The 72089-nt window shown below is 44.3% G+C and overlaps 1 protein-coding gene across 1 annotated transcript; it reads right to left on the minus strand.

Annotated features, from left to right (window-relative positions):
• Nucleotides 1-17614: 17614 nt before the first annotated feature.
• AQP1 (aquaporin 1 (Colton blood group)) lies at nt 17615-36297 on the minus strand. Its single transcript, XM_040431357.1, has 4 exons — nt 35770-36297; nt 22561-22725; nt 20057-20137; nt 17615-19542 (listed from the first exon to the last, which is right to left on the minus strand). The coding sequence occupies exons 1-4, from the start codon at nt 36163-36165 to the stop codon at nt 19366-19368; spliced, it is 819 nt and encodes a 272-aa protein (XP_040287291.1). The 5' UTR covers nt 36166-36297; the 3' UTR covers nt 17615-19365.
• Between the last annotated feature and the right edge of the window lie 35792 nt (nt 36298-72089).

A 72089-nucleotide genomic window follows, 5' to 3' on the forward strand; every position in this document is an offset into this window, starting at 1 on the left:
TTGGAAGGCAGATTTTGCTGGACTGGTTTATTTACACCATGTCCCATTTGAAGCCCCCCTGATGCACCCCTAGAGTATAAACGCCATAAAAGTGACCCCATCTAAGAAACTACACCCCTCAAGATATTCAAAACTGATTTTACAAACTTTGTTTACCCTTTAGGTGTTGCACAAGAGTTATTGGCAAATGGAGATGAAATTTGAGAATTTCAAATTTTTGGCAAATTTTCCATTTTAATCCATTTTTTGCAGTAACAAGGCAAGGGTTAACAGCCAAACAAAATGCTATATTTATTGCCCCGATTCTGTCGTTTGCAGAAACACCCCATATGTGGCCGTAAACTACTGTTATATAAAGATAAATAAACAAAAAAAATATTCGCTATTAAAATATAAAAATACTAAAAACACGGTTTTGGTGACCAACTTCCCCCCCACAACCCCCACACGCACCAAACAAATTTTTTTTTGAATAAGGGCTCATGCACATGACCATATGCCCTCTGAGACATTCGGTCCTTGAGCGGGCCATATGTCCTGCACGGGAGCGCACAGCTTCATAGATTACTAAAACGTATGATTATGGGACAGTAGACTCGCGTGCAGCCCAACGTGCACATAACCCATGATGCTGTGCGCTCCTGTGCACACGATCAATGCCGCAACGGGACGTATGGCTCGCTCACGGACTGTATGCCTCGGAGGGCATACGGTTGTGTGCATGGTCCCCAACAATGATCAAAAAATTGCACGCACCCCAAAAATGGTACCAATAAAAACTACAGTTCACCCACAAAAAAAGCCCTCATAAAGAAACATCAAAAAGTTATGGCTGTCAGAAAATGGTGATGCAAAGAAAAAACTTTTTTTTCCTCAAAGTTTTTATTTTAACCCCTCCTACCCCAGAGGCTTTTTTTCCTTTTGCATTTTTGTTTTGTGCTCTCCGCCTTCCCAGAGCTGTAGGAGGGCTTGTTTTTGGCAGGATGAGTTGTACTTTTTAACGCAACCATTTAATATTGCATAAAATGTAGTGGGAGGTGGTAATAAATAACAAAGGTGGTGGAATTGGATAAAAAAAAATTAACTTTGCCACAGTTTAACTTTTTTTTTTTTCACTTGTGATCTTGATTCTCCAGGTCAGTATAAATCTGGCGGACACTGGTAGAGGACATCCCCACTCCAGTAATGCCTGACACTGGGTTTTTTGACTAGGCCCATGTGCAGCACGAGGCCCCAAAACGTCCTCATCTCGGCTGCACTGACCGGAGTCCAGCCACCGGGCCTAGCCAAAAAGGAGCCCGGGTGTTGAGCAACAAACTGTTGGGCGTACAAGTTTGTTTGCTCCACCATCAGATTTACAAAGTGGTCACTGAAAAAAAGACTAAAGTAGTCGTATTCAGTGAAGCCCACTGTGGAAATCTGGACTCCTGGTTGGCCTACAAAATCAGGAATTGCGGGCTCAAAACGCTCTGGGGTATACCAGACAAGTTCACCGGCAGGGGGCTCCGGTGGACTTAACTGGTGGGCCAGAAAACTAGTACGAGCCCCAGAGCTTCTCGTACTAGTGTGGGCCACAGGGTCCCTAGCATGGCGGTCCCCTTGCTCCGCCTGGCGGTGTCTCCGCCGCTTTGGGGGCTCAGACAGCGGATGACAAAAGGAAAGTGGGGTCATCCTCATCCTCACTGGGGCTCCCAGACTCGGAGGCAAGCTGGGCGTATGCCTCCTCGGCCGAGAACATCTAGCGGGCCATAGGGGAGTGTGTGTGTGCATGCGTGGAAATCTTTATTTGGTGTGCGTGTGTGTGGGGGCACGGGTGTTCGCAAACTTACCCTAGACCTAACAGACAAAAAAAATAAAAAATAACTAAAAGAAAAGGGCAAAAAAATGTGAAAAAAAAATATAAATAAATTCAAAACCGACTCTCATTGGTCGGCTGGGCGCAGGATGGTGATTGGTGGTGTGTTCCAGGTGTGTTCCGGGTCCCCAGAGACCTGAATAACCCAGAAACGCATCAAACTGCAGGTCTGAATTGATCTGCAGTTTGCTGCAATCGCCAACACGGGGGGGGGGGGGGGGGGGAAGGGTGTCACAGGACCCCCCAGCGCATTGTCCCTAGGTGCTTTCTCAATGATTCCGGCAGATATCGGTACTATACATGACGTACCGATACGTCATGTGTCCGGAAGAGGTTAAAGGGGTTGTGTAATCTTAGACATTGGTGGCATGTTGCTCTCTGTGGACCATGGCTTCTGCTGTGGGATGCGACTAAGAAAATTTCAGGAAAGACCAACTAGAGCAGCTGATCTTTATTTGGGGTTAATCAGAGGCACCTTAAAGGGATTCTGTCATCAGAAATGAGCCCTATAAGCTAAACATATGGTGATGTCCCTTGTAAAACACTGAATCCTAAAGTGAGTTTATCAAATGCCCCTGTGGCTCTATATTCATAAAAAAGCGGTTTATATCACCTGTCAATCACTTCAAAATGTGTCCAAGGAGACGTCTCATGGTGAAAGGTGCCCGGCTGCAGCCATCTCGTTTAGGTGCCCAGCGCCGCCTTCTGAGCTGAAATCGCCGCCCTCCCTTTCATTCGATCCGCCTACCTCAGGTGGCTAACCTTCCTTGTGCCCAGCCGTGCCCAGCCACGCCCGCCTGTGAAGGATCCCAGCACCGCCTATGTCTCCTCCTTTCATCAACGATAGATAGCCGTAATCTCGCGATTACCAGCACAGGGAAGGAACACTATAGCGGCACTGCACATGCGCGAGCTCGCGCATCGCAAGATTACGGCTATCTATCGTTGCAGTTCTGTTGCACGGTGTCAGAATGCTCTCGCGTCTGGCGCCGTTGGAGGAAATCAGGTCTGCTTAGAGCCTAAAGTCGCTCTCCCTGATAGGTTCTCAGGGGGTGGTGATGACTTTATTCGGTTCAGGGAGACCTGCAGGTTGTATTTTCGTCTGCGGCCGATGTCATCTGGTGACGAGAATCAAAGAGTGGGGATCATTATATCTCTGCTCAAAGGGGACGCGCAGTCCTGGGCTTTTTCTCTGCCGACCGGTTCACCATACCTCCGGTCGGTGGATGAATTTTTTAGAGCCTTGTGCTTGATTTATGATGACCCAGACCGCGTCTCTATGGCTGAATCTAAGCTGTGCAGTTTGTTACAGCGAGAACATACTGCAGAGTCGTATTGTGCAGAATTTAGAAGATGGGCAACTGACTCGGGGTGGAATGATCCTGCACTCCGGAGTCAGTTTTGTCAGGGGCTATCTGAGAGGTTGAAAGATGCCCTTGCTTTTCATGAGTATCCCGATTCATTGGAGACGGCCGTGTCTTTGGCAGTGCGGCTTGATAGACGTCTTAGAGAAAGGTATAAGATTCCTCTCGAGCGGGGGGTCCCGTCTGTAAGTGGATCCGTCCCACCTAGTCCCCGGGGAAATATGACTTTTGAATCTGGGGCAGGAGAGGAGCCTATGCAGTTGGGCCAGGTTTCCTTTCACTCAGGTGATAGGGATTTTAGGAAGCTGAATAAGCTATGTTACTTCTGTGGAAAAGAAAGTCATTTCATTGTTTGTGCATGTCCTTTTGTTAAACCGCGGTAATGAAAAACTACGGAGGTATACACATAAAGAGAAAAAAAAACTTCCCTGACTCTTAGTAGTGTGAATGGGGAGTCTGAGCAAGAAAATATGCCTTCTCCCTGCAATTCCCGTTTCCTCCTGCCTGCCATAGTGGCGCTAGACTCGGGAAATTTAGATTTTGAGGTTTTTGTTGACAGTGGTGCGGGGGTAAACCTTATTGACTTTCATTTTCTCCAAAATCTTGGTTTTAGAACTAGTACTTTAGATAAAGAGATACCAGTGTTTGCTATTGATTCCTCTCCTCTCTCACAAAAGAGTCTTACTCATATCGTTCATGACATTCAGTTAAGGGTGGGTGATTCACATGTTGAGTCCATTTCTTGTTTTGTTATGAAGGGCTTGCCTGCTCCGATGTTCTGGGTTTACCGTGGTTGATAAAGTATAACCCTACTATTGACTGGCAAACAAGACAAATCAGTAGCTAGAGTGAATTTTGTTCGGACAACTGTCTTTGTGCTTCTATCTCAGGGGTGTCAACTATGGTCCTACCTCAGTTTCTCTCTGAGGTTGGAGCTCAGGAGCTGCCCCCCATCGAGAATATGATCGTCCGGTCAATCTCATCCCTGGAGCTAAACTGCCAAAATCTCGACTATACAACCTTTCCCAACCCAAAAGAGAAGCTATCCGGAAGTATATTGCAGAGAGTTTGGCAAAGGGACATATTAGGCTATCTAAGTCCCCTGTGGCCACCAGCTTCTTTTTCGTAAAAAAGAAAGACGGATCACTTAGACCGTGTTTAGATTTCCGGGAATTGAATCTCATTACGGTCCGTGATCCGTATCCCCTTCCTTTGATTTCTGATCTATTTGATCAAATTGTCAGAGCCAAGGTGTTCTCCAAGTTGGATTTAAGAGGAGCTTATAATCTGATCAGAATTAAGGAAGGAAATGAGTGTAAAACGGCCTTCAATACACCCAGAGGTCATTTCGAGAATCTTGTCATGCCCTTTGGTTTAACTAATGCGCCAGCGGTCTTTCATCGATTTGTCAATGATATTTTCCATCATTTAGTGGGAAGGTTCATTGTTATTTACCTTGATGACATACTAATTTACTCACCCGATTTGGAGACCCATCAGGATCACGTGAGTCAGATGTTGTCGATCCTTCGGGAGAATAAATTGTATGCAAAATTGGAAAAATGTGTATTTGTTGTCCAGGAGATACCGTTTATAGGATACCTGCTTTCTGACTCTGGTTTTCGTATGGACCCCGAAAAGGTCCGGGCTGTACTGAAATGGGATCGGCCTGAGAATCAGAAAGCTCTGATGCGGTTTTTGGGTTTTACCAATTGCTACAGAAAATTTATCTTGAATTATTCCACCATTGTAAAACCTTTGACAGATATGACTTAAAAAGGCGCCGACTTTTCTGTCTGGTCAGATAAGGCATTACAGGCCTTTTCTGCTATTAAGAAATGTTTTGCGTCTGCTCCCATTCTGATGCAACCTAATGTGTCTCAACCGTTCATCGTGGAGGTTGATGCATCAGAAGTGGGGGTCGGAGCAGTTCTGTCGCAGGGTCCATCCCCTAGCAAATGGCGTCCATGTGCTTTTTTCTCCAAGAAACTCTCGGCCGCTGAAAGAAATTATGATGTGGGACAGGCATGGCCAACCTGAGGCTCTCCAGCTGTTGCAAAACTACAGCTCCCACTATATTAGATTGCCTAAAGCTATCAGCCTGCAGCAGGGCAGTTGTAGTTTTACAACAGCTGGAGAGCCGCAGGTTGGCCATGCCTGATGTAGGAGATAGAGAACTGCTGGCCATTAAATTGGCCTTTGAGGAATGGCGTCATTGGTTGAAGGGGGCTACTCATCCTATTACGGTAAATACTGACCACAAGTATTTGGCTTACCTGCAGTCTGCTAAGCGCCTGAATCCTAGACAGGCTAGATGATCACTGTTTTTTACTAGGTTAAATTTTGTGGTCACCTTCCGCCCTGGAGTTAAAAACGTCAAGGCAGATGCGTTGTCACATAGTTTTCCTGGGGGGAGTGATTCGGAGGATCCCGCTCCGATTTTGGCTGATGGGGTGGTGGTTTCCGCTCTGTACCCCGAGTTGGAGATGGAGGTATTGGGGGCTGAACTGCGATACAAGGTGTTCAAGGAACATCATGATACGGTCCTTGCGGGACATCCTGGAAGCAAATTCACCATATATCTTATTTCCCGGAGATTCTGGTGGCCAGGGTTGCGCAAGGGTGTGGAGGGTTATGTGACAGCTTGTGAGACCTGTGCACGCGTGAAGGTGGCTCACACTCTGCTTTCAGGATCCCTTCTTCCTTTATCCATCCAGTCTCGTCCTTGGACGCGTTTGTCCATGGACTTTATTACCGATTTACCAAGTTCCTCTGCGAAAACTGTAATTTGGTGGTAGTGGACCGCTTCAGTCAGATGGCCCATTTTGTACCGTCACCTAGCTTGCCCAATGCCAAAACTCTCGCTCAGGTTTTTATCGATAACATTGTGAAACTACATGGCATTCCCTCTGATGTGGTGTCTGACAGGGGGACGCAATTTGTTTCCAGGTTTTGGAGGGCGTTCTGCTCTCGTCTGGGAATTCAACTGTCTTTTTCTTCGGCTTTTCATCCCCAAATGGTCATCGAATGGTCAGACAGAGCGCACTAACCAAAACCTGGAGACCTATTTGAGATGTTTTGTTCCCGAGAACCAGGATGACTGGTCCTCGTTCTTGTCTCTAGCCGAATTTGCCTTGAATAACCGTAGACAGGAGTCCACTGATAAGTCGCCATTTTTTGGCTCATATGGTTTTCACCCACAGTTTGGTACTTTTTCTGGGACTGGATCTTCTGGGATGCCAGAAGAGGAGAGATTCTCTTCGGCCTTGTCATCTATCTGGCGGAAGATCCAAGTTAATTTGGAAAAGATAGGTGAAAGAGATAAACTGATGGCTGACAGGAGACATATGAATGGTCCGGACCTGTGTGTGGGTGATTCGGGGTGGCTGTCCACTAAAAACATCAAGCTGAAGGTACCATCTTGGAAATTGGGTCCAAGATTTATTGGCCCTTACAAAATCTTTGCGATTGTCGTGACAGCCATCCACAATGCACGGTCACATCTTGCGCTCCCAAGACTCTGACACATAGTTCCGCAGTGTGGGCTTTTTTTAACAGGTCAGCTGCTGACAATAGTGTTGCCATCTGCAGCCTGTGCTGTCAACGCATAAGTCGCGGTAAGGACAACACTCACCTAGGGATGACCGCCTTAAGAAGGCACCTGGCCTCCCATCACCGAGCCCAGTGGGAACAACGCCGTCAGAACCCACAAAGCCACACTCCTGGCGCTCCACGTCCTGCCTCTTCTCCTTCTCTACTCTCCTCCCAGTTGTCCTCCACTCCACCTTCCACCGTGCCGTCGTCGTGTTCATCTGGCACACTGCAGGCTCCCGTGGCCCAAATGTTCGAGCGTTAAAAAATTATGATCCTCTTGCCCAACGGCTGACCACTGGCTTGTCGGAACTGCTCGCCCACCAACTACTGCCATATAATAATTGGTGGACTCGGAGGCCTTTAGAAAATTTGTGGCCATTGGCACACTGCAATGGAAAGTCCCCGGAAGGAAATATTTCTCCCAGAAGGGCATCCCAGAGCTATATGGCCACGTTCAGCGGCAAGTTAATATATCTCTGGCACACAGTGTCGGTGCCAAGATACATCTGACCACAGACACAAGGTCTAGCAAACACGGGCAGGGAAGGTACATAACTTTTACTGCCTACTGGGTGAACCTTTTGACGGCCGTCAAGCATGTAACCTGTGGCACCCGTGTGGATTTAGTGTTACCACCACAGATTGCATGCAGGCCTGCCTCTTCTTCTCCTCCTCCTACTCCATCCTCCGTCTCCTCCTCGGCTGACTCCTCCTTTTTCACTGCTACCGCCTTTTCCGCTGCACCCCCCAAGCTCCCCAGAACCTATTCGACGTGCCAGGTGAGACGTTGCCATGCTGTGCTGCGGCTGTTGTGCCTGGAAGCCAAGAGCCACATCGGTCCTGCACTGCTTTCAGCTCTGCGGTCACAGGCCGATCAGTGGCCGACCCCGCTCAATTTGACAGTTGGTAAAGTGGTGTGCGACAACGGTGCCAATCTGCTGAGCGCGCTGAAACAGGGCAAAATGACACAGGTGACGTACATGGCACACGTCCTGAACTTAGTCCTGCAACGATTCGTTGCCAAATACCCCGGGGTCCAGGACGTCTTGCGGCAGGCCAGGAAAATCTCTGGCCATTTTAGAAGATCTTACACGGCCATGGCTCGCTGTGCTGACGTTCAGCGGCGACACCACCTGCCCGTCAGACGTCTGATTTGTGACAGCCCGACGCGCTGGAACTCCACCTTGTATATGCTTGATAGGCTGCTCCAGCAGAAACGTGCCGTTAACGACTACCTGTACGAACTCTGCAGCAGGACAGGTTCTGGGGAGATTGTTTTTTTTTTTACCGCTCAAATGGTCTGCATCCTATCCGCAAAAAACAACAACAAAAAACTATGGACATGGAAACAAAATGCGTTTGTGCGCATGAGGCCTAAACTGCATTTAACCTTTCTGAATGATGAAGACCTGTTATACTCTCCACCCTCAGTTTCTTCTTTCATGAATAAGATTCCAAAGGTACAGTGTAGACTGACACACAGATTGAGTAAATGGACAGTGGACTATTAGCAATAATAACAATGGGTTTACCTGCTATTCATAATATGTGGAATTGCAGGTGTCACCCCAAGAGAGTCTACATTCATCTTAGATCCTCATAACAAAATTGACAAATTACATATTTCTGCTGCCCACAGTTACCACCAGGGGGAGCTGCAGCTAGCTGCAATGACCATTGTATGGCAAGCAGGGGTAGTAATTGAGCTCCAGGTCCGGCACACTATTGGGCGGTATCTATAATACGTAGATACTGATACATTGTATTGACCAGTATAGAAACTGTAACTAGTAGTTGATGTCTTATTAAAGAGGCCAAGAAGGTCGGTGTCTCCACTAAACCCTAAATAGCCGGCCGATGGAGGACTACAAGTCTCAGCTTGCTCTTCTAGTAGCACAGAAATTGTAATTCTGTTGCAACTGGGGGAGTCTAAACTTTTGCATGCTGTACATCCTTTTGCAAAATATTCGGCACCCTCTGCAGGGTGTGTTGATAGTCTATTTCGATTCCCCTTTGCCATTAATTTACTGAATATATCATAATGGGAAGAGGAAGGTGCAAAAGTTTAAACACCTTTCCAGTTGATCCAATAGTAAAAAAAAATAAAAAATCATTTGACAAGGGGTGTGCAAACTTTTGCCCAAAAATCTATGCGCGGTATAGGCCACGCCTTAATAATTTGCATTGTTTCCAGAAATGCATCCGTGACAGAAGACATGTCCTCCTCTCATGCTACATCATGAAGCTCTGCAGTAAACTACACAGGGCCAGGATATAGCAGGCGGCATAGGGTGTGTATACTTTGGCAACATCACCTTTTTTTTCTTTTGCTCCAATGGATCTAAAATAAAAACTGAAAAGTCCCGCAGTTTTCTTGTGCATTCAGCTCTATGTCTCCAGCTCTGTGACGCCACAAGCTGGAGGCTACTCTGAGGCATGCTGAGACTTATAGTTCTTCAGTCCGTTTGCAGTTGCCCGATTTGTAGGGCAACTGCTTTTTTTTTTTTTATCTGATCAGCCAATGGTGTGTTGGGTCCCACAGATTATCATGAAGACGTCATATCAGCAGAGACAACCCTGAAAGAACTGAAGGCTATCTCCCTATCATTCATCCCAGGCGCCACCCTGCAGCCCCAGCTCTGCTGCATCACAGCCAAGATAGGGAATGATGTGCATTTGGGGTGGAGGGGCGGGAACAACGAAAATAAACACTTTCAAAACTTTTCAATTTTTTTTAAAATAGTTTTCCTGTTCTCAGGATGTGAACGTTCCCCAGTACATACAATACACGTGTATGAGAGCACAGAGTATGTGTAGAAGTGCAGTGATGTCCACGTGTATACGTATATGAATGCAAATGTACAGTATAGAGTACATGTATAGTATACACATTTATTAGTGTATGGGTGTGTATACAGTATATATGAGAGTATATATATATGTGTGAGGGTATATGTGTATACAGTATATATGAGAGTATATATATGTGTGAGGGTATATGTGTATACAGTATATATGAGAGCATATATATATGTGTGAGGGTATATGTGTATACAGTATATATGAGAGTATATATATGTGTGAGGGTATATGTGTATGGGGGTGTATACAGTATATATGAGAGTATATATATGTCTGAGGGTATATGTGTATACAGTATATATGAGAGTATATATATGTCTGAGGGTATATGTGTATACAGTATATATGAGAGTATATATATGTGTGGGGTTATATTGTGTGTTTGTGTACATGTATATCTATAACCATTAATACATACATTGATACATACATTGATACGTATGTATGGGATTATACATTTGTCTGCTGTGATACTGAAATGTCCCTCGGGATCAATAAGGTGCATTGTATCGTATGTGTGTATGGGTATTAGTGTATATATATATATGTATGAGGCAGTGCATACATCCATCTCCCTTGTCACCCACCATCATCTTCAGACCGCAGGGACTGTGGGATATACTGAGGGTTTTCCTCCTGAAGCCTCCAGCCTAAATGTGGTAACACATAAAGTATATTGGTCAGCGTCTCCAGGTGACGTTACTTTTCCGGCTATTTATAGGAACGCCGCCCACTCCTGGTGTATCCATGTAATCATCGCCCTAAATATAACAGGAAGCACCCCGTACGTCCATGACCCGGCTGACATGACACCTTCTTCCCTCCATGTTACATTTCTATCTTTAGAAGGTTTTCGCATTTTCTGCTTCTATTTCTAGCGGATGATAATTGGGGGTGCAGCGAACGGGGTCAGTGGTGAGAAGTCACAGTGCGGAGAGGAGAGCCATCCGGTGGCAACATTCACTGCGGAGAGGAACGTGAGCGACATCCGGTGGCAACATTCATTGCGGAGAGGAACGTGAGCGCCATCCGGTGGCAACATTCACTGCGGACAGGAACGTGAGCGCCATCTGGAAAAAACATTCACTGCGGACAGGAACGTGAGCGCCATCTGGAAAAAACATTCACTGCGGAGAGGAACGTGAGCGCCATCCGGTAGCAACATTGGAGGAACGTGAGCGCCATCCGGTGGCAACATTCACTGCGGAGAGGAACGTGAGCGCCATCCGGAAGCAACATTCACTGCGGAGAGGAACGTGAGCGCCATCCGTTGGCAACATTCACTGCAGAAAGGAACGTGAGAGCCATCTGGTGGCAACATTCACTGTGGAGAGGAACATGAGAGCCATCCGGGGGCAACATTCACTGCAGAGAAGAATGTGAGCGCCATCCGGTGGCAACATTCACTGCGGAGAGGAACGTGAGCTTCATCCGGTGGCAACATTCACTGCGGAGAGGAACGTGAGCGCCATCCGGCGGCAACATTCACTGCGGAGAGGAACGTGAGCGCCATCCGGCGGCAACATTCACTGCAGAGAAGAATGTGAGCGCCATCCGGTGGCAACATTCACTGCGGAGAGGAACGTGAGCGCCATCCGGAAGCAACATTCACTGCAGAGAGGAACGTGAGCGCCATCCGGAGGCAACATTCACTGCGGAGAGGAACGTGAGCGCCATCCGGCGGCAACATTTACTGCAGAGAGGAACGTGAGCGCCATCCGGAATCAACATTCACTGCGGAGAGAAACGTGAGCGCCATCCGGCGGCAACATTCACTGCGGAGACGAAAGTGAGCGCCATCCAGTGGCAACATTCACTGCAGAGAGGAACGTGAGCGCCATCTGGAAACAACATTCACTGCAGAGAGGAACGTGAGCGCCATCCGGTGGCAACATTCACTGCGGACAGGAACGTGAGCACCATCCGGTGGCAACATTCACTGCGGACAGGAACGTGAGCGCCATCCGGTGGCAACATTCACTGCAGAGAGGAACGTGAGCGCCATCCGGTGGCAACATTCACTGCGGAGAGGAACGTGAGCGCCATCCGGTGGCAACATTCACTGCGGAGAGGAACGTGAGCGCCATCCGGTGGCAGGATTCACTGCAGAAAGGAATGTGAGCACCATCCGGTGGCAACATTCACTGTGGAGAGGAACGTGAGCGCCATCCGGGGACAACATTCACTGCAGAGAGGAACGTGAGCGCCATCCGGTGGCAACATTCACTGCAGAGAGGAACGTGAGCGCCATCCGGTGGCAACATTCACTTTGGAGAGGAACGTGAGCGCCATCCGGAATCAACATTCACTGCGGAGAGGAAAGTGAGCGCCATCCGGCGGCAACATTCACTGCGGACAGGAACGTGAGCGCCATCCGGTGGCAACATTCACTGCAGAGAGGAAAGTGAGAGCCATCTGGTGGCAACATTCACTGCAGAGAGGAACGTGAGCGCCATCCGGTGGCAACATTCACTGCAGAGACGAAAGTGAGCGCCATCCGGAAGCAACATTCACTGCAGAGAGGAATGTGTGCGCCTCCGGTGGCAACATTCACTGCGGACAGGAACGTGAGAGCCATCCGGTGGCAACATTCACTGTGGAGAGGAACGTGAGCACCATCCAGAAGCAACATTCACTGCAGAGAGGAACGTGAGCGCCATCCGGTGGCAACATTCACTGCAGCAAGGAACGTGAGCACCATCCGGTGGCAACATTCACTGCGGACAGGAACGTGAGCGCCATCCGGTGGAAACATTCACTGCAGAGAGGAACGTGAGCGCCATCTGGAAAAAACATTCACTGCAGAGAGGAACGTGAGCGCCATCCGGTGGCAACATTCACTGCGGAGAGGAACGTGAGCGCCATCCGGTGGCAGCATTCACTGCAGAAAGGAACGTGAGCACCATCCGGTGGCAACATTCACTGTGGAGAGGAACGTGAGCACCATCCGGAAGCAACATTCACTGCAGAGAGGAAAGGGAGCGCCATCCGGTGGCAACATTCACTGCGGAGAGGAACATGAGCGCCATCCGGCGGCAACATTCACTGTGGAGAGGAACGTGAGCGCCATCCGGTGGCAACATTCACTGCGGAGAGGAACGTGAGCTCCATCCGGTGGCAACATTCACTGCGGAGAGGAACGTGAGCGCCATAAGGTGGCAACATTCACTGCGGAGAGGAACGTGAGCGCCATCCGGTGGCAACATTCACTGCGGAGAGGAACGTGAGCACCATCTGATGGCAACATTCACTGTGGAGAGGAACGTGAGCGCCATCCGGTGGCAACATCCACTGCGGAGAGGAACGTGAGCGCCATCCGGTGGCAACATCCACTGCGGAGAGGAACGTGAGAGCCATCAGGTGGCAACATTCACTGCGGAGAGGAACGTGAGCGCCATCCGGTGGCAACATTCACTGCTTTCCTTCAAACAGATGGAAAACCTCCATTCCCCAGAAATGTCCCCCACACATCAGTGCACATACGTGTACAGCACACACATACAGATATATTTAGATCAGGCCTCACAGAGGACACTTCAGAAGAGTCCGATGCTTTGCTCTCAGACGTTCTTGGATGTTTTTTGCTGTGTTTTTGGTAATTATCCTGTTGGACGACCCATGATCTGCGGCTGAGGCCAAGCTTTCTGACACTGGGCAGCACATTTTGCTCCAGAATGCCCTGATAGTCTTCAGATCTCATTGTACCCTGCACAGAAACAAGACGCCCTGTGCCAGATGCAGCAAAGCCGCCCCAAAGCACACCCGGGCCGCCTCCATGCTTCACAGTAGGTACATTGAGCTTTTCTTTGGATGTTTTATTTTTGCGTCTGTGAACATAAAGCTGATGTGACTTAACAAAAAGCTCCAGTTTTGTCTCTTCTGTCCATAGGACATTCTCCCAGAAGCTTTGTGGTTTGTCAATATGTATTTGTCATATTCCAGTGCGCTTTTTTATGACACAGATTTCCTCCTTGGTCGTCTTCCATTAAAGGGGTTCTCCGGAAATTAAGAAAATAAAAATAATTATATTATAAATATGTTACCAAATACCTTTCATTAGTTATAATGGCTCATTTTGTCCGGGGAGCAATCATTACTAGAAACAAAATGGATGCTGTCCTATTAGTGCACACAAAACCTGTCTTAATCACACAGGAGGACAAGTTACTTCAGTACACTGAGGTAAAGAGCTGCCTTATCCTCCTCTTCTAATTGTCAGGGATTATGATCCTGAATACAGATGATAAGATCTTCAGCTGAATCTCTGTAGGAATGAAGGTCATGAGGAGACATGAAGTACAGAGAGGAGGTGGGGATGTGGATAATGAGCAGCAGCATTTGTATGCAGTCTCCATTACCTCACATTACCATAGTCTGTCCTGTCCGTCCTCTCTGTACTTCATGTCTCCTCCATTCCTACAAAGATTCAGCTGAAGTTCTTATCATCTGTAATCAGGATCATGATCCTTGACAAGTAGGAGAGGAGGATGAGGCAGCTCTTTACGTCAGTATTGTGAAGTAACTTGTCTAAGTCCTCCTGTGTGATTAGGACAGGTTTTGTCTGTACTTATAGGACGGCGGCTATTTTGTTTCTCCTAACCATTTCTTCCCAGAGGAAACGAGCGATTATAACTAATGTAAGGTATTTGGGAATATATTTATAATAAAGTAATATTTAAGTATTTTTATTTTCTAAATTCCCGGAGAACCCCTTTAAGTCCACTTTGGCTAAGACAGCGACGGATGGTGCGATCTGACACTGATATACCTTGACCTTGAAGTTCACCTCTAATCTCTTTGGAAGTTGTTCTGGGCTCTTTGCTTACCATTAATGTTATCCATCTCTTCAATTTGTCATCAATTCTTCTCTTGAGGCCAAATCCAGGGAGGTTGGCTACAGTTCTGTAGACCTTAATCTTCTGAATAATAGTAACAGGAACATCAGTATGTCCATTAAGTAGCCCCACAAAAATAATAAAACATGTCTTATTCTTGTCCGTTTTAGGCATTGTTACAATGGATCCGCAAAAAAAAAAAAACGGATGGCACAAAACACATACGGTCATGTGCATGTAGCCTAACAGAAGTGCACCAATAATTTTGTCCACGGGTGTATATACACACCCCTACATACATACACACACAGGATATAAAAAGTCTACACACCCCTGTTATAATGTTAGGTTTCTGTGAAAAATGAGACAAAGATAAATCATTTCAGAACTTTTTCCACCTTTAATGTGACCTATAAACTGTACAACTCAATTGAAAAACAAACTGAAATCTTTTAGGTGGAGGGAAGAAAAAATAAAAAAAATATAATAATATGGTTGCATAAGTGTGCACACCCTTAAACGAATACTTAGTTGAAGCACCTGTTGATTTTATTACATCACTCACTCTTTTTGGGTAGGAGTCTATCAGCATGGCACATTTTGACTCTTCTTTGCAAAAACACTCCAAATCTGTCAGATTGTGAGGGCATCTCCTGGGCACAGCCCTCTTCAGATCACCCCACAGATTTTCAATCGGATTCAGGTCTGGGCTCTGGCTGGGCCATTCCAAAACTTTCATCTTCTTCTGGTGAAGCCATTCCTCTGTTGATTTGGATGTATGCTTTGGGTCGTTGTCATGCTGAAAGATGAAGTTCCTCTTCATGTTCAGCTTTCTAGCAGAAGCCTGAAGGTTTTGTGCCAATATTGACTGGTATTTGGAACCGTTCATAATTCCCTCTAGCTTAACTAAGGCCCCAGTTCCAGCTGGAGAAGAACAACCCCTTGGCATGATGCTGCCACCACCATGCTTCACTGTGGGGATGGGGTTCTTCTGGTGATGTGCAGGGTTGTTTTTGCACCAAACATATCTTTTGGAATTATGGCCAAATAGTTCAACCTTGGTTTCATCAGACCATAACACCTTTTCCCACATGCTTTTGGGAGACTTCAGATGTGTTTTTGCAAAATGTAGCCTGGCTTGGATGTTTTTCTTCGTAAGAAAAGGCTTTCGTCTTGCCCCTCTGCCCCATAGCCCAGACATATGAAGAATACGAGAGATTGCTGTCACATGTACCACACAGCCAGGACTTGCCAGATATTCCTGCAGCTCCTGTAATGTTGCTGTAGGCCTCTTGGTCGCCTCCCAGACCAGTTTTCTTCTCGTCTTTTCATCAATTTTTGGACGGACTGAATGTTCTTGGTGATGTCACTGTTGTGCCATATTTTCTCCACTTGATGATGACCGTCTTCACTGTGTTCCATGGTATATCTAATGCCTTGGAAATTATTTTGTCCCCTTCTCCTGACTGATACATTCTAACAATGAGGTCCCTCTGGTGCTTTGGAAGCTCCCTGTGGACCATGGCTTCTGCTGTGGGATGTGACTAAGAAAATGTCAGGAAAGACCAACTAGAGCAGCTGAACTGTATTTGGGGTTAATCAGAGGCACTTTACATGATGGCCGGTGTATGACTCCTATGTAACAGGATTGTGAATGTGATTGCTTAATTCTGAACACAGCTACATCCCCAGTTATAAGAGGGTGTGCACACTTATGCAACCACATTATTTTTATATTTTTTCTTCCCTCTACCTAAAAGATTTCAGTTTGTTTTTCAATTGAGTTGTACAGTTTATAGGTCACATTAAAGGTGGAAAAAGTTCTTAAATGATTTATCTTTGTCTCATTTTTTTACAGCACAGAAACCTGACATTTATACAGGGGCGTGTAGACTTTTTATATCCACTGTATATATAAATATATATATATATATATATACACACACACACACACACACATATATACAGTACAGACCAAAAGTTTGGACACACCTTGTCATTCAAAGAGTTTTCTTTATTTTCATGACTATGAAGGCATCAAAACTATGAATTAACACATGTGGAATTATATACATAACAAACAAGTGTGAAACAACTGAAAATATGTCATATTCTAGGTTCTTCAAAGTAGCCACCTTTTGCTTTGATTACTGCTTTGCACACTCTTGGCATTCTCTTGATGAGCTTCAAGAGGTAGTCCCCTGAAATGGTCTTCCAACAGTCTTGAAGGAGTTCCCAGAGATGCTTAGCACTTGTTGGCCCTTTTGCCTTCACTCTGCGGTCCAGCTCACCCCAAACCATCTCGATTGGGTTCAGGTCCGGTGACTGTGGAGGCCAGGTCATCTGGCGCAGCACCCCATCACTCTCCTTCATGGTCAAATAGCCCTTACTTTCAAAGTTTTCCCAATTTTTCAGCTAACTGACCGACCTTCATTTCTTAAAGTACTGATGGCCACTCGTTTTTCTTTATTTAGCTGCTTTTTTCTTGCCATAATACAAATTCTAACAGTCTATTCAGTAGGACTATCAGCTGTGTATCCACCTGACTTCTCCTCAACGCAACTGATGGTCCCAACCCCATTTATAAGGCAAGAAATCCCACTTATTAAACCTGACAGGGCACACCTGTGAAGTGAAAACCATTTCAGGGGACTACCTCTTGAAGCTCATCAAGAGAATGCCAAGAGTGTGCAAAGCAGTAATCAAAGCAAAAGGTGGCTACTTTGAAGAACCTATAATATGACATATTTTCAGTTGTTTCACACTTGTTTGTTATGTATATAATTCCACATGTGTTAATTCATAGTTTTGATGCCTTCATAGTCATGAAAATAAAGAAAACTCTTTGAATGAGAAGGTGTGTCCAAACTTTTGGTCTGTACTGTATGTACACACAGAAACATACACATATATGCACACACAGATACATACATTATTTGTACCATTGATTCTGTCACATTATTCATATCAATAAAATTCACATAAAAGGTTGAAATTCAGTTTTTTTTAAACAAAGTGGTCTGAGGTTCTGCAGTGTGCCCCGTGCCTGCGCCATCATGCGACATTACCATTCATACAATTGGACCAGTCGGAGGCGGCGGATCTGTTAGTAGAAGCTTATTTTATTCATCTTCAATGTATGTACAATGCGGGATAATAACAGAACACGTATCAGGTCCAGTCCTAGGATCCCCGAGTGCCGTCTGACAACTAGCAGTGTTACTGAGCAGCGGCCGGACAAGGATCGCCGTCTCATCCTGAGAGGTTTACGGTAATATACACGTTTCGTCGTCAGGCGGCGGGATCCTGGGACTTAAAGGGTTACTCACCAAATTTTAAAAAATTACATTAAAAATATAGAGTTCTAGATATTCTCTCCACAGCTGGTAGATACTTCTGTGGTCAGTCTAGGGGCGGATTAGATATTAGTCGTTAGGTTCTGTATTTTATAAGCTGCATTTCCACAAATCCGTAAAACATGTACAAGTCTTATCCCCCCCCGAAATGTTCTTGTAATCCCACCTCATGCTGATATTTAAGAGACGCCTATTGCTCCACTTCTCTACAGCATCTGGCATCGTAAATGAGCATAAACTATTGACTAGCTGTGAGAAAATATATAAAACCATACTCTAGTCACAGCCAAAGCAGCATTCAAAATTCTGCTAATTTCCAAGGGGGGGGGGAAAGACGTTTATTTTCTCTTATTCTGCAGGCGGTAGAACGATTAAAAAGCCCCCACAATGCTTTGCTAACAGGACGACAGAATTGTGAGTGCAGCTTTGGATATGACTGGAGTATAAAACTTCTACGGTGATTCAACATTTTTATCTTTTATCTGTGAAAATGTATCCTAAAGTGGAATTTTCCTTAAAGGGGCATTTCCAAGATTTTGATGACTCCCGATCAGCTGGTGAGCACCGCTGCCCCCCTCAAGGTTTACCAAGCACAGCGCCATAGACTGTGTAGTGGCCGCGCTTGGTATTGCAGCTCGGCACCATTCACTTGAATGGAACTAAGCTGCGCCTAGGCCATGTGACCAGCGAACTGGAAGTCACTCGCCTAGAAAGAGGCAGCGGTGCAGGGTGTCAGCTTTCTTCCAAAAAAAACAGCGCCACACCTGCCCACGGGCTGGGCCTGGTAATGCAGCTCAGCTTAACGGATTGGTACAAAGCTGTAATACCGCTCACAACCTGTGCGCAGAAATGGCGCTGTTTACGAAGGAAAACAGCCTTGTTTTTGTAACCTCGTATGAAATGTATCTTGTAAATTTCAGATTTGCGCAAATATTTCACTTCCTGAAAAAAAAATCATCGTACATTATATTTCAAGGTTCAAGTCGAGCAGAAACGAAAAATGACAGAAAGGTGAGGGAAGGACTGAAACCTAGGATTAATATTTTAAGGTGTAATACCCTTTGCTGCCATTTCACTCCGTGGGGGTGCTGTTGTGCAATGTTTTTAATCCCGCCTGTGATATAACCTCATGATTCAGTAAATATACAAGTGCTGCTCTATAGAAGCCCTTCCTTATTGCTTATGTTTCCCTCCCCTCCATGATTTTTTACAACCCCCCCGAGATTAGTGACCCGCTATCGGCTTGGCAGTGTCAGAGATAGGTAATGTCGCATGCAATCGCCTACAAAAATATATAAAATCATACAATACGTCTCGTATCGGGAAGTTAAGAGATACAGTATGTGGCGAAGGCAAAAAAAAGAAGCAAAACTTAAAAAAACAATCTGCAAAGAATAAAACCCATTTTGGAATATTTTTGGATCTTTTTTTTTTTTTTTGTACAAATAAGTCCATAATACTGACGTCTTCGGGAGTTTTTTAGTTTTTTTTACTTTTCTTTATTTTGGCTTCATCTCCATGCGGGGGTTGTCGTCGCAGTCCACCTCGTACTCTTCCAACTGTCCGCTGGTCCACACCTTGATGCGGTCTGTTAAGTCGCTGGTCCTTGGCGCTAAGATGAAATCGTAAATCAGGGCGGCGGCCGCTCCTCCGATCATTGGCCCGACCCAGAAGATCTGATGGGAGGGGGGGAAAAAAGACATGTTTAGGTGAATTCACACAAAGCTGATGGGATGGAGCGGGCGGGGTTAAAAGAACAATAACTGGCGTGTCATGCTCCGCCCCCAAAGTGTTACATATAATATACAATTTGATACATTCCGTTATGTTTTATAATATTGCTCAACCTAGCAGGACATTTCAACGTGCATGGTCTGTGTGTCAGTCTACTCTGCTGTTCTATCATTTTATTCATGAGACAGACAGCCCTGGATAAATCGTGCCATAGGTTTCTTTTAAACACACACACACACTGAATACCGCCGGAATAGACATAATATCTAGGCTGGAAAGAGTTAAATGTCCCGTGTCTTCACTTGTTTCCAGGACGTCTCTGGTGCTAACCGAATGAAGGCCATAACCTAATAAGCGATTGCTGTTTATGCAGTTGTATCATGTGCTATTGTAGGGTCACTAAAGGTCAACCAAACACTTGGGGTGGAGATAGCGGAGGCGCAGGTGGAGTCTTACCCAGTGATACTGGAAGTTTCTAGTGATTACTGCAGAACCGAAAGACCTTGCAGGGTTCATCCCGCATCCAGTGTAATCAATCTGCGCACACAAAGCATGGAAGAGCGTTACCATTATACATAGGAGGCAGTATTATAGCAGTTATATTCTTGTACATAGGAGGCACTATTATAGTAGTCATATTCTTGTACATAGGAGGCACTATTATAGCAGTTATATTCTTGTACATAGGAGCAGTATTATAGCAGTTATATTCTTGTACATAGGAGCAGTATTATAGCAGTTATATTCTTGTACATAGGAGCAGTATTATAGCAGTTATATTCTTGTACATAGGAGCAGTATTATAGTAGTTATATTCTTGTACATAGGAGGCAGTATTATAGTAGTTATATTCTTGTACATAGGAGCAGTATTATAGTAGTTATATTCTTGTACATAGGAGGCAGTATTATAGTAGTTATACTCTTATACATAGGAGGCAGTATTATAGTAGTTATATTCTTGTACATAGGAGCAGTATTATAGTAGTTATATTCTTGTACATAGGAGCAGTATTATAGTAGTTATATTCTTGAACATAGGAGTAGTATTATAGTAGTTATATTCTTGTACATAGGAGGCAGTATTATAGTAGTTATATTCTTGTACATAGGAGCAGTATTATAGTAGTTATATTCTTGTACATAGGAGGCAGTATTATAGTAGTTATATTCTTGTACATAGGAGTAGTATTATAGTAGTTATATTCTTGTACATAAGAGCAGTATTATAGTAGTTATATTCTTGTACATAAGAGCAGTATTATAGTAGTTATATTCTTGTACATAGGAACAGTATTATAGTAGTTATATTCTTGTACATAGGAGGCAGTATTATAGTAGTTATATTCTTGTACATAGGAGCAGTATTATAGTAGTTATATTCTTGTACATAGGAGCAGTATTATAGTAGTTATATTCTTGTACATAGGAGCAGTATTATAGTTGTTGAATTCTTGTACATAGGAGCAATATTATAGTATTTATATTCTTGTACATAGGAGCAATATTATAGTATTTATATTCTTGTACATAGGAGCAGTATTAGAGTAGTTATATTTTTATACATAGGAGCAGTATTATAGTAGTTATATTCTTGTACATAGGAGCAGTATTATAGTAGTTATATTCTTGTACATAGGAGCAGTATTATAGTTATTATATTCTTGTACATAGGAAGCAGTATTATAGTAGTTATATTCTTGTACATAGGAGGCAGTATTATAGTAGTTATATTCTTGTACATAGGAGCAGTATTATAGTAGTTATATTCTTGTACATAGGAGGCAGTATTATAGTTATTATATTCTTGTACATAGGAAGCAGTATTATAGTAGTTATATTCTTGTACATAGGAGCAGTATTATAGTAGTTATATTATTGTACATAGGAGCAGTATTATAGTAGTTATATTCTTGTACATAGGAGGCGGTATTATAATAGTTATATTCTTATACATAGGAGCAGTATTATAGTAGTTATATTCTTGTACATAGGAGGCAGTATTATAGTTATTATATTCTTGTACATAGTAGCAGTATTATAGTAGTTATATTCTTGTACATAGGAGCAGTATTATAGTAGTTCTATTCTTGTACACAGGAGGCAGTATTATAGTAGTTATATTCCTGTACATAGGAGCAGTATTATAGTAGTTATATTCTTGTACATAGGAGCAGTATTATAGTAGTTATATTCTTGTACATAGGAGCAGTATTATAGTAGTTATATTCTTGTACATAGGAGGCAGTATTATAGTAGTTATATTCTTGTACATAGGAGCAGTATTATGGTAGTTATATTCTTGTACATAGGAGCAGTATTATAGTAGTTATATTCTTGTACATAGGAGCAGTATTATAGCAGTTATATTCTTGTACATAGGAGGCAGTATTATAGTAGTTATATTCTTGTACATAGGAGGCAGTATTATAGTAGTTATATTCTTGTACATAGGAGCAGTATTATAGTAGTTATATTCTTGTACATAGGAGCAGTATTATAGTCGTTATATTCTTATACATAGGAGGCAGTATTATAGTAGTTATATTTCTGTACATAGGAGCAGTATTATAGTAGTTATATTCTTGTACATAGGAGCAGTATTATAGTAGTTATATTCTTATACATAGGAGGCAGTATTATAGTAGTTATATTTCTGTACATAGGAGCAGTATTATAGTAGTTATATTCTTGTACATAGGAGCAGTATTATAGTAGTTATATTCTTGTACATAGGAGGCAGTATTATAGTAGTTATATTCTTGTACATAGGAGGCAGTATTATAGTAGTTATATTTTTGTACATAGGAGCAGTATTATAGTAGTTATATTCTTGTACATAAGAGGCAGTATTATAGTAGTTATATACTTGTACATAGGAGCAGTATTATAGCAGTTGTTTTCCTGTACACTGTGCAGATAATGGTATTTGGAGTTTGTTTTGTTTTTTGTTTTACTTACCGCAATTAGATGCCCTAGGGCAACAGAAAGTCCTATTGCCAGAGGAATAGAGCCTGAGATATCGTGTCTTCTTTTGTCAGTGACGGCAACAACACACAGCACCAACTGGAAAGTGACCATGATCTCCACCCCCAGACCCTGTCCTGCTGTCACTCCAGTACTCAGCTGAAAAACACAAGAAGGTACAGTGGATTTTAATAACTTTTCATCGTAAGGCATGTAGTACTAAGTGGTTTTCTGAGACTATTTCACACAGCTAAGCCTTAGATATACAAATGCAGCAGACGGGATCACACATTGTAGACTTAGATAAACTGATTCAGTAAATAGTATCTTTTGAGCACCAATATTACTTAGGCACTGTATGACACTGTTTATCTAGACACTATATTAAACAATTTATTTGGGCACTGTATGACTGATATTTAGGCCCCATTCACACGTCCGCAATTTCGTTCCGCACTTTCAGATAGATATGAGATAGATAATAGATAGATAATAGATAGATAGATAGATATGAGACAGATATGAGATAGATAGATATGAGATAGATAGATAGATAGATAGATAGATAGATAGATAGATATGAGATAGATAGATAGATAGATAGATAGATAGATAGATAGATAGATAGATAGATAGATATGAGATAGATATGAGATAGATAATAGATAGATAGATAATAGATAGATAGATAATAGATAGATAGATAGATAGATAATAGATAGATAGATAGATATGAGATAGATAGATAATAGATAGATAGATAGATAGATATGAGATAGATAGATAATAGATAGATAGATGATAGATAGATAATAGATAGATAATAGATAGATAGATAGATAGATAGATAATAGATAGATAGATAGATATGAGATAGATAGATAATAGATAGATAGATAGATAGATAGATAGATAGATAGATAGATATGAGATAGATATGAGATAGATAATAGATAGATAGATAGATAGATAGATAGATAGATAGATAGATAGATAGATAGATAGATAGATATGAGATAGATAGATAGATAGATAGATAGATAGATAGATATGAGATAGATAGATAATAGATAGATAGATAGATAGATAGATAGATAATAGATAGATAATAGATAGATAGATAGATAGATAGATAGATATGAGATAGATAGATATATAGATAATAGATAGATAATAGATAGATAGATAGATAGATAGATAATAGATAGATAATAGATAGATAGATAGATAGATAGATAGATAGATAGATAGATAGATAGATAGATAGATATGAGATAGAAGCTGATGAAGCAGAATTTAGAATTCACAATTTACACTCTCGTCACACTCTTCGGGCCGCGGCAGATTACGGCGTCTCTGACATTACACGCCGTCAGCCACACATTTATCGCTCCGTCTGATAACTCTACAGAATTCCGTAACCATGGAGTCCATTATGTGAACTGTCCGCCGAGCCCCAGCTCATTAATAGCCAACCTTTTATTTTTTATGTACGATTCCACGGCACGACGCGAGAGATTACAATACCGCTGGAAAAACCTCCCCATAAGATTAGGAATGTCCAGCCTCCGTCGGTGTAAACCAGCGAGGACGCCATAGCGACTGCATCAAAATGTTTATCGCCACTTTTGGACACTTTTTGTTGTGGTTCAATGAATAGAATTTTTTTTTTCTGTTAAACTAATTCCGAGTGAATTTTCCGCCGCCGATATGGTAACACAGATCAGTTTCCATTGGTGTTTTGTGCATTAAATGAAGGTCTCATGATTTCGGCCGGGAGGGGTTTTATTTAGAGTCGTTGCTCCTGTTGTATATAATGTGCACGAGGACTGAATCGGGATAAGCCACTCTTTCATCCCCAGGGCGGGCGTGTCTCCTGCAGATACACACACTATAGCAAATGTCCTGGCACAGCGAGAGGCTGTAGAAAGTCTATGTCTAAAGGCCTCTATTCATGGGAGCCCCGGTCTGCATTCCTCTGCTAACCTTTAAAAAGCCTTGAGAGCTATAGGTATTCTGTCCGGCCATTTATCACACTAAATATTACGCATTAAGCATATTAACGGCTGTTCTAGCATTAGGCCGGTCAGCCAAAATTTGTCGAGAAAGTTTTGGGCGTCTTGACCTTTATCCAAATTGTCCCCTAACAGTGAGGAAACCTCTAGCGGTAATTCTTCCCAGGTCTCCAAATGTAACACGATCACAATGAAACACTGCACCTATCTTTATAATTAAGCCGGCTGATTTTTTTAGGAGAATGAAAGACAAAGTTAAATTCCATATTTTGTGGACTACAGGCTGAACCCAATATGTAAAGGCTTTTTATGTTCCACTACAGAGAAAACCTATGAGTCCTGCTCCAGCCTCCCATTCATAAAGAAAGCCTGTGAGTCCTTTTTGCCCCCTTCATTCATAGAGAAAGACTGTGAGTCCTGCTTTCTCCATTCATAAAGAGAGAGAGAGAGAGAGCCTGTGAGTCCTGCTTCCCCTGCCTATTCATAGAGAAAGCCTGTGAGTCCTGCTTCCCCTGCCTATTCATATAGAAAGCCTGTGAGTCCTGCTTCCCCTGCCTATTCATATAGAAAGCCTGTGAGTCCTGCTTCCCCTGCCTATTCATATAGAAAGCCTGTGAGTCCTGCTTCCCCTGCCTATTCATAGAGAAAGCCTGTGAGTCCTGCTTCCCCTGCCTATTCATATAGAAAGCCTGTGAGTCCTGCTTCCCCTGCCCTATTCATATAGAAAGCCTGTGAGTCCTGCTTCCCCTGCCTATTCATATAGAAAGCCTGTGAGTCCTGCTTCCCCTGCCCTATTCATATAGAAAGCCTGTGAGTCCTTCTTTCCTGCTCAGTCGGAAAGTCTGTGCGTGCTGCTTTTCCTGTCCTGTCATAGAGAAGCAGGAATCCCAAGCTTTCTCTGTGTGTCCTGGCAGAAGGTGTACAGAAAAGGTGATACGTTTCTGAGGGCGGGTGGGGGGGGCTGTGTCTTCTGAATGGAGCGATGGAGATGGTGGAGCGCAGTGCTCAGCTGTCATTGTCGGTCATATGTGACTATCACTCCTTGCACACAGTGGCTCGATGCTGTGGTGTAACTTTATTCCAGCTGTTACTGTGCAACAGAATTTTTTGGAAAATTTTGGTGCAATTTCAGTACAAAATGTTGTTTCTTACACCGCTCCTTTCTCGCCAAACCATCCCCCTTCATGAGCTAAAGACAACGGAATATGAAATGGCCTGTGTGGCGAAACCAACCTCGCCACTGGGTTTTGGAGGGGCCTGGCTACTAGCCTCTTGCCCCAGGATTATGGGCCCTCTCATCAGCCAGGCCTCATTTGTTCACAAAGGACTTGGACTAACTTGAACTCTCACCCCCACGAATTAGACCAGGGTTCAAGTTAGTCCATTACGTTTGGTAATTGTATTTTGTGTATTGCGTCTCAGACAATGCTCATTGTGTTAGTTAATTGCGTCTCAGACAATGCTCATTGTATTTTGTTTATTGCGTTACAGACAGAGGGAAGGGGATTTTGTGTACAATTGCTGGGGAGGTTTGAATACTGTAAATGCATGTGATTGGCTGTTTTTACAAAACCCTGTGGGTTGTGGCCTTGTTGGAAGATGTGTATAAAATGCTTGTGTGTTAGAATAAAGGGGTTGCTTTTTATACCTTCATGAAGTTTTGGCTCATGTTTGGGGAATGCGATAACTACACTCTTGGGGATTGCTATATCACAATACTCCCCTGAGTATAAGCTCTTGTAAGAGCTTGTTCATGGTTCCTGCTCTCTGGATGTAGGAGAGGTTCACCCACTGGAAGCTGAAGCCCAGTCTTGGGTCCAGCGTGGGTGGAGGACGGTGAGACCCCAACCAAGCTGCGACGGTTCGTGGGGTCTGCAGTGCGTACGGTGTCAAGTGGAGTGCTTGGAGTCCTCTGGAAGCACTAGGAGCATATATCGACGGAGGTACCCGGTCGGGGTGCTAGTCGTTCCGTTACAGCCTGTAATGCCTATATCTGCTGCTCCTTAAAGGGATTGTTTGGACGAGCCCTTGTCCCTTAGACGTCATGGAGTCAATAGTCATCAATGGAGTTAAAAATGGCAGCATTAATGTAATGAGTAGTAAATTATTCCCCGGTGACCATCTAAGTGAAGGTGGATGACGTCATCGTGACACCGCCTGATGGGGGAGCGACGTAACAACGGCGTCTTGTCCTGAAGGCGCTAGTGATGCAAATGTTTGGAGCGTGGAATAAAACAGACTATTTTCATTATGGCTAACCTCCGGCGCTCCAGTTGTGGTAAAACTACGACTCCCAGCATGCACTCTTGCTTGGCTGTTTTTGGAACTCCACAGACATTAACGGAGCATGCTGGGAGTCATAGTTTCCCCACAGCTGGAGTGCCGGAGGTTAGCCATCACTGAGCTAGACCAATCAAATATAAGCCCCGAGGCTGGCAAGGTTTTTGCACACAAACCAATACCAACTATGGTGACGGGGTGAAATGTGCCCTTGTCTTGGTGGGTACCGATTCGACCACTGTGGCAAATTTGAGGTAAGTGCTCTGTCATGACGCCCACATGTCAGGAGTGGGGAATCAGGAATTATCAAAGCATGCAAGGAAATGAGCAAAAAAAAAATAGACTGTTGAGGACTCATCGTAGAGACTTTAGCATTGGCACCATAAGCAACGAAGGGGGGCGAGGAGTGAAGGATTATGGGTAAATGGATCGGTCGGCTCATGGTCACAGATGTCCACCCACTGGAAACTAAAGACTAGTCTGATGGTTTGAGGGAAAGCGCCCCTCCCCAGGGGTCTTATCAGTGTCATGGAGCCCAAATGTTTGCCTCCAAGGTGAGAGAAAACACCTGCACCGTTCCCAAGGCCATATCTGGAAACTGTCAAGTGCAACGTACATGCCGCCCGGGCCTCCACAGACACACATGGAGAAAGGGAAGCTCTCCTTGACACTGGTTCTCCAGAAACCAGAGAAATAAGGGGCTATCAACCCTACCCCTCAAAGGGGGCACCATCTCCCTCAGGCCAGTCCCTCCCTGGTTGGGGAGTCTATGGAGGGGAGTCTGTCTTCTACTCTTTTGCCTGGTTCTCCTGCTGAGGATTTCCACGAATGTACAGTCATGATGGGTGGTCACCGGCAACCCGTGCGACCCACAACGCCGGTACATCTGGAGGGTTCTGCCAGGTCTGTCGCCCCGTGCGGAAACTGTTCCATCACCCATCAACCACAATGTTATGAAGCAATAGGAAATAATTGTGGGCGCTGCCGCCCCCGTGGGCGTCGGAGGAGACACGCAAAGTGAATTCCTGCCGTTTGTTTGCTGCAGACTTGGTCACATCTGGTTCTGCAGCTGGTTTGGCATCGTCTCCCGCCAGTCAGAGGATGCCAGGGTGCACCATGCCAGCAAAAGTCCCATGACAGCTAGAGCAGACAAAATAAGGATGATGGGGGTGATCGTAGATGTGCCCAAGTATCATGTGGCAGGAGTAGACGTGGACAGCTGGCCAAGGACAATGGCCAACATGACTATGGGGCCTACAGGATGGGTTCTTGTGGGATCTAATTGCTTCTCCCCACTGTCCACCATGCTTTATTATGGCGGTGAGAAGAAGTAGAAGCTCCTAGGTGTCCAACCAGATGAGGCGCAGACAGATTTCCTATGGTTAGTTTGTTGATTCCGTCAGAGGTCTCTCTGACCATACTGTGGGCTCGGCCGAGCGTGCATGTGTAAGAAGGGAGAAGCACTTCTGACAGTGGCTTACCTCCCTCTGAGAAAAAAATAGGATTGGACTTGTTCAAATCCAGCTGCCCAATCCTTCTCTCCCCCATCTGCCAGTGGGGTAGAGTCAGGACACCCCCTCCATACAACACATGCATAGCCGGCTCATCACTGGGCTTCGGACCTGGCCACAGGGGTCAGTCTCACATTCATCCTGACATTGGGGTGGTCATGGAGGCTGGGATCCCACCGATGGGGCGTTCCTGTGTACATCCAGAGCAGAGCTCATACTTCTCACAGCTGGAATCTGTTACAATTGTATCCAGTCTAGACCATCAGCCTGGACTCCAGACTGATACATTGTAACTCTCAGGACAGGTCTGTGCTGCTGATGGGTTAGCCTGACAGAGGACTGTCCAGACTGGACACAATTGTAACAAACCCTCTGCTGTGGGGCGCATTCGGGCTGTGAGGGATGTGACCGTTCTGTAAACTGCGCAAGACATTTTTATTTTTCCATAGGGAATAGTTGAGGTTCCATTACCGTTTTCAGTCGCTGTTTCAGGTTTTGTACGCGACAAACACGCCTCCTCTGCTCCATTTCTTACCGTTATGTACAGTTTGTTTCACTAGAAATTCAGCGAGAATTCCAGATCTTGTCATCCTGTAAGTTTTATTGCTTTTAGCAGTACAGCTGAGCGGGCGCAAACAGAGAGGAAGCAGTGCTGAGAGGGTGCATACAGAGATGTAGCAGAGCTGAGCATGTGCATATAGAGATGTAGTTGGGCTGAGTTTGGGCATATAGAGATCTAGCAGTGCTGAGCATGTACATATAGAAAGGTAGTAGTGCTGCAAGTGTGCATATAGATAAGTCGCAGTACTGAGAGTGTGCATGTAGAGATGTAGCAGTACTGAGAGTGTGCATGTAGAGAGGTAGTAGTGCTGAGGTTATGCATGTAGAGATGTAGCAGTGCTGAGGCTATGCATGTAGATGTGTACTAGAGCTGAGTGTGAGCATATACAGAGGTAGCAGTGTTGAGAGTGTGCATGCAGAGATGTAGCAGAGCTGAGCATGTACATATAGAGATGTATTTGGGCTGAGTTTGCGCATATAGAGATCTAGCAGAGCTGAGCATGTACATATAGAAAGGTAGTAGTGCTGCAAGTGTGCATATAGATAAGTCGCAGTACTGAGGCTATGCATGTAGAGATGTAGCAGTGCTGAGGCTATGCATGTAGAGATGTAGTAGTGCTGAGGCTATGCATGTAGAGATGTAGCAGTGCTGAGGCTATGCATGTAGAGATGTAGTAGTGCTGAGGGCCGGCTATGCATGTAGAGATGTAGTAGTGCTGAGGCTATGCATGTAGAGATGTAGCAGTGCTGAGGCTATGCATGTAGAGATGTAGCAGTGCTGAGGCTATGCATGTAGAGATGTAGTAGTGCTGAGGCTATGCATGTAGAGATGTAGCAGTGCTGAGGCTATGCATGTAGAGATGTAGTAGTGCTGAGGCTATGCATGTAGAGATGTAGTAGTGCTGAGGCTATGCATGTAGAGATGTAGCAGTGCTGAGGCTATGCATGTAGAGATGTAGCAGTGCTGAGGCTATGCATGTAGAGATGTAGTAGTGCTGAGGCTATGCATGTAGAGATGTAGCAGTGCTGAGGCTATGCATGTAGAGATGTAGTAGTGCTGAGGCTATGCATGTAGAGATGTAGCAGTGCTGAGGGTATGCATGTAGAGATGTAGTAGTTCTGAGGCTATGCATGTAGATGTGTACTAGAGCTGAGTGTGAGCATATACAGAGGTAGCAGTGCTGAGAGTGTGCATGTAGAGATGTAGCAGTGCTGAGGCTATGCATGTAGAGATGTAGCAGTGCTGAGGCTATGCATGTAGAGATGTAGCAGTGCTGAGGCTATGCATGTAGAGATGTAGCAGTGCTGAGGCTATGCGTGTAGAGATGTAGTAGTTCTGAGGCTATGCATGTAGATGTGTACTAGAGCTGAGTGTGAGCATATACAGAGGTAGCAGTGCTGAGAGTGTGCATGTAGAGATGTAGCAGTGCTTATTGTGTTCATATAGAGAGGTAGCAGGGCTGAGTGTCTCCTTTCCAAGCATAATTTATGGTTGTGGTTTGTGATATCTCGATGACACATCCAGTAAACCTGCAGTCCTATGTAGCGCCATGGAGGAGCCGAGTGACAAACTCAGCTTCACCATCATCGCTATTGCTGCACATGTTCAGATTGCATTGATCTGTAGTTAAACCTGTCTCTGGGAAAGTTGGGTGATAAAGTAGCCTCCGCTGCGATTCACCCAGCTTTCCTTGACTCGCGAGGAGAAGCAGCGAGGTATGTGCAATGATGTATTAGGCGCAACCAGGCAGAAACCTGGGAAAGCCGAGTAATATACTGTCACCCAGCTTTCCCAGCAGCAGACACATTCACTGATGGGGCACGGCCACGCGGTCGGGGTTCCTGATGGAGCTTTGGAAGTCAAAATGAGGAGTGGATGATAAAAGCAGAGGATGGGCCCTCAGGAAAGCTGTCCGTGTGTCCTTACCCTTAGGTTGCCCCCATGCATAGTATCCTACGGGCTGCTGTCTGCCCCTGCATTGTGTGTAACACTGTACGGGCTGCTGTCTGCCCCTGCATTGTGTGTAACACTGTACGGGCTGCTGTCTGCCCCTGCATGGTATGTAACACTGTACGGGCTGCTGTCTGCCCCTGCATGGTATGTAACACTGTACGGGCTGCTGTCTGCCCCTGCATTGTGTGTAACACTGTACGGGCTGCTGTCTGCCCCTGCATGGTATGTAACACTGTACGGGCTGCTGTCTGCCTCTGCATGGTATGTAACACTGTACGGGCTGCTGTCTGCCCCTGCATGGTATGTAACACTGTACGGGCTGCTGTCTGCCCCTGCATTGTGTGTAACACTGTACGGGCTGCTGTCTGCCCCTGCATGGTATGTTACACTGTACGGGCTGCTGTCTGCCCCTGCATGGTATGTAACACTGTACAGGCTGCTGTCTGCCCCTGCATGGTATGTAACAGTGTACGGGCTGCTGTCTGCCCCTGTATGGTATGTAACACTGTACGGGCTGCTGTCTGCCCCTGCATTGTGTGTAACACTGTACGGGCTGCTGTCTGCCCCTGCATTGTGTGTAACACTGTACGGGCTGCTGTCCGCCCCTGCATTGTATGTAACACTGTACGGGCTGCTGTCTGCCCCTGCATTGTGTGTAACACTGTACGGGCTGCTGTCTGCCCCTGCATGGTATGTAACACTGTACGGGCTGCTGTCTGCCCCTGCATGGTATGTAACACTGTACGGGCTGCTGTCTGCCCCTGCATTGTGTGTAACACTGTACGGGCTGCTGTCTGCCCCTGCATTGTATGTAACACTGTACGGGCTGCTGTCTGCCCCTGCATGGTATGTAACACTGTACGGGCTGCTGTCCGCCCCTGCATTGTATGTAACACTGTACGGGCTGCTGTCTGCCCCTGCATGGTATGTAACACTGTACGGGCTGCTGTCTGCCCCTGCATGGTATGTAACACTGTACGGGCTGCTGTCCGCCCCTGCATTGTATGTAACACTGTACGGGCTGCTGTCTGCCCCTGCATGGTATGTAACACTGTACGGGCTGCTGTCTGCCCCTGCATGGTATGTAACACTGTACGGGCTGCTGTCTGCCCCTGCATGGTATGTAACACTGTACGGGCTGCTGTCTGCCCCTGCATTGTGTGTAACACTGTACGGGCTGCTGTCTGCCCCTGCATGGTATGTAACACTGTACGGGCTGCTGTCTGCCCCTGCATTGTGTGTAACACTGTACGGGCTGCTGTCTGCCCCTGCATTGTATGTAACACTGTACGGGCTGCTGTCTGCCCCTGCATGGTATGTAACACTGTACGGGCTGCTGTCCGCCCCGGCATTGTATGTAACACTGTACGGGCTGCTGTCTGCCCCTGCATGGTATGTAACACTGTACGGGCTGCTGTCTGCCCCTGCATGGTATGTAACACTGTACGGGCTGCTGTCTGCCCCTGCATTGTATGTAACACTGTACGGGCTGCTGTCTGCCCCTGCATGGTATGTAACACTGTACGGGCTGCTGTCTGCCCCTGCATTGTATGTAACACTGTACGGGCTGCTGTCTGCCCCTGCATTGTGTGTAACACTGTACGGGCTGCTGTCTGCCCCTGCATTGTATGTAACACTGTACGGGCTGCTGTCTGCCCCTGCATTGTGTGTAACACTGTACGGGCTGCTGTCTGCCCCTGCATGGTATGTAACACTGTACGGGCTGCTGTCTGCCCCTGCATGGTATGTAACACTGTACGGGCTGCTGTCTGCCCCTGCATTGTGTGTAACACTGTACGGGCTGCTGTCTGCCCCTGCATTGTATGTAACACTGTACGGGCTGCTGTCTGCCCCTGCATGGTATGTAACACTGTACGGGCTGCTGTCCGCCCCTGCATTGTATGTAACACTGTACGGGCTGCTGTCTGCCCCTGCATGGTATGTAACACTGTACGGGCTGCTGTCTGCCCCTGCATGGTATGTAACACTGTACGGGCTGCTGTCCGCCCCTGCATTGTATGTAACACTGTACGGGCTGCTGTCTGCCTCTGCATGGTATGTAACACTGTACGGGCTGCTGTCTGCCCCTGCATGGTATGTAACACTGTACGGGCTGCTGTCTGCCCCTGCATGGTATGTAACACTGTACGGGCTGCTGTCTGCCCCTGCATTGTGTGTAACACTGTACGGGCTGCTGTCTGCCCCTGCATGGTATGTAACACTGTACGGGCTGCTGTCTGCCCCTGCATTGTGTGTAACACTGTACGGGCTGCTGTCCGCCCCTGCATTGTATGTAACACTGTACGGGCTGCTGTCTGCCCCTGCATGGTATGTAACACTGTACGGGCTGCTGTCCGCCCCTGCATTGTATGTAACACTGTACGGGCTGCTGTCTGCCCCTGCATGGTATGTAACACTGTACGGGCTGCTGTCTGCCCCTGCATGGTATGTAACACTGTACGGGCTGCTGTCTGCCCCTGCATTGTATGTAACACTGTACGGGCTGCTGTCTGCCCCTGCATGGTATGTAACACTGTACGGGCTGCTGTCTGCCCCTGCATTGTGTGTAACACTGTACGGGCTGCTGTCTGCCCCTGCATGGTATGTAACACTGTACGGGCTGCTGTCTGCCCCTGCATTGTATGTAACACTGTACGGGCTGCTGTCTGCCCCTGCATTGTATGTAACACTGTGAGATTTTCTCCAGTCAGTTCAATAGGAAATTGATGCTGCGGAAAAACATTTTTTACTGCAGACCGGAGAGATTCTCCATAATTCACACCCAAAAATTCACACCTTTGTAAAATAATCTGCACCTGCGGATATTCTGCCACGTGTGAGGCACCGCTACAATGAGGGCTGGAAGTGCAGATTTGTGTGTGTTTCCTGACAGTAAAGCTACAGCCAAATTCTTCCCTGGAGAACTGCAGACAGCGAGCAGCTGACAGGAATACTAATACCGAGGACGTGTGAGCGGCGCAGCCAGGACGTTATCTGCAGCCGCCTACAGGGAGCATGTCACCTGCTGATAACACAAGCAACGAGGCACGAGCCGCAGCATGCCTCACATACATACCTGTGGTGTTACATAGGACTGCAGGTGACATCTACTACATTATCTGTACTCAGAGAGTTATCACCGTGTTATCTGGGGTGTTACATAGGACTGCAGGTGACATCTACTACATTATCTGTACTCAGAGAGTTATCACTGTTATCTGTGGTGTTACATAGGACTGCAGGTGACATCTACTACATTATCTGTACTCAGAGAGTTATCAGTGTTATCTGTGGTGTTACATAGGACTGCAGATGACATCTACTACATTATCTGTACTCAGAGAGTTATCACTGTGTTATCTGTGGTGTTACATAGGACTGCAGATGACATCTACTACATTATCTGTGCTCAGAGAGTTATCACTGTGTTATCTGTGGTGTTACATAGGACTGCAGGTGAAATCTACCACATTATCTGTACTCAGAGTTATCACTGTATTATCTGTGGTGTTACATAGGACTGCAGGTAACATCTACTACATTATCTATACTCAGAGTTATAACTGTGTTATCTGTGGTGTTACATAGGACTGCAGGTGACATCTACTACATTATCTGTACTCACAGAGTTATCACTGTGTTATCTGTGGTGTTACATAGGACTGCAGGTGACATCTACTACATTATCTGTACTCAGAGAGTAATCACTGTGTTATTTGTGGTGTTACATAGGACTGCAGGTGACATCTACTACATTATCTGTACTAGTTAGAGAGAGATCACTGTGTTATCTGTGGTGTTACATAGGACTGCAGGTGACATCTACTACATTATCTGTACTCAGAGAGTAATCACTGTGTTATTTGTGGTGTTACATAGGACTGCAGGTGACATCTACTACATTATCTGTACTAGTTAGAGAGAGATCACTGTGTTATCTGTGGTGTTACATAGGACTGCTGGTGACATCTGCTATATTATCTGTACTCAGAGAGTTATCACTGTGTTATTTGAGGTCTTGCATAGGACTGCAGGTGACATCTGCTACATTACCTATATCAAAGAGTTATCACTGTATTATTCGTCATGTTACATAGGACTGCAGGTGTTATCTACTGCATTCGTATAACACCGATAGTTTGCTGAGTACAGATAATGTAGTAGATGTCACCTGCAGTCCTATGTAATACCACAGATAACACAGTGATAACTCTCTGAGTACAGATAATGTAGTAGATGTCACCTGCAGTCCTATGTAACACCCCAGATAATACGGTGATAACTCTGTGAGTACAGATAATGTAGTAGATGTCACCTGCAGTCCTATGTAACACCACAGATAACACAGTGATAATTCTCTGAGTACAGATAATGTAGTAGATGTCACCTGCAGTCCCATGTAACACCACAGATAATATATGGTGATGTTAACCAAAAGTTTTCAGTGACACACTCAGCTCTGCTACACTGCGCACCACAGGATCTCATGAACATTTTATTACATGTTATCAGCTTCCATGTCTTGTTCTCTCGGCCCCATCAATGTCCCAGGAATCCTCGGAGCCTCCATTACTCCTCCGCTGGTGACCACCTACAGCTCCACGGTTGGTCTGTGTCACCCGATGTGTTAGAGCTGTCTAGGCATTATAGGGCTATGAGGCATACAGTGCTCGTCCTTTGTCTTCAGCAGTGGCAGGTGTACCTGCAGTCCTATGTAAAACCACAGGTGACCCATCATGGAACCTCAGCTCTGACACACAGGTTCTGTTACTTCTACAAAGTGTAACATTCATATGAAATCTCTAGAATGTAACGATATAATATCGGGCACAGCTGTTCTATCAACAGGTTCATTCATTTCGGGATGTGACCAGTAACTTACCCCATTCAGGCCAAGGGTGTTGTTTTCAACATTGCTGGTGATGCCAGACAGGATGGCGGTGGCGACCACGGCGCCCAGGCACTGCGCAATGATGTACATGATAGCCTTCAGGATGCTGATCTGACAACTCAGGAGACAGCCCACGGTGACAGCGGGGTTGAGGTGGGCACCGCTGATGTGCCCCACACTCTGCGCCATGGTGGCAATGGCCAACCCAAAAGCCAGGGACACCTTCACGATGTCCTGTGACCGGCTGACGGTTTCGTTTGCTTTTTCTTGAACGGGAAAATGAAGCCCAAGAGCGGCGCCGATACTGATAAAAACGAAAAAAATCATAGCTAAGAACTCAGCGATCACCGCCCTCCAGAAGGCTTTCTTCTTAAATTCGCTGGCCATTTTTAAAAATTTGAAAAAAATAAAATATTTAAATAAAAAATAAAATAGACAAAACGAAATAAAATAAAAATAATTAATAAAAAATGGTAATAAATGAAAGTTCTTCCCAAACAGCTGGAGAAGATTGTGTGGAAAACGTTATAGCGTTGTGTTATTTATAGGGGTTGGGTGGTCTGTGTCGGAGGAAAGGGGTGTTCCACAAAAGAAGGAAGGAACATTTACATAGGGGCCGTGGTGAAAAAAAAAAAAAGTTCTGCCACCAGCGGCTGCCAAGTTCTCCCAGCACTTTCCATCAATTCTTCTTCCCTCCCGTCACTGTACAGGATATTTCAGCCCATACAATGCTCTCACTGCTACATGATGCTCTCTCAGGGAATGGCTCTTCTGGACATTGAGCTTTTTTACATTTTTCTACTTTTCATAGTTTTTTTTTAAGTTTTTTTATACACAGTTTGTTGATAAAATATGTTTTTCACTTTTTCTCTTGTGCTCCAGGCAGATAACAGTTTATCTTGTGAAACGTTGCTCACTTTGCTATTGCTTTTCTTTCTTTTTTTTCTCTTAGAAAACGTTGCTTACCTGGTATATTAAAAAAAAAAATGATAAGTTTATAGATTATTTAGTAATTTTGTCATTTTTTTTGTTTAACTTTGTTAAAGTTCTATCTTTTTATATTATATAAAAATGTATTTTTTTATTTGGCATGTACAGTATGCAATAATTTTGTTTATTTTTAAAACCATTTTACATTTTTGCTTTATCTCAGTGTACACATGTTCATTCATTTGCCATTTTAGTTCTCCAAAGCGTTGTACACAGAATCACTTTTTATATTATATCTTTATACTAGAAATTATAATTTCGCTTTTATTTAGTATGTACAGTGTGCAATATTTTTTTATTTTTTTTATCTCAGTATGTACATGTTCATTTATCTTTTTAGTTCTCTAAATGATTATTTTATATGTTATTATTTTCAATGTATTCAATTTAACATATTTTTTAGTTTTATTATTTCTGAAGCTCAGTCTACGGACAGTACAGGCTCTACTTTATGCTCGAATCACAATAAAGTGCATAATAGAGAATCAGTGGCCAATAATAACACTATACAAAGGCCAAATAATACCGCTACAAATTTCGGGCCCAGTCATTATTAATCCCGCATTCAGTGACTTAGGCCTCTTGCACACGGCCGTAGTGCTCCCATGGCCGTGTTGCGGGCCGCATACGGCGGTTACGCATTACATGGGACACCGGCTGTGTGCATTCCGCATCACGGAAGCTGACCCATTCACTGGAATAGGTCCGCAAATCCGGAGATGCGGTGCGGAATGGAAGCACTACGGAGAAGTGGCCTCTTTACATATAGTGCCCCCAGTAGTGGCCTCTTTACATACAGTGCCCTCAGTAGTGGCCTCTTTTCATATAGTGCCCCCAGTAGTGGCCTCTTTACATATAGTGCCCCCAGTAATGGCCTCTTTACATATAGTGCCCCCAGTAGTGGCCTCTTTACATATAGTGCCCTCAGTAGTGGCCTCTTTACATACAGTGCCCTCAGTAGTGGCCTCTTTTCATATAGTGTCCTCAGTAGTGGCCTCTTTACATATAGTGCCCCCAGTAATGGCCTCTTTACATATAGTGTCCTCAGTAGTGGCCTCTTTACATACAGTGCCCTCAGTAGTGGCCTCTTTACATATAGTGCTCCCAGTAGTGGCCTCTTTACATATAGTGCCCTCAGTAGTGGCCTCTTTACATACAGTGCCCTCAGTAGTGGCCTCTTTTCATATAGTGTCCTCAGTAGTGGCCTATTTACATATAGTGCCCCCAGTAATGGCCTCTTTACATACAGTGCCCTCAGTAGTGGCCTCTTTACATATAGTGCCCTCAGTAGTGGCCTCTTTACATACAGTGCCCTCAGTAGTGGCCTCTTTTCATATAGTGTCCTCAGTAGTGGCCTCTTTACATATAGTGCCCTCAGTAGTGGCCTCTTTTCATATAGTGTCCTCAGTAATGGCCTCTTTACATATAGTGCCCTCAGTAGTGGCCTCTTTTCATACAGTGCCCTCAGTAGTGGCCTCTTTTCATATAGTGCCCCCAGTAATGGCCTCTTTACATATAGTGCCCTCAGTAGTGGCCTCTTTACATATAGTGCCCTCAGTAGTGGCCTCTTTACATACAGTGCCCTCAGTAGTGGCCTCTTTACATACAGTGCCCTCAGTAGTGGCCTCTTTTCATATAGTGCCCCCAGTAGTGGCCTCTTTACATATAGTGCCCCCAGTAATGGCCTCTTTACATATAGTGCCCCCAGTAGTGGCCTCTTTACATACAGTGCCCTCAGTAGTGGCCTCTTTTCATACAGTGCCCTCAGTAGTGGCCTCTTTTCATATAGTGCCCCCAGTAGTGGCCTATTTACATACAGTGCCCCAGTAATGGCCTCTTTACATACAGTGCCCTCAGTAGTGGCCTCTTTTCATATAGTGTCCTCAGTAGTGGCCTCTTTACATATGGTGCCCCCAATATTGGCCTCTTTACATATAGTGCCCCCAGTAGTGGCCTCTTTACATATAGTGCCACCAGTAGTGGGCTCTTTACATATAGTGCCCTCAGTAGTGGCCTCTTTACATACAGTGCCCCCAGTAATAGCCTCTTTACATATAGTGCCCCCAGTAGTGGCCTCTTTACATATATTGCCATCAGTAGTGGCCTCTTTACATACAGTGCCCCCAGTAATAGCCTCTTTACATATAGTGCCCCCAGTAGTGGCCTCTTTACATATATTGCCATCAGTAGTGGCCTCTTTACATATAGTGCCCCAGTAATGGCCTCTTTACATACAATGCCCTCAGTAGTGGCCTCTTTTCATATAGTGCCCCCAGTAGTAGCCTCTTTACATATAGTGCCCTCAGTAGTGGCCTCTTTACATATAGTGCCCTCAGTAGTGGCCTCTTTACATATAGTGCCCTCAGTAGTGGCCTCTTTACATATAATGCCCTCAGTAGTGGCCTCTTTACATATAATGCCCTCAGTAGTGGCCTCTTTACATATATTGCCATCAGTAGTGGCCTCTTTACATATAGGGCTCCCAGTAGTGGCCTCTTTACATTTAGTGCCCTCAGTAGTGGCCTCTTTACATATAGTGCACCCAGTAGTGGCCTCTTTACATATATTACCATCAGTAGTGGCCTCTTTACATATAGGGCCCCCAGTAGTGGCCTCTTTACATATAGTGCCCGCAGTAGTGGCTTCTTTACATATAATGGCACCGGACGGGGTTAAAAGCAGAGTGTGCTTGGCGTGCATGCTGCACCTGCATTCCCTGGACTTTGTGTGGCTGTCATGGCCCATAAACAGGTAGGAACTAGTGTTAGGGACCACTCCATAGAGGCGACCTTAACGTGGTGAGTGGCTTATTACGCTTTGGCCAAAATGTACACCAATGCCTCATCCAGCATGGAGGCAGGGCGGAATGCTGGTTGCAGAGTGCTATTGCATTGTATTTTGCGTTTGTATATGTATTTCGCCATAGCGATGTGCACCTGCATACAGGGTTGTGCTGACTGAATCACCCAAATTTTTTCTTTACATATAGTGCCCCCAGTAATGGCCTCTTTACATATAGTGCCCCCAGTAGTGGCATCTTTACATACATTGCCCCCAGTAGTGGCCTCTTTACATACAGTGCCCCAGTAAAGGCCTCTTTACATACAGTGCCCTCAGTAGTGGCCTCTTTTCATATAGTGTCCTCAGTAGTCGCCTCTTTACATATAGTGCCCCCAGTAGTGGCCTCTTTACAAATATTGCCATCAGTAGTGGCCTCTTTACATATAAGGCCCCCAGTAGTGGCCTCTTTACATATAGTGCCCCCAGTAGTGGCCTCTTTACATATAGTGCCCTCAGTAGTGGCCTCTTTAAATACAGTGCCCCAGTAATGGCCTCTTTACATACAGTGCCCTCAGTAGTGGCCTCTTTTCATATAGTGTCCTCAGTAGTGGCCTCTTTACATATAGTGCCCCCAGTAATGGCTTCTTTACATATAGTGCCCCCAGTAGTGGCCTCTTTACATATAGTGCCCCCAGTAGTGACCTCTTTACATATAATGCCCTCAGTAGTGGCCTCTTTACATACAGTGCCCCAGTAATGGCCTCTTTACATACAGTGCCCTCAGTAGTGGCCTCTTTACATATAGTGCCCCCAGTAGTGGCCTCTTTACATATAGTGCTCCCAGTAGTGGCTTCTTTACATATAGTGCCCCCAGTAGTGGCCTCTTTACATATAATGGCACCGGACGGGGTTAAAAGCAGAGTGTGCTTGGCGTGCATGCTGCACCTGCATTCCCTGGACTTTGTGTGGCTATCATGGCCCATAAACAGGTAGGAACTAGTGTTAGGGACCACTCCATAGAGGCGACCTTGACGTGGTGAGTGGCTTATTACGCTTTGGCCAAAATGTACACCAATGTTTCATCCAGCATGGAGGCAGGGCAGAGTGCTGGATGCAGAGTGCTATTGCATTTGTATTTTGCGTTTGTATGTGTATTTCGCCATAGCGATGTGCACCTGCATACAGGGTTGTGCTGACTGAATCACCCAGATTTTTTCTTTACATATAGTGCCCCCAGTAGTGGCCTCTTTACGTATAGTGCACCCAGTAGTGGCCTCTTTACATATAGTGCCCCCAGGTAGTGGCCTCTTTACATATAGTGCCCCCAGTAGTGGCTCTTTACATATGTTTCCCCTAGTAGTGGCTTTTCTTTACATATAGTGCCCCCAGTAGTGGCCTCTTTACATATAATGCTCCCAGTAATGGCCTCTTTACATATAGTGCCCCCAGTAGTGGCCTCTTTACATATAGTGCCCCCAGTAGTGGCCTCTTTGCATATAGTGCCCCCAGTAGTGGCCTCTTTACATATAGTGCCCCCAGTAGTGGCCTCTTTACATATAGTGCCCCCAGTAGTGGCTCTTTACATATAATGCCCCCAGTAGTGGCTCTTTACATATATTGCCATCAGTAGTGGCCTCTTTACATACAGTGCCCCCAGTAATAGCCTCTTTACATATAGTGCCCCCAGTAGTGGCCTCTTTACATATATTGCCATCAGTAGTGGCCTCTTTACATATAGTGCCCCAGTAATGGCCTCTTTACATACAATGCCCTCAGTAGTGGCCTCTTTTCATATAGTGCCCCCAGTAGTAGCCTCTTTACATATAGTGCCCTCAGTAGTGGCCTCTTTACATATAGTGCCCTCAGTAGTGGCCTCTTTACATATAGTGCCCTCAGTAGTGGCCTCTTTACATATAATGCCCTCAGTAGTGGCCTCTTTACATATAATGCCCTCAGTAGTGGCCTCTTTACATATATTGCCATCAGTAGTGGCCTCTTTACATATAGGGCTCCCAGTAGTGGCCTCTTTACATTTAGTGCCCTCAGTAGTGGCCTCTTTACATATAGTGCACCCAGTAGTGGCCTCTTTACATATATTGCCATCAGTAGTGGCCTCTTTACATATAGGGCCCCCAGTAGTGGCCTCTTTACATTTAGTGCCCTCAGTAGTGGCCTCTTTACATATAGTGCACCCAGTAGTGGCCTCTTTACATATATTACCATCAGTAGTGGCCTCTTTACATATAGGGCCCCCAGTAGTGGCCTCTTTACATATAGTGCCCGCAGTAGTGGCTTCTTTACATATAATGGCACCGGACGGGGTTAAAAGCAGAGTGTGCTTGGCGTGCATGCTGCACCTGCATTCCCTGGACTTTGTGTGGCTGTCATGGCCCATAAACAGGTAGGAACTAGTGTTAGGGACCACTCCATAGAGGCGACCTTAACGTGGTGAGTGGCTTATTACGCTTTGGCCAAAATGTACACCAATGCCTCATCCAGCATGGAGGCAGGGCGGAATGCTGGTTGCAGAGTGCTATTGCATTGTATTTTGCGTTTGTATATGTATTTCGCCATAGCGATGTGCACCTGCATACAGGGTTGTGCTGACTGAATCACCCAAATTTTTTCTTTACATATAGTGCCCCCAGTAATGGCCTCTTTACATATAGTGCCCCCAGTAGTGGCATCTTTACATACATTGCCCCCAGTAGTGGCCTCTTTACATACAGTGCCCCAGTAAAGGCCTCTTTACATACAGTGCCCTCAGTAGTGGCCTCTTTTCATATAGTGTCCTCAGTAGTCGCCTCTTTACATATAGTGCCCCCAGTAGTGGCCTCTTTACAAATATTGCCATCAGTAGTGGCCTCTTTACATATAAGGCCCCCAGTAGTGGCCTCTTTACATATAGTGCCCCCAGTAGTGGCCTCTTTACATATAGTGCCCTCAGTAGTGGCCTCTTTAAATACAGTGCCCCAGTAATGGCCTCTTTACATACAGTGCCCTCAGTAGTGGCCTCTTTTCATATAGTGTCCTCAGTAGTGGCCTCTTTACATATAGTGCCCCCAGTAATGGCTTCTTTACATATAGTGCCCCCAGTAGTGACCTCTTTACATATAATGCCCTCAGTAGTGACCTCTTTACATATAATGCCCTCAGTAGTGGCCTCTTTACATACAGTGCCCCAGTAATGGCCTCTTTACATACAGTGCCCTCAGTAGTGGCCTCTTTACATATAGTGCCCCCAGTAGTGGCCTCTTTACATATAGTGCTCCCAGTAGTGGCTTCTTTACATATAGTGCCCCCAGTAGTGGCCTCTTTACATATAATGGCACCGGACGGGGTTAAAAGCAGAGTGTGCTTGGCGTGCATGCTGCACCTGCATTCCCTGGACTTTGTGTGGCTGTCATGGCCCATAAACAGGTAGGAACTAGTGTTAGGGACCACTCCATAGAGGCGACCTTAACGTGGTGAGTGGCTTATTACGCTTTGGCCAAAATGTACACCAATGCCTCATCCAGCATAGAGGCAGGGCAGAATGCTGGTTGCAGAGTGCTATTGCATTTGTATTTTGCGTTTGTATATGTATTTCGCCATAGCGATGTGCACCTGCATACAGGGTTGTGCTGACTGAATCCCCCATATTTTTTCTTTGTAGTATATATTGGGGGCGTGGCGATCTCTATGCAGTCATGCACACCTGACCAGCTAGTCTGCCCTGGATGCTGGTTTTAAAGTCAGTATAAAACTGAGTCTGCTTATATAGCACCTACCAGTAGCCATTTGGCTCCAGGAGAAGTATATAGTGGGCTCAGCATGCATGTTGGTACTTGCATCCCTGGATCTGATGAAAGCTGTAATGGCACCGGACGGGGTTAAAAGCAGAGTGTTCTTGGCGTGCATGCTGTGCCTGCGCTCCCTGGACTTTGTGTGGCTGTCATGGCCCATAAATAGGTAGGAACTAGTGTTAGGGACCACTCCATAGAGGCGACCTTGACGTGGTGAGTGGCTTATTACGCTTTGGCCAAAATGTACACCAATGCCTCATCCAGCATGGAGGCAGGGCAGAGTGCTGGATGCAGAGTGCTATTGCATTTGTATTTTGCGTTTGTATGTGTATTTCGCCATAGCGATGTGCACCTGCATACAGGGTTGTGCTGACTGAATCACCCAGATTTTTTCTTTACATATAGTGCCCCCAGTAGTGGCCTCTTTACGTATAGTGCACCCAGTAGTGGCCTCTTTACATATAGTGCCCCCAGGTAGTGGCCTCTTTACATATAGTGCCCCCAGTAGTGGCTCTTTACATATGTTTCCCCTAGTAGTGGCTTTTCTTTACATATAGTGCCCCCAGTAGTGGCCTCTTTACATATAATGCTCCCAGTAATGGCCTCTTTACATATAGTGCCCCCAGTAGTGGCCTCTTTACATATAGTGCCCCCAGTAGTGGCCTCTTTACATATAGTGCCCCCAGTAGTGGCCTCTTTACATATAGTGCCCCCAGTAGTGGCCTCTTTACATATAGTGCCCCCAGTAGTGGCTCTTTACATATAATGCCCCCAGTAGTGGCTCTTTACATATGTTTCCCCTAGTAGTGGCTTTTCTATACATATAGTGCCCCCAGTAGTGGCCTCTTTACATACAGTTCCCCCAGTAGTGGCCTCTTTACATACAGTTCCCCCAGTAGTGGCCTCTTTACATATAGTGCCCCCAGCAATGGCCTCTTTACATACAGTTCCCCCATAGTGGCCTCTTTATATATATAGTGCCCTCAGTAGTGGCCTCTTTACATATAGTGCCCCCATAGTGGCCTCTTTATATATATATATATATATATATATATATATACTGTATATATAGTGCCCCCAGTAATGGCCTCTTTACATACAGTGCCCCCAGTAGTGGCCTCTTTACATACAGTGCTCTCATTAGTGGTTTCTTTACATATAGTGCCCTCAGTAGTGGCCTCTTTACATACAGTGCTCTCATTAGTGGTTTCTTTACATATAGTGCCCTCAGTAGTGGCCTCCTTAAATATAGTGCCCACCTCCCAGTAGTGGCTCTTTATATACAGGGCCCTCATTAGTGGTTTCTTTACGTACAGTGCCCCCAGTAGTGGCCTCTTTACATAAGTGATATGTTCCCTTTAAGTTCTGTAACGGACCGTTTCAGCAGACAAGGGGTTAAAATCCGTTCGGGCGATAAGCCCCTTTCTGAGAGACAGGCACAGCTACTTGCAGAACACCAAACTCCCGAACTGGATACAAAGTAGCACTCCAAACTGGAACCTCACGAATAGCTTCTAGCAGACGAACAGGAAAAGCATACAATCCTGGCAATCGGTCTTCTAACAGCATACAGTGAATCCCCCCAATAACGAGACAAGGCTCCGTGTTGAGGGTCAAACAGTGGTCTGACTGTACTTCACGTACAGCCTCTTTTATTCATAAACCACAAACATAGTACTGCCCACAGGGGTTTGAAATACAACCAATCAGTAATTAACAACACATACAATGTAACTACAGCAACCAATCGTTCACGCCCCCAGAGGACCAGAATGAAGACTGTGACATAGGACAGATAAACAGCACTTAGGACACACAGACACAACACATCCCCACAATGCATCATGATTTCCTCCTCTCTGCCCTCGAGACACCCGAGGCGTAATCCAATTATCTCTCAAGACAAAGAGAAGTCACCAATACACATGTGCAGACAATAGGACAGACATCACCATTTAAACACACAATGGGACAATGGCACAATAGAAACACACCCAGCATTTTCCTCCCAAGCTGACAAGTTACACTTATTATAAATTGTTACAACTTTGTGAGTTTACATTGGCCATACATATAACTTACATTAATTTAAACAGTATAACTTGGGGACAAACCTATCCAAAATTCACTTTGAATCGGTTCAGGGGTTTAAAAGTTTGTATATGGCCCATAATCCTGGGGCAAGAGGCCAGCAGCCAGTCCTCTCCAAAACCCAGTGGCGAGGTCGGTTTTGCCACAAGTTCCATCTACAGACTATTTATTTATTTATATATTTATTCAGGTTTTATGCACAAAATGTTATTCACTATGTTTATTTTATGTATTTATTTAACCTTAAAGAGTAACTAAACCTTTATCTAAACTTTTAATGTTCTCCCTAACGCCCTAATAAAACTATCTCTAATATACTTTATTAATGAATTTTCTATTTTTACCACTGGTGCGCTTAAAACTCTGTTCTCTGTACATCGCTGAGCTGCCAGCGGTGAATGGGGCAGCAGCAGCGCAGGGGGCGTACGGCCAGGAGCGCACATTGCTGTTCCTGCCCGTGCTCCCTGGACTATTACTACCCCCTGGCATAGCACATGGGTACCCTGTACACACCCTGCACATACCCTGTACCCATGTACTATGCCAGGATTAGCTGAGCGGAGCGGCTCCTGCTTCTGCCCGCTCCGCTAAGCTGACATGCAGTTCTCTTCGTTTAGCGGAGCAGGCAGAAGCAGGAGCCGCTCCGCTAATCCTGGCATAATACATGGGTACAGGGTGAAAGGATGTCCTCCATTTTCTCTTTATTAGAGATGGGCGAATTTATGAAAAGTTCGATTCGGCTGATTCGCCGAATTTTACAAAAAAATTAGCTTTGTGATAATTAGCATATTTTTTAGTAAGTAGTGTGTCCAGCACAGGGAGCTGCGATAGCGCCGTCCCCGTCATTGTACCCCTTAGATGCCGCGTTCATACATGATCGCGGCATCTGAGTGTAAAAACAGTGTGAAATTAACATTAAAACGTACCGCCTCCATTTGCTCGCGACGGCCCGGCTGCCGCCATCTTGCTTGAAGGTCTAGAGCGAAATCTCGCACGGCGCGAGATTACGTTGTCACGCCGGCCGGCGTGGTGACGTCATACATTACAACGCACGGGATTTCGTCCGAGAACTTCAATCAAGATAGTTTTTTTTACACTATTTCAAGTTAAATTGATTCGCTGACATGAAGCATGAGACAATTCGGCTTCGAGGCGAATCAAATTTATCCTGAAATTCAGATCGAATTCACCCTTCGTGGGATTTGATTCGCTCATCTCTACTCTTTATGTGCCTCCCCCACCCAATTCTTTTTTTTTCCTCAGAAGTAGAACCTCATGCCTCATTGATTCTCATTCCTCAAGAGTGCAAATTATACAATATAACTGAGACGTACCTCGTGTCTTACTCATATACAGTACTGCAGACAACTACAACCCCCAATATCTCAGACAGTGACCATTATGTATATATCTGTACACACTGCATCTATTATACCTCGTACCTCACATATCAGTACACTGCTGTATATACTATATATCTGTACACACTGCATCTATTATACCTCGTACCTCACATATCAGTACACTGCTGTATATACTATATATCTGTACACACTGCATCTATTATACCTCATACCTCACATATCAGTACACTGCTGTATATACCATATATCTGTACACACTGCATCTATTATACCTCATACCTCACATATCAGTACACTGCTGTATATACTATATATCTGTACACACTGCATCTATTATACCTCGTACCTCACATATCAGTACACTGCTGTATATACTATATATCTGTACACACTGCATCTATTATACCTCGTACCTCACATATCAGTACACTGCTGTATATACTATATATCTGTACACACTGCACCTATTATACCTCGTACCTCACATATCAGTACACTGCTGTATATACTATATATCTGTACACACTGCATCTATTATACCTCGTACCTCACATATCAGTACACTGCTGTATATACTATATATCTGTACACACTGCACCTATTATACCTCGTACCTCACATATCAGTACACTGCTGTATATACTATATATCTGTACACACTGCATCTATTATACCTCGTACCTCACATATCAGTACACTGCTGTATATACTATATATCTGTACACACTGCATCTATTATACCTCGTACCTCACATATCAGTACACTGCTGTATATACTATATATCTGTACACACTGCACCTATTATACCTCGTACCTCACATATCAGTACACTGCTGTATATACTATATATCTGTACACACTGCATCTATTATACCTCGTACCTCACATATCAGTACACTGCTGTATATACTATATATCTGTACACACTGCACCTATTATACCTCGTACCTCACATATCAGTACACTGCTGTATATACTATATATCTGTACACACTGCATCTATTATACCTCATACCTCCCATATCAGTACACTGCTGTATATACTATATATCTGTACACTGCGTCTATTATACCTCGTACCTCACATATCAGTACACTGCTGTATATACTATATATCTGTACACACTGCATCTATTATACCTCATACCTCACATATCAGTGCACTGCGGTATATACTATATATCTGTACACACTGCATCTATTATACCTCGTACCTCACATATCAGTACACTGCTGTATATACTATATATCTGTACACACTGCATCTATTATACCTCATACCTCACATATCAGTGCACTGCGGTATATACTATATATCTGTACACACTGCATCTATTATACCTCGTACCTCCCATATCAGTACAGTGCTGTATATACTATATATCTGTACACACTGCATCTATTATACCTCGTACCTCACATATCAGTACACTGCTGTATATACTATATATCTGTACACACTGCATCTATAATACCTCGTACCTCACATATCAGTACACTGCTGTATATACTATATATCTGTACACACTGCATCTATAATACCTCGTACCTCACATATCAGTACACTGCTGTATATACTATATATCTGTACACACTGCATCTATTATACCTCGTACCTCACATATCAGTGCACTGCGGTATATACTATATATCTGTACACACTGCATCTATTATACCTCGTACCTCACATATCAGTACACTGCTGTATATACTATATATCTGTACACACTGCATCTATTATACCTCGTACCTCACATATCAGTGCACTGCGGTATATACTATATATCTGTACACACTGCATCTATTATACCTCGTACCTCACATATCAGTACACTGCTGTATATACTATATATCTGTACACACTGCATCTATTATACCTCGTACCTCACATATCAGTACACTGCTGTATATACTATATATCTGTACAAACTGCATCTATTATACCTCGTACCTCACATATCAGTGCACTGCGGTATATACTATATATCTGTACACACTGCATCTATTATACCTCGTACCTCACATATCAGTGCACTGCGGTATATACTATATATCTGTACACACTGCATCTATTATACCTCGTACCTCACATATCAGTACACTGCTGTATATACTATATATCTGTACACACTGCATCTATTATACCTCGTACCTCACATATCAGTGCACTGCGGTATATACTATATATCTGTACACACTGCATCTATTATACCTCGTACCTCACATATCAGTGCACTGCTGTATATACTATATATCTGTACACTGCATCTATTATACCTCGTACCTCACATATCAGTACACTGCTGTATATACTATATATCTGTACACACTGCATCTATTATACCTCGTACCTCACATATCAGTGCACTGCGGTATATACTATATATCTGTGCACACTGCATCTATTATACCTCGTATCTCACATATCAGTACACTGCTGTATTTACTATATATCTGTACACACTGCATCTATTATACCCCGTACCTCACATATCAGTACACTGCTGTATATACTATATATCTGTACACTGCATCTATTATACCTCGTACCTCACATATCAGTACACTGCTGTATATACTATATATCTGTACACACTGCATCTATTATACCTCGTACCTCACATATCAGTGCACTGCGGTATATACTATATATCTGTACACACTGCATCTATTATACCTCGTATCTCACATATCAGTACACTGCTGTATATACTATATATCTGTACACACTGCATCTATTATACCTCGTACCTCACATATCAGTGCACTGCTGTATATACTATATATCTGTACACACTGCATCTATAATACCTCGTACCTCACATATCAGTACACTGCTGTATATACTATATATCTGTACACACTGCATCTATTATACTTCGTACCTCACATATCAGTACACTGCTGTATATACTATATATCTGTACACACTGCATCTATTATACCTCATCCCTCACATATCAGTACACTGCTGTATATACTATATATCTGTACACTGCATCTATTATACCTCGTACCTCACATATCAGTACACTGCTGTATATACTATATATCTGTACACACTGCATCTATTATACCTCGTACCTCACATATCAGTGCACTGCTGTATATACTATATATCTGTACACACTGCATCTATTATACCTTGTACCTCACATATCAGTACACTGCTGTATATACTATATATCTGTACACACTGCATCTATTATACCTCGTACCTCACATATCAGTACACTGCTGTATATACTATATATCTGTACACTGCGTCTATTATACCTCGTACCTCACATATCAGTACACTGCTGTATATACTGTATATCTGTACACACTGCATCTATTATACCTCATACCTCACATATCAGTACACTGCTGTATATACTATATATCTGTACACACTGCATCTATTATACCTCGTACCTCACATATCAGTGCACTGCTGTATATACTATATATCTGTACACACTGCATCTATTATACCTCGTACCTCACATATCAGTGCACTGCGGTATATACTATATATCTGTACACACTGCATCTATTATACCTCGTACCTGACATATCAGTACACTGCTGTATGTACTATATATCTGTACACACTACATCTATTATACCTCGTATCTCACATATCAGTACACTGCTGTATATACTATATATCTGTACACACTGCATCTATTATACCTCGTACCTCACATATCAGTACACTGCTGTATATACTATATATCTGTACACACTGCATATAATATACCTCATACCTCACATATCAGTACACTGCTGTATATACTATATATCTGTACACACTGCATCTATTATACCTCGTACCTCACATATCAGTACACTGCTGTATATACTATATATCTGTACACACTGCATCTATTATACCTCGTATCTCACATATCAGTACACTGCTGTATATACTATATATCTGTACACACTGCATCTATTATACCTCGTATCTCACATATCAGTACACTGCTGTATATACTATATATCTGTACACACTGCATCTATTATACCTCATACCTCACATATCAGTACACTGCTGTATATACTATATATCTGTACACACTGCATCTATTATACCTCGTATCTCACATATCAGTACACTGCTGTATATACTATATATCTGTACACACTGCATCTATTATACCTCATACCTCACATATCAGTACACTGCTGTATATACTATATATCTGTACACACTGCATTTATTATTATACCTCTTATTATCTGACCGTCGGCAACATGTGACCTGTGACGTCACACCTCCTCTCATCCACTCCATCCTACCTTCTACCAAAAGGTTCTCTCCCTCCAACTGTAGCCTCACTGCTCCTGTCCTGCAAGTCCAAAACAGAATCAAGACATTTAAATGGGGACAATGCTGCTGCCAGTGGGGGAGAGATTGTCCAGGGACAATAATGCTGGCTGTTTTGTACTTCATGGTGGTATTGATTTGATATTTTATTCTGCAATGTGGTATTTATATGGTGATGTTGGGGATATATTTTGAGCACGCTGGTTTCCGACGCAGCTGGGAGGTATTTTGAGCTTTATCATGGTGAGTGTTGCTGTTGGGAGGGTAATGTATGTCCCTGACCATGTGGTTAGACATTTTTGTGTTTCACTTTTATTTCCTTTCTTGTATTGATGGCTTACATAGGGACATGGCTAACTGAAACAAAATTCACCCCCGCAGTGTGCATTGTGCACCATTATTTTTATGGTCTCATAAAAATAATGCGGGCCAAGTTTACTGTGCGCATGCGCCGGCCCGGTCCTAACTTACGTTCTTACTGTGATGCTGTGATCACGGCAAGAATGTAAGTTAGGCCGGGGCCGGCGCATGCACACGGTAAACTGTGATGCCCCGGCCAGACTGTGGTTATTCAATGCGCACGCGCCGATATCGCGGTCGACGGCGCATGCGCGGGATTACGGACAGTAGGAGGAAGGATAGAGAAGAGACCAAGGGTGGGCAGACGCGGCGGATGGGCGGGCAGAAGCGGCGGAGGGGGAGTGGATTGGTATGAAAATGACGTTGTAAGGCCGCCCCTGGGCACCTTCACAGCCTAATTTGCATACGGAATAAAAGTGTTTTTTCGGACGAACGATGCTAGCAGGGAACTAACGGTAAGAACAGTTTTAATAGAGGGGATGCCGTGGACATAAGTCTGTTAATAGGTTAATAGGGTCAATCGGCGTGAAAGACTCCCTTTAAAATTGGTTGGCTTGTATTTTTGATTTCTGTGCAGAAGATAACAACACCTCGAGAGGACCTTTATTATGGAGATCCTGTTCCTCAACAGAAAAACAAGCCAAAAAAGGGCCATTCCTGTTGAACAGTGGAAATCAGGACATGTCCACCATGAACATAAAACCATTCAGGATATTATTCCTGAAGATTGGAGTCAAATTTGCAAATGTAATTAAAAATTTAGCAAAAAGACTTTTGAAGATATCTCGGAGTGCATAGGGTTCATCATCCATGACTTTTGAGGAAGTTCTTGACAGATAGGACTATGATCATTTTTCTTCTTGGGCTATGTTTGTGGAATACTGACCTCATCCAAAATGTTTTAAGTCTTAGGCTACTTTCACACTCGCGCTAGCAGGGTCCGGCAGGGGAACAGCCTGCCGGATCCGGACTAACTCTAGCCCATGTGTACCACCGGAAGTCCGCTCTTGCCCCATTCCCTCTAATGTGGACGGGCCAGAGGTCCGGCAGCAGCACGGCAAACGTGCCGAGAGGCGGCCTGACAAAAACTGCAGTATGCTAGCGCAAGTGTGAAAGTAGCCTTAACTCGGAGACAAAGATGGGATATTCCTAGAGGGCCACCCTTGAAAGATTTAAGCCATCACAGCAACTTGCTACTCAACTCTCTTCGACAAAGTGAAGAAGGTAAGTAGAGCAATGGAGTGGGGCGCAGCCGTAGCTTGAAGGCAGGAATTGGTTAAAGGGCTTAGGTCAAGGTTAGAGGTCTGATTGGTGGTTAGGAGGGTGGGTCAGTGGAAGGTTTGGTGGGCAATATATAAGATAAGGTTGGGGGCGTGTTTGGTCAATGCAGTCGTACCTGAGAATTCTCCAGCCCACCCGCCCTGTTAGACATGCAAGTAAGATGTTCGTAGCAGTGCAGGAAATCTGGGGATCCTGGGAGGCAAATCAAGGATTAAGAGGTGCACGGCACGTTGGAGCATGCATCTCTGGAGGCTTGGTAAGCTGAAGAATCGGGCTCCTGTTCGGGCTAAAAGGCCCACAGGGGTATATGTTTATATATTTGAGGATTCGGTGCCCTTGGGTCGGTGAGTGCAGCCAAGGGTAAGGTTGCAATGGAGGTGGTGATTGATTTATGCAGTCTACTTGGGTTGCCTTCTAGGATCCTTCAAAATATGAGGTTATAATGATGGGTAGGTTGGATTAGGTTGCAGTATTTTGTTATTGCATGTTATTATGTGTTAAGCCTTATCATTAAAGAGGTTTTTGATACTGTTGTATTTTATTTAATAAATCGGCTGCTACGGCCTTATATCAAAAGGAAAAGTCTCTGAGTATTATTGGGTTGGGTATGAAGGGGTTAGTAGCCAAAAGAATCTTACATCCTAATAAGTCATGGTCTGGAATTAGTGGCAGAGGATGTCCAAAGGAGCATTGCACCCCGTAGTTTCCATCACTGTTGACTGCTGTGCACACATTTCATTCACCTTCTTCGGTCCATTCCATTCCAGTACAACATCTAAAGACGGTCTAATATTTGACCCCAGAGGATGTCATGTCTTTAGCCCAACCTTTGATCTCGAGGAGATGTTGGAGTCATTGAGTGAGACGCAAGAGGAACATATTCAATAAAGTACCGTATCAATGTGAAGTCCACTGCCTTTGACATAAAAATAAAAAAACATTGATATAAAAACCAAACCTTTACATTGATCGTTTTCATAGACCTCCAAAACGTTCACGTCTGGAGCAGGAGAAGGTTTTATAGAAAACAGAATTGTCTAATTTGGTTTTTGGCAGAGTCTTACTTAGCAGCGAGTCACCACACTTGTAGCTTTTTCCATTGTTTCCTGGTTTTAGCTGTGATGTGTGCTTTCTATTTCTAGATGATGACGGGGATGGAAGAGGATTCCTCAGCTCCTCGACTGATTCACCGCAGACTGTTCCATCTTTGTTGGTCCCTCAGCAGGTGGAGACCTGAGAGACCATCTGAGACCTGACCTCGCGGTTTACCTTCACATACCTTAGTATCACTTCAGGTTTATTCCCCTTTGTTTACCCGGGTGCACAATCTGTTTTCGATGTACTTTTTACATTTTTTCGCTGTTATGCTGGTTACACCCTTGGAGAAGTTTTATAATGTGGAGGTGGAACTGAGTCATATAAGATTGGCGAAAATAGAGTCAGCCGAGATCAGATGCCAGTAATCATTTCAGAGAAAATTCAGTTCCTCCAAATACTTTATACTTCAAAGAAATTTTGGGACACCGGGAGGGGCAAGTGGCTGGGGTAACAAGTCTTCTACAGTCGTGGTCCTCAACCAAGTACTTAAATACACTACATCAAAGTACTCTACCCCCAGGACTATGATCATACATCATGGTTGCAAGTACCCCCATAGAAACATGATGTCTACACCCTGCGGCTCACTTATCTAACTCCTACAGCACCAAGCATGGGCCGGTTGATGGCCAGCTCTTATCTGATCAAGATGTGGCACTTACTGTGTACTGTTTGGCACCATGTGAGCACCATATGGCACTGTCTGGTCACCGGCATCTGGGGGTACACTACTTTGATGTAATGTATTTGGGTAGGGGGTACTTGGTTCAGAACCTTTGCTGTAGAAGACTTGCTTCCCCAGGCACTTACCCCTCTGAGTATCCCCAAATCTATTAGAAGTATAAAGAATTCAGATACTCTATAGGTACTATATGGCTTTATATGAGCAGGTAGTACCACGGTTTGGAAGAAGAACCCCTTCTATAGGCCGATCGTTAAGTGTTTTCCTGCTGGGACCCCCAGCGATCAGCAGTGAGGAAACCTAGCAGTGAGCGATCAATTTCTCTGCAGCACCGCCACAGGAGAAATGAGGCATTACACAATGTCCATTCATATCAATGGTTTGTCTGTGTGATACAGGACAGGACAGGTCCTCCGGAGCGAGAGATGCTCTTTGTAAACCCCCCCACTCCACTCCGGCCAAGAGATAAGGATCCTGGACAAAGGACCCGAGAATTCCCTAATAGGGTGTATGAACATGGGTGGTCAAAACTGGAGACCCTTTAAAGATGCCTATAGAGGGTTATAGATGGGGGGGGTGCAAAGATACTTATTGTTAGGCTGAACACTAAGGGGGTCATTTATTAAGACGCCGGTCTCGATACCTCTTTAGCTGTTGGTGGATGTGCCGAATTTATGTAGAGGCTTTGGCGTATCCACCGCCTGTCTAAAACTAGTGTAGAAAATAACAAATGAGATGGACTTGCCGGTCCACCCCCTTTCACGCCCATGCCACGACCCCTGGTGCCACAATCTGCAACAGATATATACCAAAAAGTGGCGTATATCTGTTAGTAAATGACCCTCTAACTGTTTTGTTTTATTGACCTTGTACTTCCCCTGAGTAATATTATGTCTTGCCTTATGCCTCTTGCACACGGCCGTTTTTTTTCCCCGTTTACTGGCCGTTTTTTGCGTTCCGTATACGGTCCGTATACCGAACCATTCAAGTCAATGGTTCCGCAAAAAAAACGGAATGTACTCCATATGCATTCCGTTTCCGTATTTCCGTTATTCCGTTTCGTTTTAACATAGAACATGTCCTATTATTGCCCGCAAATCACGTTCCGTGGCTCCATTCAAGTCAATGGGTCCGCAAAAAAAATGGAACACATACGGAAATGCATCCGTATGTCTTCCGTTTCCGTTCCGTTTTTTGCTGAACCATCTATTGAAAATGTTATGCCCAGCCCAATTTTATCTATGTAATTACTGTATACTGTATATGCCATACGGAAAAACGGAACAGAAACGGAAACACAACGTAAGCAAAAAACGGAACAACGGATCCGTGAAAAACAGACCGCAAAACACTGAAAAAGCCATACGGTCGTGTGCAATAGGCCTTATACTCCAGTCCCATCCAGAGCTGCATTCAGAATTCTGTTGGATTCCTGTTACCAGAGAGAAGAGCTTTGTGACCCCAGCAGCAGATAAAAACCTCAATGTGCATCCAGGAAAAAACAAAACTGAAAACAGCTCTGGGTGTAACTAGAGGAGGACATGGCATAACTTAAAACAATGCAAAAGAAATCAAGTATTTGCAAAGTTACTCAGTATAGACTGGAGTTACTGGAGTCCTGATTGTTTGCGCTGTGCCGCGGCGTCGGCTCTGCTACATCAACTTTACTAAACCTCGGCTTGTCTAACCGCCTTCCAGAACAATCCTCTGCTAGACGACTTACTCAGCTCTGCTACATCATCTTTACTTAACCTTGGCCGGTCCACTGAACTGCCTCCTATGTTTCCCCCATTTGTATTGCAGAAATAAAACCGCTACTAAAATCGAGTGGATATATATGCAGAAAAAGGGTTAAAAAAAACGAGGGTTAATCAAATCTTAGGGGATTATCCAAAAGATAAGAAAAACTAGAGGCGCCAGTGGAGGAGGAGTACCCGATGGAAGCGGACAGGTAGAGGACATGGGGAGGAAGCTGATGGGTAACAACGCGTTTCGGGGTATGAGAAGACCCCCTACATCAATCACATAAACCCAGTGGAGCAGTCACAGGTTCAGGCGCCGTCTTACCATCCCCCCTTCACCTTCTTGCAAAATTTGAAAAAAAATCTGCAGTTTGGTAGAGCTATAGATTGTAAGACAGGGGTAGCATTACCTAATGTAGCCAGCAGGGGGAAGCATCACCCCCAGCATTGGATACAGTGTGGGCAGAACCTCACTCTCTGAGCACCGGGGGCAACATTGTGACAACATGTGACACTAAGAAGCTACTGTGTGTATTGTATTACAATATGGCAGAATGTAGACACTGTATAGCGCCATGTGTGCACAGTATAGCAGCCTCTAGTCTCCGTATAGCTGTATATATACACAGTATGGCAGCCTCTAGTCTCCGTATAGCTGTATATATACACAGTATGGCAGCCTCTAGTCTCCGTATAGCTGTATATATACACGGTATGGCAGCCTCTAGTCTCCGTATAGCTGTATATATACACAGTATGGCAGCCTCTAGTCACCGTATAGCTGTATATATGTACAGTATGGCAGCCTCTAGTCTCCGTATAGCTGTATATATACACGGTATGGCAGCCTCTAGTCTCCGTATAGCTGTATATATACACAGTATGGCAGCCTCTAGTCTCCGTATAGCTGTATATATACACGGTATGGCAGCCTCTAGTCTCCGTATAGCTGTATATATACACAGTATGGCAGCCTCTAGTCACCGTATAGCTGTATATATACACAGTATGGCAGCCTCTAGTCTCCGTATAGCTGTATATATACACAGTATGGCAGCCTCTAGTCTCCGTATAGCTGTATATATACACAATATGGCAGCCTCTAGTCTCCGTATAGCTGTATATATACACAGTATGACAGCCTCTAGTCTCCGTATAGCTGTATATATACACAGTATGGCAGCCTCTAGTCTCCGTATAGCTGTATATATACACAGTATGGCAGCCTCTAGTCTCCGTATAGCTGTATATGTACACAGTATGGCAGCCTCTAGTCTCCGTATAGCTGTATATATACACAGTACGGCAGCCTCTAGTCTCCGTATAGCTGTATATATACACAGTATGGCAGCCTCTAGTCTCCGTATAGCTGTATATGTACACAGTATGGCAGCCTCTAGTCTCCGTATAGCTGTATATATACACAGTATGGCAGCCTCTAGTCTCCGTATAGCTGTATATATACACAGTATAGCAGCCTCTAGTCTCCGTATAGCTGTATATATACACAGTATGGCAGCCTCTAGTCTCCGTATAGCTGTATATATACACAGTATGGCAGCCTCTAGTCTCCGTATAGCTGTATATATACACAGTATGGCAGCCTCTAGTCTCCGTATAGCTGTATATACACAGAATGGCAGCCTCTAGTCTCCGTATAGCTGTATATATACACAGTATGGCAGCCTCTAGTCTCCGTATAGCTGTATATACACAGTATGGCAGCCTCTAGTCTCCGTATAGCTGTATATATACACAGTATGGCAGCCTCTAGTCTCCGTATAGCTGTATATATACACAGTATAGCAGCCTCTAGTCTCCGTATAGCTGTATATATACACAGTATGGCAGCCTCTAGTCTCCGTATAGCTGTATATATGTACAGTATGGCAGCCTCTAGTCTCCGTATAGCTGTATATATACACAGTATAGCAGCCTCTAGTCTCTATATAGCTGTATATACACAGTATGGCAGCCTCTAGTCTCCGTATAGCTGTATATATACACAGTATGGCAGCCTCTAGTCTCCGTATAGCTGTATATATGTACAGTATGGCAGCCTCTAGTCTCCGTATAGCTGTATATATACACAGTATGGCAGCCTCTAGTCTCCGTATAGCTGTATATATACACAGTATGGCAGCCTCTAGTCTCCGTATAGCTGTATATATACACAGTATGGCAGCCTCTAGTCACCGTATAGCTGTATATACACAGTATGGCAGCCTCTAGTCTCCGTATAGCTGTATATATACACAGTATAGCAGCCTCTAGTCTCCGTATAGCTGTATATATACACAGTATGGCAGCCTCTAGTCTCCGTATAGCTGTATATATACACAGTATGGCAGCCTCTAGTCTCCGTATAGCTGTATATATACAGTATGGCAGCCTCTAGTCTCCGTATAGCTGTATATATGTACAGTATGGCAGCCTCTAGTCTCCGTATAGCTGTATATATACACAGTATGGCAGCCTCTAGTCTCTGTATAGCTGTATATATACACAGTATGGCAGCCTCTAGTCTCCGTATAGCTGTATATATACACAGTACGGCAGCCTCTAGTCTCCGTATAGCTGTATATATACACAGTATGGCAGCCTCTAGTCTCCGTATAGCTGTATATGTACACAGTATGGCAGCCTCTAGTCTCCGTATAGCTGTATATATACACAGTACGGCAGCCTCTAGTCTCCGTATAGCTGTATATATACACAGTATGGCAGCCTCTAGTCTCCGTATAGCTGTATATGTACACAGTATGGCAGCCTCTAGTCTCCGTATAGCTGTATATATACATAGTATGGCAGCCTCTAGTCTCCGTATAGCTGTATATATGTACAGTATGGCAGCCTCTAGTCTCCGTATAGCTGTATATATACACAGTATGGCAGCCTCTAGTCTCCGTATAGCTGTATATATACACAGTATGGCAGCCTCTAGTCTCCGTATAGCTGTATATATACACAGTATGGCAGCCTCTAGTCTCCGTATAGCTGTATATATACAGTATGGCAGCCTCTAGTCTCCGTATAGCTGTATATATGTACAGTATGGCAGCCTCTAGTCTCCGTATAGCTGTATATATACACAGTACGGCAGCCTCTAGTCTCCGTATAGCTGTATATATACACAGTATGGCAGCCTCTAGTCTCCGTATAGCTGTATATATACACAGTATGGCAGCCTCTAGTCTCCGTATAGCTGTATATATGTACAGTATGGCAGCCTCTAGTCTCCGTATAGCTGTATATATACACAGTATGGCAGCCTCTAGTCTCCGTATAGCTGTATATATACACAGTATGGCAGCCTCTAGTCTCCGTATAGCTGTATATATACACAGTATGGCAGCCTCTAGTCTCCGTATAGCTGTATATATACACAGTATGGCAGCCTCTAGTCTCCGTATAGCTGTATATATACACAGTATGGCAGCCTCTAGTCTCCGTATAGCTGTATATATACAGTATAGCAGCCTCTAGTCTCCGTATAGCTGTATATATACACAGTATGGCAGCCTCTAGTCTCCGTATAACTGTATATATACACAGTATGTCAGCCTCTAGTCTCCGTATAGCTGTATATATACACAGTATGGCAGCCTCTAGTCTCCGTATAGCTGTATATATACACAGTATGGCAGCCTCTAGTCTCCGTATAGCTGTATATATACACAGTATGGCAGCCTCTAGTCTCCGTATAGCTGTATATATACACAGTATGGCAGCCTCTAGTCTCCGTATAGCTGTATATATACACAGTATGGCAGCCTCTAGTCTCCGTATAGCTGTATATATACAGTATAGCAGCCTCTAGTCTCCGTATAGCTGTATATATACACAGTATGGCAGCCTCTAGTCTCCGTATAACTGTATATATACACAGTATGTCAGCCTCTAGTCTCCGTATAGCTGTATATATACACAGTATTGCAGCCTCTAGTCTCCGTATAGCTGTATATATACACAGTATGGCAGCCTCTAGTCACCGTATAGCTGTATATATACACAGTATGGCAGCCTCTAGTCTCCGTATAGCTGTATATACACAGTACGGCAGCCTCTAGTCTCCGTATAGCTGTATATATACACAGTATGGCAGCCTCTAGTCTCCGTATAGCTGTATATATACAGTATGGCAGCCTCTAGTCTCTGTATAGCTGTATATATACACAGTATGGCAGCCTCTAGTCTCCGTATAGCTGTATATGTACACAGTATGGCAGCCTCTAGTCTCCGTATAGCTGCATATATACACAGTACGGCAGCCTCTAGTCACCGTATAGCTGTATATATACACAGTATGGCAGCCTCTAGTCTCCGTATAGCTGTATATATACACAGTATGGCAGCCTCTAGTCTCCGTATAGCTGTATATATACACAGTATGGCAGCCTCTAGTCTCCGTATAGCTGTATATATGTACAGTATGGCAGCCTCTAGTCTCCGTATAGCTGTATATATACACAGTATGGCAGCCTCTAGTCTCCGTATAGCTGTATATATACACAGTATGGCAGCCTCTAGTCTCCGTATAGCTGTATATATACACAGTATGGCAGCCTCTAGTCTCCGTATAGCTGTATATATACAGTATAGCAGCCTCTAGTCTCCGTATAGCTGTATATATACACAGTATGGCAGCCTCTAGTCTCCGTATAACTGTATATATACACAGTATGGCAGCCTCTAGTCTCCGTATAGCTGTATATATACACAGTATGGCAGCCTCTAGTCTCCGTATAGCTGTATATACACAGTACGGCAGCCTCTAGTCTCCGTATAGCTGTATATATACACAGTATAGCAGCCTCTAGTCTCCGTATAGCTGTATATATACAGTATGGCAGCCTCTAGTCTCTGTATAGCTGTATATATACAGTACGGCAGCCTCTAGTCTCCGTATAGCTGTATATATACACAGTATAGCAGCCTCTAGTCTCCGTATAGCTGTATATATACACAGTATGGCAGCCTCTAGTCTCCGTATAGCTGTATATATACACAGTATGGCAGCCTCTAGTCTCCGTATAGCTGTATATATACACAGTATGGCAGCCTCTAGTCTCCGTATAGCTGTATATGTACACAGTATGGCAGCCTCTAGTCTCCGTATAGCTGTATATATACACAGTATGGCAGCCTCTAGTCTCCGTATAGCTGTATATATACACAGTATGGCAGCCTCTAGTCTCCGTATAGCTGTATATATACACAGTATAGCAGCCTCTAGTCTCCGTATAGCTGTATATATACACAGTATGGCAGCCTCTAGTCTCCGTATAGCTGTATATATACACAGTATGGCAGCCTCTAGTCTCCGTATAGCTGTATATGTACACAGTATGGCAGCCTCTAGTCTCCGTATAGCTGTATATATACACAGTATGGCAGCCTCTAGTCTCCGTATAGCTGTATATATACACAGTATGGCAGCCTCTAGTCTCCGTATAGCTGTATATATACACAGTATGGCAGCCTCTAGTCTCCGTATAGCTGTATATATGTACAGTATGGCAGCCTCTAGTCTCCGTATAGCTGTATATATACACAGTATGGCAGCCTCTAGTCTCCGTATAGCTGTATATACACAGTATGGCAGCCTCTAGTCTCCGTATAGCTGTATATATACACAGTATGGCAGCCTCTAGTCTCCGTATAGCTGTATATATACACAGTATAGCAGCCTCTAGTCTCCGTATAGCTGTATATATACACAGTATGGCAGCCTCTAGTCTCCGTATAGCTGTATATATGTACAGTATGGCAGCCTCTAGTCTCCGTATAGCTGTATATATACACAGTATGGCAGCCTCTAGTCTCCGTATAGCTGTATATATACACAGTATGGCAGCCTCTAGTCTCCGTATAGCTGTATATATACACAGTATGGCAGCCTCTAGTTTCCGTATAGCTGTATATATAAACAGTATGGCAGCCTCTAGTCTCCGTATAGCTGTATATATGTACAGTATGGCAGCCTCTAGTCTCCGTATAGCTGTATATATGTACAGTATGGCAGCCTCTAGTCTCCGTATAGCTGTATATATACACAGTATGGCAGCCTCTAGTCACCGTATAGCTGTATATATACACAGTATGGCAGCCTCTAGTCTCCGTATAGCTGTATATATACACAGTATGGCAGCCTCTAGTCTCCGTATAGCTGTATATATACACAGTATGGCAGCCTCTAGTCTCCGTATAGCTGTATATATACACAGTATGGCAGCCTCTAGTCTCCGTATAGCTGTATATATACACAGTACGGCAGCCTCTAGTCACCGTATAGCTGTATATATACACAGTATGGCAGCCTCTAGTCTCCGTATAGCTGTATATATACACAGTATGGCAGCCTCTAGTCTCCGTATAGCTGTATATATGTACAGTATGGCAGCCTCTAGTCTCCGTATAGCTGTATATATACACAGTATGGCAGCCTCTAGTCTCCGTATAGCTGTATATATACACAGTATGGCAGCCTCTAGTCTCCGTATAGCTGTATATACACAGTATGGCAGCCTCTAGTCTCCGTATAGCTGTATATATACACAGTATGGCAGCCTCTAGTCTCCGTATAGCTGTATATACACAGTATGGCAGCCTCTAGTCTCCGTATAGGTGTATATATACACAGTATGGCAGCCTCTAGTCTCCGTATAGCTGTATATATACACAGTATAGCAGCCTCTAGTCTCCGTATAGCTGTATATATACACAGTATGGCAGCCTCTAGTCTCCGTATAGCTGTATATACACAGTACGGCAGCCTCTAGTCTCCGTATAGGTGTATATATACACAGTATGGCAGCCTCTAGTCTCCGTATAGCTGTATATATACACAGTATGGCAGCCTCTAGTCTCCGTATAGCTGTATATATACACAGTATGGCAGCCTCTAGTCTCCGTATAGCTGTATATATACACAGTATGGCAGCCTCTAGTCTCCGTATAGCTGTATATATACACAGTATGACAGCCTCTAGTCTCCGTATAGCTGTATATATGTACAGTATGGCAGCCTCTAGTCTCCGTATAGCTGTATATATACACAGTATGGCAGCCTCTAGTCTCCGTATAGCTGTATATATACACAGTATAGCAGCCTCTAGTCTCCGTATAGCTGTATATACACAGTATGGCAGCCTCTAGTCACTGTATAGCTGTATATATACACAGTATAGCAGCCTCTAGTCTCCGTATAGCTGTATATACACAGTATGGCAGCCTCTAGTCACTGTATAGCTGTATATATACACAGTATGGCAGCCTCTAGTCTCCGTATAGCTGTATATACACAGTATGGCAGCCTCTAGTCTCCGTATAGCTGTATATATACACAGTATAGCAGCCTCTAGTCACAGTATAGCTGTATATGTACACAGTATGGCAGCCTCTAGTCTCCGTATAGCTGTATATATACACAGTATGGCAGCCTCTAGTCTCCGTATAGCTGTATATATACACAGTATGGCAGCCTCTAGTCTCCGTATAGCTGTATATATACACAGTATAGCAGCCTCTAGTCTCCGTAAAGCTGTATATATATACAGTATGGCAGCCTCTAGTCTCCGTATAGCTGTATATATACACAGTACGGCAGCCTCTAGTCTCCGTATAGCTGTATATATACACAGTACGGCAGCCTCTAGTCTCCGTATAGCTGTATATATACACAGTATAGCAGCCTCTAGTCTCCGTAAAGCTGTATATATACACAGTATGGCAGCCTCTAGTCTCCGTATAGCTGTATATATACACAGTATGGCAGCCTCTAGTCTCCGTATAGCTGTATATATACACAGTATGGCAGCCTCTAGTCTCCGTATAGCTGTATATATACACAGTATAGCAGCCTCTAGTCTCCGTATAGCTGTATATATACACAGTATGGCAGCCTCTAGTCTCCGTATAGCTGTATATACACAGTATGGCAGCCTCTAGTCTCCGTATAGCTGTATATATACACAGTATGGCAGCCTCTAGTCTCCGTATAGCTGTATATACACAGTATGGCAGCCTCTAGTCTCTGTATAGCTGTATATATACACAGTATGGCAGCCTCTAGTCTCCGTATAGCTGTATATATACACAGTATGGCAGCCTCTAGTCTCCGTATAGCTGTATATATGTACAGTATGGCAGCCTCTAGTCTCCGTATAGCTGTATATATACACAGTATGGCAGCCTCTAGTCTCCGTATAGCTGTATATATACACAGTATGGCAGCCTCTAGTCACCGTATAGCTGTATATACACAGTATGGCAGCCTCTAGTCTCCGTATAGCTCTATATACACAGTATGGCAGCCTCTAGTCTCCGTATAGCTGTATATATACACAATATGGCAGCCTCTAGTCTCCGTATAGCTGTATATATACACAGTATGGCAGCCTCTAGTCTCCGTATAGCTGTATATATACACAGTATGGCAGCCTCTAGTCTCCGTATAGCTGTATATATACACAGTATATGGCAGCCTCTAGTCTCCGTATAGCTGTATATATACACAGTATGGCAGCCTCTAGTCACCGTATAGCTGTATATACACAGTATGGCAGCCTCTAGTCTCCGTATAGCTGTATATACACAGTATGGCAGCCTCTAGTCACCGTATAGCTGTATATACACAGTATGGCAGCCTCTAGTCTCCGTATAGCTGTATATACACAGTATGGCAGCCTCTAGTCTCCGTATAGCTGTATATATACACAGTATGGCAGCCTCTAGTCACCGTATAGCTGTATATATACACAGTATGGCAGCCTCTAGTCTCCGTATAGCTGTATATATACACAGTATGGCAGCCTCTAGTCTACGTATAGCTGTATATATACACAGTATGGCAGCCTCTAGTCTCCGTATAGCTGTATATATACACAGTATGACAGCCTCTAGTCTCCGTATAGCTGTATATATACACAGTATGGCAGCCTCTAGTCTCCGTATAGCTGTATATATACACAGTATGGCAGCCTCTAGTCACCGTATAGCTGTATATATACACAGTATTGAAGCAGCCTCTAGTCACCGTATAGCTGTATATACACAGTATGGCAGCCTCTAGTCTCCGTATAGCTGTATATACACAGTATGGCAGCCTCTAGTCTCCGTATAGCTGTATATATACACAGTATGGCAGCCTCTAGTCTCCGTATAGCTGTATATATACACAGTATGGCAGCCTCTAGTCTCCGTATAGCTGTATATATACACAGTATGGCAGCCTCTAGTCTCCGTATAGCTGTATATATACACAGTATAGCAGCCTCTAGTCTCCGTATAACTGTATATATACACAGTATGGCAGCCTCTAGTCTCCGTATAGCTGTATATATACACAGTATGGCAGCCTCTAGTCTCCGTATAGCTGTATATACACAGTATGGCAGCCTCTAGTCTCCGTATAGCTGTATATATACACAGTATGACAGCCTCTAGTCACCGTATAGCTGTATATATACACAGTATGGCAGCCTCTAGTCACCGTATAGCTGTATATATACACAGTATGGCAGCCTCTAGTCACCGTATAGCTGTATATATACACAGTATGGCAGCCTCTAGTCTCCGTATAGCTGTATATACACAGTATGGCAGCCTCTAGTCTCCGTATAGCTGTATATATACACAGTATGGCAGCCTCTAGTCTCCGTATAGCTGTATATATACACAGTATAGCAGCCTCTAGTCACCGTATAGCTGTATATATACACAGTATGGCAGCCTCTAGTCACCGTATAGCTGTATATATACACAGTATGGCAGCCTCTAGTCTCCGTATAGCTGTATATACACAGTATGGCAGCCTCTAGTCTCCGTATAGCTGTATATATACACAGTATGGCAGCCTCTAGTCTCCGTATAGCTGTATATATACACAGTATAGCAGCCTCTAGTCACCGTATAGCTGTATATATACACAGTATGGCAGCCTCTAGTCACCGTATAGCTGTATATATACACAGTATAGCAGCCTCTAGTCTCCGTATAGCTGTATATGTACACAGTATGGCAGCCTCTAGTCTCCGTATAGCTGTATATATACACAGTATGGCAGCCTCTAGTCTCCGTATAGCTGTATATATACACAGTATGGCAGCCTCTAGTCTCCGTATAGCTGTATATATACACAATATGGCAGCCTCTAGTCTCCGTATAGCTGTATATATACACAGTATGGCAGCCTCTAGTCTCCGTATAGCTATATATATACAGTATGGCAGCCTCTAGTCTCCGTATAGCTGTATATATACACAGTATGGCAGCCTCTAGTCTCCGTATAGCTGTATATATACACAGTATGGCAGCCTCTAGTCTCCGTATAGCTGTATATATACACAATATGGCAGCCTCTAGTCTCCGTATAGCTGTATATATACACAGTATGGCAGCCTCTAGTCTCCGTATAGCTGTATATATACACAGTATGGCAGCCTCTAGTCTCCGTATAGCTGTATATATACACAGTATGGCAGCCTCTAGTCTCCGTATAGCTGTATATATACACAGTATGGCAGCCTCTAGTCTCCGTATAGCTGTATATATACACAGTATGGCAGCCTCTAGTCTCCGTATAGCTGTAGATGTACACAGTATTGCAGCCTCTAGTCTCCGTATAGCTGTATATATACACAATATGGCAGCCTCTAGTCTCCGTATAGCTGTATATATACACAGTATGGCAGCCTCTAGTCTCCGTATAGCTGTATATATACACAGTATGGCAGCCTCTAGTCTCCGTATAGCTGTATATATACACAGTATGGCAGCCTCTATTCTCCGTATAGCTGTATATATACACAGTATGGCAGCCTCTAGTCACCGTATAGCTGTATATGTACACAGTATGGCAGCCTCTAGTCTCCGTATAGCTGTATATGTACACAGTATGGCAGCCTCTAGTCTCCGTATAGCTATATATATACAGTATGGCAGCCTCTAGTCTCCGTATAGCTGTATATATACACAGTATGGCAGCCTCTAGTCTCCGTATAGCTGTATATATACACAGTATGGCAGCCTCTAGTCTCCGTATAGCTGTATATATACACAATATGGCAGCCTCTAGTCTCCGTATAGCTGTATATATACACAGTATGGCAGCCTCTAGTCTCCGTATAGCTGTATATATACACAGTATGGCAGCCTCTAGTCTCCGTATAGCTGTATATATACACAGTATGGCAGCCTCTAGTCTCCGTATAGCTGTATATATACACAGTATGGCAGCCTCTAGTCTCCGTATAGCTGTATATATACACAGTATGGCAGCCTCTAGTCTCCGTATAGCTGTAGATGTACACAGTATTGCAGCCTCTAGTCTCCGTATAGCTGTATATGTACACAGTATGGCAGCCTCTAGTCTCCGTATAGCTGTATATATACACAGTATGGCAGCCTCTAGTCTCCGTATAGCTGTAGATGTACACAGTATGGCAGCCTCTAGTCTCCGTATAGCTGTATATGTACACAGTATGGCAGCCTCTAGTCTCCGTATAGCTGTATATATACACAGTATGGCAGCCTCTAGTCACCGCATAGCTGTATATATACACGGTATGGCAGCCTCTAGTCTCCGTATAGCTGTATATATACACAGTATGGCAGCCTCTAGTCACCGCATAGCTGTATATATACACGGTATGGCAGCCTCTAGTCTCCGTATAGCTGTATATATACACAGTATGGCAGCCTCTAGTCTCCGTATAGCTGTATATATACACAGTATGGCAGCCTCTAGTCTCCGTATAGCTGTATATATACACAGTATAGCAGCCTCTAGTCTCCGTATAGCTGTATATACACAGTATGGCAGCCTCTAGTCTCCGTATAGCTGTATATATACACAGTATGGCAGCCTCTAGTCTCCGTATAGCTGTATATATACACAGTATGGCAGCCTCTAGTCACCGTATAGCTGTATATATACACAGTATGGCAGCCTCTAGTCTCCGTATAGCTGTATATATACACAGTATGGCAGCCTCTAGTCTCCGTATAGCTGTATATATACACAGTATGGCAGCCTCTAGTCTCCGTATAGCTGTAGATGTACACAGTATTGCAGCCTCTAGTCTCCGTATAGCTGTATATATACACAGTATGGCAGCCTCTAGTCTCCGTATAGCTGTAGATGTACACAGTATGGCAGCCTCTAGTCTCCGTATAGCTGTATATGTACACAGTATGGCAGCCTCTAGTCTCCGTATAGCTGTATATATACACAGTATGGCAGCCTCTAGTCTCCGTATAGCTGTATATATACACAGTATGGCAGCCTCTAGTCACCGCATAGCTGTATATATACACGGTATGGCAGCCTCTAGTCTCCGTATAGCTGTATATATACACAGTATGGCAGCCTCTAGTCTCCGTATAGCTGTATATATACACAGTATGGCAGCCTCTAGTCTCCGTATAGCTGTATATATACACAGTATAGCAGCCTCTAGTCTCCGTATAGCTGTATATACACAGTATGGCAGCCTCTAGTCTCCGTATAGCTGTATATATACACAGTATGGCAGCCTCTAGTCTCCGTATAGCTGTATATATACACAGTATGGCAGCCTCTAGTCACCGTATAGCTGTATATATACACAATATAGCAGCCTCTAGTCTCCGTATAGCTGTATATATACACAGTATGGCAGCCTCTAGTCTCCGTATAGCTGTATATATACACAGTATGGCAGCCTCTAGTCACCGTATAGCTGTATATATACACAGTATGGCAGCCTCTAGTCTCCGTATAGCTGTATATATACACAGTATGGCAGCCTCTAGTCACCGTATAGCTGTATATATACACAGTATGGCAGCCTCTAGTCACCGTATAGCTGTATATATACACAGTATGGCAGCCTCTAGTCACCGTATAGCTGTATATATACACAGTATGGCAGCCTCTAGTCTCCGTATAGCTGTAGATGTACACAGTATGGCAGCCTCTAGTCTCCGTATAGCTGTATATGTACACAGTATGGCAGCCTCTAGTCTCCGTATAGCTGTATATATACACAGTATGGCAGCCTCTAGTCTCCGTATAGCTGTATATATACACAGTATGGCAGCCTCTAGTCACCGCATAGCTGTATATATACACAGTATGGCAGCCTCTAGTCTCCGTATAGCTGTATATATACACAGTATAGCAGCCTCTAGTCTCCGTATAGCTGTATATACACAGTATGGCAGCCTCTAGTCTCCGTATAGCTGTATATATACACAGTATGGCAGCCTCTAGTCTCCGTATAGCTGTATATATACACAGTATGGCAGCCTCTAGTCTCCGTATAGCTGTATATATACACAATATAGCAGCCTCTAGTCACCGTATAGCTGTATATATACACAGTATGGCAGCCTCTAGTCTCCGTATAGCTGTATATATACACAGTATATGGCAGCCTCTAGTCACCGTATAGCTGTATATATACACAGTATGGCAGCCTCTAGTCTCCGTATAGCTGTATATATACACAGTATGGCAGCCTCTAGTCTCCGTATAGCTGTATATATACACAGTATGGCAGCCTCTAGTCTCCGTATAGCTGTATATATACACAGTATGGCAGCCTCTAGTCTCCGTATAGCTGTATATATACACAGTATAGCAGCCTCTAGTCTCCGTATAGCTGTATATATACACAGTATTGCAGCCTCTAGTCTCCGTATAGCTGTATATACACAGTATGGCAGCCTCTAGTCACCGTATAGCTGTATATGTACACAGTATGGCAGCCTCTAGTCACCGTATAGCTGTATATATACACAGTATGGCAGCCTCTAGTCTCCGTATAGCTGTATATATACACAGTATTGCAGCCTCTAGTCTCCGTATAGCTGTATATATACACAGTATGGCAGCCTCTAGTCACCGTATAGCTGTATATATACACAGTATGGCAGCCTCTAGTCACCGTATAGCTGTATATATACACAGTATGGCAGCCTCTAGTCTCCGTATAGCTGTATATACACAGTATGGCAGCCTCTAGTCTCCGTATAGCTGTATATATGTACAGTATGGCAGCCTCTAGTCTCCGTATAGCTGTATATATACACAGTATAGCAGCCTCTAGTCACCGTATAGCTGTATATATACACAGTATGGCAGCCTCTAGTCTCCGTATAGCTGTATATATACACAGTATGGCAGCCTCTAGTCTCCGTATAGCTGTATATATACACAGTATGGCAGCCTCTAGTCTCCGTATAGCTGTATATATACACAGTATAGCAGCCTCTAGTCTCCGTATAGCTGTATATATACACAGTATGGCAGCCTCTAGTCACCGTATAGCTGTATATATACACAGTATGGCAGCCTCTAGTCTCCGTATAGCTGTATATATACACAGTATGGCAGCCTCTAGTCTCCGTATAGCTGTATATATACACAGTATGGCAGCCTCTAGTCTCCGTATAGCTGTATATATACACAGTATAGCAGCCTCTAGTCACCGTATAGCTGTATATATACACAGTATGGCAGCCTCTAGTCACCGTATAGCTGTATATATACACAGTATGGCAGCCTCTAGTCTCCGTATAGCTGTATATACACAGTATGGCAGCCTCTAGTCACCGTATAGCTGTATATATACACAGTATGGCAGCCTCTAGTCTCCGTATAGCTGTATATACACAGTATGGCAGCCTCTAGTCACCGTATAGCTGTATATATACACAGTATGGCAGCCTCTAGTCTCCGTATAGCTGTATATATACACAGTATGGCAGCCTCTAGTCTCCGTATAGCTGTATATATATACAGTATGGCAGCCTCTAGTCTCCGTATAGCTGTATATATACACAGTATGGCAGCCTCTAGTCTCCGTATAGCTGTATATACACAGTATGGCAGCCTCTAGTCACCGTATAGCTGTATATATACACAGTATGGCAGCCTCTAGTCACCGTATAGCTGTATATATACACAGTATGGCAGCCTCTAGTCTCCGTATAGCTGTATATATACACAGTATGGCAGCCTCTAGTCTCCGTATAGCTGTATATATATACAGTATGGCAGCCTCTAGTCCAGATAATTCTGTCTTTTTATTTTTTTATCATAAAGATATTTTTGTTTTGGGATTTTTTTGGAGATAAATGGTTTCCTTGTGATCTCCTGCCTCGTCTGTCATGTGAAGAGTCGGATCCCCATGACCAGGGCTGCCCGCCTCGCCCGGGACCATCCTGTGCCCTGTCCTTATAGCGGAGGAAACTTTCTCATTTCTTGAATCTTCTTCCCACCAACATTTGGCAGGAATCCTCCGGGTTACGAGCTCGAGGTATTTATAAATGTGAACCTGAGTTTCTGGAGGCCGCGGTCACACAGCTGGATTGTGCATTACACCCAACACGAGCGAGAATAAAGCGGGAAACAAAAACTTCCAAGACGTCTTGTCACTTACTGGAGAAGATGCTGCAGTCAGCTGGGTCACTTACAACGGGTGCCCGAAAAGGGGCGCCCTTCTGGCGAGGCGCCGCTTATCACCTCTGATGATTGGCTATCAGTCTGCTCCAGGGTCTGTGTGATGCGCTCTGCAAGTTCTGGATGCTGATGGGTGCTACGCAGGGGTCTGGTGTCTTAAAGTGAATTTTCACCCACTGAACAGATGATCGAACTTAAGTTCAGAATTAGGCGCTAATTAAGTTCCCAACATATATTTAGAGAGATTGGAGCTTTGTGTTTCTGATAAAGAGCTCCAAATCCTCTGCATAGACATCGAATAACTGATAAGATTCTTGCTACCTGCAGCCACCACTAGAGGGAGCTCTGTGCACACTGTTTATACCTAGAGCTG

The sequence above is a fragment of the Bufo bufo genome, chromosome 5 (genome assembly GCF_905171765.1).
Source record: "Bufo bufo chromosome 5, aBufBuf1.1, whole genome shotgun sequence".
Taxonomy (NCBI): domain Eukaryota; kingdom Metazoa; phylum Chordata; class Amphibia; order Anura; family Bufonidae; genus Bufo; species Bufo bufo.

Bases quoted from the DNA above. Each gene is read 5' to 3' on its own strand.
- AQP1 (XM_040431357.1), bottom strand. From the start codon at position 36,165: ATGGCCAGCGAATTTAAGAAGAAAGCCTTCTGGAGGGCGGTGATCGCT. The intron at 22,726-35,769 runs GTAAGTTACTGG...TGTGTTTTTCAG, and splicing joins ACACCCTTGGCCTGAATGGG to CTGAGTACTGGAGTGACAGC. The intron at 20,138-22,560 runs GTAAGTAAAACA...TTGTGTGCGCAG, and splicing joins CCCTAGGGCATCTAATTGCG to ATTGATTACACTGGATGCGG.